Raw genomic sequence first — 72,089 nt, forward strand, 5'->3', positions numbered from 1 at the left:
CTTCAATGTAAAAACAAGATAACCTTGAATTGACCTTTCAATGTAAAAACAAGATAACCTTGAATTGACTCATCGTTTCACTAAGTTAGTACTCAGCGTTTCACTAAGTACTCAGTGTTTCGCTAAGTTAGTACTCATCGTTTCTCTAAGTACTAATCGTTTCGCTAAGTGTTAGTACTCATCGTTTCTCTAAGTTAGTACTCATCGTTCCACTACTCATATACCACCTGAATTAATTAACATAGTATCTGAATTATCCCAAACCACCTGAATTAACAACATAGTATCTGACCAGTACCATAATTCAATTAACAACATATATTACAACATAGTATCTATCATGCTAAAGGTTCATATTGTTGAGATGATGACTCATGCTGCTTAGATGATGAAGCTCTTGCAGTAGATGGTGCAGGCATCACTGCTTTGCATGTTGCCCTATTATGTCCTAGTCCAGCACATGAGCTGCATCGTCTCGGGACCTTACGGACCTCACCCTGGGATGACCTACGCTTTGTTTGTGGCCGACCTTTCTTAACCTTGACATTTGGTTTAAGACACGAACGTTGCTTGATATGTTCGGGAACATCCCAATTTTCTTCATCACCAGGAGGATAACATGTCTCCACATATGAATTTATCAAACATTCGGTTGTGTAATACCTGTGTGTAGGGAAAATATAACGACTTATTAATTGGTTAAACAGATTGAACACGTGAGCTAAATAATACCTTGAACATAAGTCATAAGAAACCAAATTCCGACTACGGGCAGCAGCCATTGCATGCGCACAAGGAAGACCCGAAACTTCAAATACTCTACAAGTGCAGTTCATGTCTTTCAAATTGACTTTGAAATGAGACTGATTGTCATGCACATAAAACTCGAATCGGTTAAGCGATTGGACTATATAGAATCTGGCCTTCTCGAATCCCTCACGTAACACCTTCTCATAATTTGGAGATAAAACTTATTCGTGATTTGACGCTTTTTCTCTTCTATCGTTAAACCAATGTTGTATTGTGAATCTTAAATACTCAGCCATTTCTGAAATGGGATACTTTCTGGCTTCCCTGCTCTAACTATTGAAACTCTCTGCATAATTGCTTGTGAGTTGATTGTATCGCTTACCGGGAAAAAATACTCTACTCCATCTTTGGAACCCAATTTCTTCCAAATAGGCAGCAATCCTGTGATCTTTAACCTTGATCTTGTCAAAAAACTGATTAAATTCGTGGATAGTGTACTCCCTAGAAGCCGAATCAAACTCCGCATGACACTTATCACTTTTGAATTTGGCCGCAATATTCATCTTTATGTGATATGTGCACGCACCGTGGTCTGCTTCTGGAAAAACAGCACACAAGGCATTGGCGATGCTTGGGTGTCTGTCGGATACAAAGACGAGATCATCAACTAATTCAATTGCGTCTCTCAGTTTTTGCATAAAATAAGTCCATGAGTTATTATTCTTTGAATCAACAACGCCGAATGCGACAAGATATAGTTACTCATTCGCATCCAATGCAATAGCCACCAATAATTGACCACCCACCTTGTGCTTAAGAAAACTAGCATCAACACATAATACAGGACGACAAAAGGATTTGAAACCCCTAATTGAGAGGCCTATGGACATGAACATATACTTGAAGTGGCCGAGCTCATCTGTCTGGATGTCAGTTATGGTACCAGGATTACACTTCTCCAACATGTAAAGGTATGATGGCAGTATTCCATAGGAATCCTCTACCGTTCCACGCACCGCTATTAAAGCATTTTTCCTTGCCCTTTATGCCTTATTATAAGTCAAAAATATCCCATAAGTTTACTGCATGTCTTCAATTATTTTCTTAGGCAAGTGGTTATGGTGATGGTCCATGTACTTGCTCTTGACGCACTGCCTAATAACCCATGCTGGTGTTTGCATTTTTTTCTTTGGCCTCGACAAAACTGAGCATGAGTGTTGTTGCTCAAATTTTCGGATCTCAAACATCTCAGAAAACTTACCTTTCACAGCCCGCAAGCTCCACTTGCATGTCTCATCCAAACATTTCAGTTCCCAAAGAAGTTTTCTTGACTTCTCCACTTTGAATTCAAAATGATTGGTCATCGCATATTTATATAGAGCAAGTTGAAGTTCTTTTTTATTTTCAAACAACGAACCGACTTCCAATATGGTTTCACTAGTTAATGCCATCGCAAATGAGGGGTCTGGCGGTGATGTGTTTGTCGGGTCTGTCGATGATGTACCCATTGAAGATCTTCTTGCACTAGATGGTGTACCCATTGATGATCTTCTTGCACTAGATGGTGTACCCATTGATGCCTTTCTTGCACTAGTTGGTGTACCCATTGATGATCTTCTTGCACTTGGTTGTATAGGTATTGATGCCTTTTCACCAGTATTAACATGCAAGTCTTGAGTAAGTGGGATGTGAGGCAAAGAGTTTTCTTTGGCTTCATTTTGACTTTCAACAAAGAATTCCGAGGGTAGAACGGGTGGTACAATTTTTTGAGTAAGTTGTGGTGGTAGTATACTTTCTTGAGTTGAGTATGTAAGTAGTGGTGTCTTTTATTTAGTAAATGCTGACTTCTCTACTACAGATACACACAATGGTGACACAGTTCGACCCAAAATTAACGTGATAAATATGTGTTCAAATCCCCATCATTATCAATAAAAACAGGTTTTGGATTTCTGATATTCGGAATATCATACTTGACTTGGAGCACTAAATCGTATGTAGATTTCTGCACATTAAGTCTATCGTAGAGTATATCAAGTAATTCAGCATAACGAGTACTTTGGGGTAAATCAAATGTTTTGATTGAAGATGCATCAAAATACAGTATTCCATCAGCATCAAGTTTCCACTCTCCATTATAGAAAACGAAAACTTCAGCTGCAATAAAAAACATGATTTGATTTAGAAACTAATAATTAATACTTCGCAAATCGCTAGGCTCTTAGCGAAACGGGAAGGCCTTCGCGAATCGTTAGGCACTTAGCGAAATGGGAAGGCCTTCGCGAATCACTAGGCACTTAGCGAAACGGGAAGCAACCCTAAACAACAGTGATTCGAAGAAACCAAACATCAATAAACATGCTTAAAATAAACGTACCAATTGGAACAGTGCTCGTGCTCATTGTGGAGCTCATAGTGGATTTCGACGCGTCGCCACCGAGATCGCCGACGATATCGCCGCCGGAGTTTATAGAGAAGGAGGAGAAGAGCGAGAAGAGAGAGGAGAATAAAAGAAATGAAAAAATTGAGAGAGGTTATATTAAATAGTAAGGGTAATCTGGACATTTCACACATTGTCACTTCGCGAAACGTTAAGGGACGTAGCGTTTCGCTACAAGGGCAATTTCGTCCCAAAAAAATAAAAAGACCACGAGCGCAATTTAATTAATAAATCACCACCAGATCAAATAACCTCATCTTTGAGGTTATTTAATCAAATTTCCCAGCAAAAGAGTGTGTAGAGGGAGAAAAACGACCTTTCATGTATAGACAGTTCATTATAAATTGAATAGATTTTTATAAAATATTTATGTACAAACTTTATGGTTATGAACTCCTTCACAATAGGTTTATAGCCTAATGACTTTCATGAAAATATTGATTGTATGAGTGTCGACGATCTCTAATTTCAGTGGGAGTTTGTAGTTTGGTTGTCTTTCAGTTTAGTTATTTTATAAATATTTATGAAATTTTTTATTCTGATCAGAAATTAAGTAGTATTCAGTTCATGACACTTTGTACAATTATGTTTAAAGTATGATCTCACTAAAGTGTCAAGTAGAAACAATTGAAAATTTACATGAAAAGATCACCATACATCAAATTTTTATTCCTCACATAAATTATATGACTTGTTAATTAATTATATTGACTTATGTGATCATTGTTGGGTCTAGTTGTGTTTAAATACAACGACGAACTCTTTAGTTCTATATTGAGATGACACAAAACTGTAGACGCGTTATTGTTGACACATTTATTATTTGTACATATGTGACCCAGTGGGAAATTATTGAAATTTATGGGGTCACTAGTATAATAAATAATTGTGCAAATGTCATCTTTAATAAAAACCAAAATGATGTGATTTAATGTGAAATTAAATTTATGGTTTATGTGTGTATTTGTTATGAATATAAAGTGAGAATACATAGTGATATTTCTAATTTTATGAAGGGCTAAATTAAAATTATTCAAACAAAAATAATAAACATGTTGGTTATTTTGTAACGATAATGATCCTCATTTAAAATAAGGTCAATTTTCTTCTTTGCGCCCATCAACAGATAGAAATATTATTGACGTACTCATAAAATTGCAAAAAACCATCTCATTTAAACTAAGTCTAAGAAAGAGAATATTAAATAACAATTTCATATAAAGAAAGACTAAAAAATAGAATACTATGAATTAATGTACGTTTCCACATTCACATTTAAATTCTCATAATTTAAATTAGAATATAATTAGAATAATTCTAACACTCGAGTATTTCTCACAATATAATAATCTTGACGTGGACCGTTAGGGATAAGTAGTGTGACTTGAAGACTTCTATTATATGTATCCAGAAGACCAAACTATGATCGATAAATGCAAGTTTCATCAGATCGTGTTAGGAAGTAGAGATTGTAATTGAATTATGAGCTTCGTGTGGTCCGCTAACCTCTTGGTATAAGAGGTATATTCTTCTTCCTGATTCTTGTTGTCGTCATGACAGACTCAGTTTTTGATTATTTCATAATTCAAATGATGTTTTTAAGTGGATCTGTACGAATGTGTATGAACGAAATGGCTTAGTTTAAGTCAAATGTGTGATATAAGATATATTGTTGAATTTCATAAGCAAACATGCATAGTCAAGGATCAACAGGAAAGTACTTTATCGACATGGCATGTGACAGGTAATGTTTATAAAGTCAATTGGAAAAACAAGTCACCTAATCCTATTTGCATGATAGCTAAAAACGATCAAAGTTGACTTTGGCATAAGAGACTTGATCACTTAAACTTTAATACTATTAACACTATTTATTCTAAAGAGCTAGTTGAAGGGATTCCTAAATTGAAGTTTTCTAAAGATAAAGTTTGTTCTGCTTGCCAGATGGGCAAACAGATCAAGTCAACTTTTAAAAATAAAGGTAACATTCAGTTTAAAAGATGCTTACAACTTCTGCATATGGATCTTTTTGGTCCAGTTTAGGAGGCATAAAATATGCCTTAGTGATTATTGATGACTACTCTAGATTTACTTGGTTTATTTTCTTAGTTTCTAAAGATCAAGGTACTCCTAATTTGATTAAAATGCTTAAAAGAGTGCAAAATGAAAAATCGATGAGCGTTGATAAAATTAGAAGTGATAGGGATACTGAATTTAGGGGTGTTCATCGGTTCGGTTTTCGGGTTATTCGAGTTCCTCGGTTCGGTTTATTCGAATTTTTATTTTTTTTAACCAATTCGACAACCGAACCGAATTCGAATAAATTTTAATTAAACCGAACCGAATTCGTTTTTTTTAATTTTTGGAACTAGCATAACTCAAAATAAATTGAACCAGCCATGAATCGAACTCGGTTCTATACCATGGCAGGGTATTATTCTACCACTAGACCACTAATGCTTTTGTTTTCTTTTTTCTTTTATTATAATTTGATTATTTTGAACTTTTTATTAAGATAAGTTTGGAAAAATAAATAATAAAAAATGAATTCGGTTTTCGGTTTGGTTTCGAGTTGAAACCCAAACTCGAAAACCAATTCGAAAACCGTATTTGAATTTGAATTGGTTTGAAACTCGATTCGAAAACCGAAAATGAAATTCGAATTCGGTCGGATATTCGGTTCAGACCAAATATTGAACACCTCTAACTGAGTTCACTAACATGACAATATCTTCTTACCTTGAGGAGTCTGGTATTAGACACGAGTTATCTAGGGTCAGAACTCCATAGTAAAATGGTTTGGCTAAAAGGAGAAATAGAACACTTAAGGAGGCGACTAGATAAATGATAGCCGACTCTGGAGTTGCTCAAAAACTTTGGGCAGAGGCTATTAACACAACATGTCATACTCAAAACCGGTAAATGATTAATAAAAGATTTAAAAAAATGTCTTATAAAATTTACCATGGAAAATCTCCTAATGTTAAATACTTTAGGATTTTTGGTTGTAAGTGTTACATTTATAATAATGGCAAAAATTATTTGACCGCTTTTGACGCCAAATCTGATGTTGGTATTATGTTGGGATATTCTCAGTTAGTAAAGCTTATAGAGTGTATAATAAGCAAACTCTAACTGTTGAAGAATCGTCACATGTTGTGTTTGATGAATCTATTGAAAGTAACACTAGTAGGATCGACGTAATCGATAGAGACGGGGGTCTGGCTATTGATGACGGCTTCGGATAAACGAGTTGATAGAAATCCTGTTAGGGATTTATATCGCTTTCTATTCTACACAAACCCTTGCAAACTCTTGAACGATTCAAGTGCGGAAACGTTTGCTTGGGTTTGAAGCTAAGAACCAAAGAAGGAGATGATGATAGAATGTAAATGACACAAAGAGTTGTTTATGGATGTTCGGAGCAAAACTCTCCTACGTCACCCCTTCTTCCAACCACCGAAAGGATTCACTATATGTTTCTTAGAATCAAATACAGTTGTAAGGCTAGCTCACTATTGAACAGAACAGACTCTGTTCAACTTACAGTATATTGGAGAATATCACTCAGCTAGACAATACTTTGATTTTATCTCTCTCTTGATATACACACAGTAAAGCAAGAAAGCAATTCGTAAGATTGTAAGTTCAGTAGTTCGTTCGTATATCCTGATCGATCGAGAGATCATCCGTTGTCCTTGAGAATCTTTCTATAGAGAGAAGGCACCAACGGTCGAATCTTTTATAATGATACGTGGCAAACTTCTATTGGAACGTCTCCATAGTAAACAGATACAATAGACTGAGCACAAGGATTGTGGTCGTACCAATCTTGTAGTGCGCCATATTCTTCTAGGATATTCCTGCAAGAAACATGTAACGGGAAGAATATTTTCTTACGTGGTATTAGTTAATTGGTTTCAACTAGTTGTCGTACTAATCTGCACTGAAAAGTGGAGCAAGAGTAGCATACAGCTAGTTGATCGTGGGTAGACGGATGCTAGCTTCAAGCAACTACTTAAGCATGACATTAGACATTTTTTCAATTAAACTGACAAGTCTAATGAAGTTAGACGCCCCCGTCTAATAGTAGGATCCATTAGACCACCCGGTCTAATGGGTTTAGACGACACGTCTAATTACGGTTCCCTTCAGACTAATCTGAAGGAGTTAGACTACACGTCTAACTTTCATCTCTGTTAGATTGCATAACTACGTATCTGTTAGACTGCACGTCTAACTACGTATCTGTTAGACTGCACGTCTAACTACGTATTTATTAGACTGCACGTCTAACTACGTATTTGTTAGATTGCACGTCTAACTACGTCTATTAGATTGCACGTCTAACTACGTCTCCATTAGACTGCACGTCTAAGTACGTCTGTTAGATTGCACGTCTAACTACGTCTGTTAGATTGCACATCTAACTACGTCTGTTAGACTGCACGTCTAACTACGTATCCGTTAGACTGCACGTCTAACTACGTATTTGTAAGACTGCACGTCTAACTAATTATATGTTAGACTGCACGTCTAACTACGTTTGTTAGACTGTACGTCTAACTACGTATCCGTTAGACTGCACGTCTAACTACGTCTGTTAGACTACACGTTTAACTACGTATCCGTTAGACTACACGTCTAACTACGTATCCATTAGACTGCACGTTTAACTCAATGAGTCTAATAGTCAATTAGTCTAATGAACCTCATTCAGACTTGGTCTAATATAGCATGTTTTCGATACACCTGCACCAAAAACGATTAGACAACTTAGTTTAAGTTTTATACCAACTCATCATCAAAATTACACTAGTCAGAATACTTTTACCCTTAGTCAAAATAATTTGACCCAACAAACACTTCTATATCCATTAATTTGTCGTACAGAATAGAGGATGTCAATCTCCAATCTGATAGGGAAGATGAAGTCTAGGTCATCCGAAATATTCCTTCTAACCAGACGCCTAAGAATGTTGAAATTCAACAAGACCAGACCGCAACTCAATAGGCTATTGATAATATGGATAACTCTGAGCAAACTAGTCGGTCAGATCTTGATCAACCAACCGGTTTATCAAATCTTGATCAAATAATCGGTCAGTCAGAAAATGTTTCGGGACCAAACTTCAAATGGAATAGAAACCATCCTCTTGAGCTAATTATAGGTGACCCCTCTACACCTCTTAAAATCATACATCAATCATTAGATGAGTATAAAAACTCTGCTTTCATCTCACAAATTGAGCCTAAGAAGGTTAATGAAGTATTGCTTGATCCAGATTGGATCCTTGCAATGCAAGAGGAGCTAAACCAGTTCGAAAGAAACAAAATATGGCATTTGGTTCCAAGACCAGCTAATCAATCTATCTTTGGAGCCAGATGGGTCTTTCGTAACAAACTTAATGAATATAGTTTGGTCAGGAGGAACATGGCTAGACTAGTGGCCCAAGGCTATAGACAGGAGGAAGGTATTGACTTCGAGGAGTCATTTGCTCATGTTGTCAAACTTGAGGCTATTCAAATTTTTAAAGCATTTGCTACTTTTAAAAACTTCAAGATCTTTCAAATGGATGTTAAGGGTTCCTTTCTTAACGGAATAATTAATGAGGAGGTATACATTGAGCAGCCTCCCAGTTTTAAAAATCCTGCCTTGATGAGTCATGTTTTTAGATTAGATAAAGAATTATATGGTCTTAAGCAGGCCCTTAGAGCATGGTATGATACTCTTATTAAGTTCCTATTTGATCATGACTTCACTATAGGATCTATTGATAAGACATTGTTCAAGTTTGAAAAAGACTCTCATATTTTACTTGTTCAAATATATGTTGTTGACATTATTTTAGGGTCAACTAACCCCAAGCTGTGTGAGAAGTTTTTTAAGATGATGATATATAAATTCGAGATGAGTAAGATAGGGTAGTTAAGCTTCTTCTTAGGTCTTCAAGTTCGTCAACTTGAAGGAGGCACTTTCATCAACCAGGAAAGTACACAAAGGAGTTGTTGAAGAAGTTCGGCATGGAGAGTTGCTCTACTACATCAACACCCATGAGCTCATCGATCAAGCTTAATAAAGATGAACATGGTCAAAGCGTTGACATCACTGGCTATCGTGGGATCATCGGCTCTCTACTCTATCTAACAGCAAGCAAGCCAAATATTTTATTCGTTGTTGGTGTTTGTGGGAGATTTAAGGCTAATCCTAAACAATCTCATTATGTAGCTTCTAAAAGAATTTTGAAATATCTTAAGGGCACTCAAAATGTGGGACTGTGGTATCTGAAAGATTCTAATTTCAATTTGATTATCTACTCTGATTCATACTATGTAGGTTGTAAGGTGGACAGGAATAGCACCATTGAAACATGTCAATTTTTTGGTGATCGTCTTGTATCCTGGTACAGCAAGAAATAGACCTCCATAGCAACATCAACGGATGAAACATAGTATCTTGTCACTGGCAGTTGTTGTGTTCAACTACTATGGTTCCAACAATAATTGAAAGATTTCAGTATCCAGGCTGATAAATCTCCAATCTTCTGTGACAACACCAGCGCCATTGTCATATCATACAATCTGGTGTTGCACTCGAGGACCAAGCACATATATATCAGACACCACTTCATCCGAGATCATGTGGCACAAAAGCATATCCGGCTGAAATTTGTCTCAACCGATCAACAAGTGGCTGATATCTTCACCAAGTCACTCCAAGAGACTAAGTTTTCTTACTTTAGAAATATTTTGGGTCTTCTAGACCTTAACTAAATTTTCTAAAACCACGGAATGCAATTAGGGAGAAGCTTTCCTTTCTCAAAAATGTTTTCATTACATTATTTGTGTTCATAAAACACCAAACATGTATACAGGGAGAAACTCTTGCTTCTCAAAATATTTTTGTTGCATAAAACAAACCACGACATAAATTTAGGGAGAAGTCTTCGCTTCTCAAAATATTTTCATTGCATGATTTCATAAAATATTTGTTTGCATAAATTTAGAGGGAAAATGACTTAATAAATAAATCAAACAGATAAAATCGGACAGTTTTCTCCTTTTGAAACTGACCAGATCATTCGACCAAAACAACTATAGATCAAATCGAACAGCTTAAGCAACTTGAAACTTAAGTTAGTTGGTTATTTACAATTTGAACAAATATCGATCGGTTTAAGTTTCCGTTTTAAGCGGAAGCAGTTTTTCCTCAAATTTAAATAACGGATCCCTTAAATACAGGACATGTAGACAACTATTTTGGCTATTTACATGAAAGTTTCAGTAGTCTCATCTTTAGATCAAAATGGGACAGTTATCTTATTTTGTAATTATTTGTCTATGTATATTCCCTCTCAGAAACTAAACAATCATATCTCAAATAACTTGAAGACACTTGTCTCTCAATGTTCTAAAGAATGACTAACATAAGTAACAGTTACTTTTCTTTTCCCAATGGACTTTATGATGAACTTTAAATAATTATTCCATATTTAATGATATCTTTATTGAGAGTAACATACACATCTGAAGCGTCCAAAAATCCCTTTAAGTAATTCTATCTTCTATCGATCTAGAACACCTTTTCACAAACAAAAGTCATCTTTCTCCCTCAAAATCAAGAAATGGAGGCCTTCGCTCGTAACACCTTGATCATCGACTTCGAACCTGTCTCTTCCATCATTGATGAACAGATGATCTCAATGTTCGAATCTCTCGAGAATTCAGGCTTGAAGAAATTTCTTGAGGGATCATCTATAATTTACGAAGACATAGTTTTCGAATTCTTTAAAAATGCAAGGGTAATTGATGATACAATTATCATGTCAAAAGTAATAGGAGAAGAATTCTCCTTCTCTAAAGAAGACCTTGCCCAATGATTCGAACTTCCAACATAAGGGTTCTCAGATTTTCCCCCTTCTCCAAGTGTCATTATCTACGAGATGTCATTAATCTTCTCAGACACCTCCGTTCGTATTGAAACTCATTGGGTTAAATCCTCTCTAAAAATTGAATTATCACTTCTCAACGACATCATTTCCAAATCTCTTCTGGCTAAAGAATCCACAAACGTCTATTCCAAAAAGATCTTTGAAATGATGGTGGCCATTACCAGGGGTATACCCATAAACTGGTCAAAGGTCATTTTCAACAACTTGAAGAAAATAATATCCTCCCCAAGAATGCTGACTAGATATGTTGCTCCACTTAGCACATTTTTCTTCGATATCGATGTTCGAATTGGACCTGGAATTGGCCTCAAACCCTCTTATGTCTTGACCGATAAAAAAATCTATGACTACATCACTAGGGTAGAAAAAACAAAGATCAAGAAAAGAATGCTCCTAGGATCCCCAAGTCATTAGAATTTGTTTTTAATTTTTCTAATGTTGTCAATTAGGGGTGGGGGAAATGATTTTGCTGTTAAATTTCCGTCATTTGTGAACCGGTTATTTAAATTTCCTTTTAATGAAGCTATGTGCTATCAAGAAATTTATGTTTTAATAAATTTATTATAAATTTTATTTTAATTTATGATTTATTAAAATGACTGTTATAGAATATTCATGATTAATATATTAAATCATAATGAGCTCGTCTTGGAAATACATTTTTCCTTTTTGACTTTCAATTAAAATGCTTGGAAAACACGCGCTATTAAAATGACGGTTCACTTTCTCTTAGAGCAGTTTGAAACACATTTTGTTAATTTCTTTAAATATATAGTGCATGCCAAAATTTTAGTTTCGCGTTCTCTTGTAAACCCTAAACTTCCTTTTTTCTATGCCTTCTCTTTAGAAATTATTCTTAATCTTCTTCTATTCTTCTAAGATTACCGCTATGGCTAAAGACAATGTTTTCTCTAACAATGTTATGTAGGTGGATTTTGAGTCCATCTATGAATCAGGAATACCGGAGATGGCGATGATATTCAGATCTATCGAGGCTTCCGGCCTCAGAAAGTTCTTGGAAGGCCCCTTTATAAGTTACGATGAAGCAGTACTGGCATTCTTCAAATCGGCGAAGCTCGTTGATGATTCCATTTATGGCAAGGTGAATGATACGGAGTTCACTCTTACCGAAGATATGTTTGCTAAGATTCTAAAGCTCCCGACAAAGGGCATGGACTTATCTAAGGAGATTCCATCTAATGTATTGTCCGCGATGCAATTCCATCTTTCTAATAGCGATGTCTCGGTCAGCTGCAGTGGAAAGAAAAAGGAACTGAAGTGTGAGTATCGCATTCTTTGCGATATCGTTGTTAAAACACTCTAGGGGAGAGGAGGAGCCTTCGATTCAATCACCCAGTCTAAATTCGAAATAATGACTTCTATAGTCAGGGGTGAAGACGTCAACTGGGGATCCGTATTGTTCGAAATCCTATGCGAAATGGTGTCTCCCCACACCAAAAGGAGTCTAGGCTTTTCAGTCCAGATAGGGTGGATATTGAAGCACTTGTATGTGTCCACCAGTCCAAGTACTACTTTAAACCCTAACAAGGTCATGTCCTCTATCACTATTGCTCCATATATCACCAGGAGTAAGAAAGCCAAAGAGTTACTCTGAGGCTTTCGGACAGCAGTTCAGTGGTGGTAAAATAGCCGGTGCGAAATCGGTAGGCGAAAAGTCGATGAGCGGCTCAAAGCGCATAAACACCTCCACTTGTGTTGCGTCTGCAAAAATACTCAAAACAGGGGTTGAGTCTACTACTAGTACCAATAGTATTGCCAAAACCGGACCTAGAGAATTTGGTGAAATCACTTCATCCTGAAAGAGAACTTGGCTTGAGGTAAACATCTTTATTCCTCCTCTTTTTAATGCCTCTTATGTGCCGGTAAATATTTCAGTTCAGGAGCAAGGTTCAGCACCTTCTGTCACTCCGATTGAGCCTACAGTTTTAGAGGTTCAATCGGTAGTTATTGATATTATAACCAAGGTGGTCGACCCTATTGTTACCAATCGGTCAGATGCTCTTCAAACCAATCGGTTGGACGATTCCTAAACCGACCGGCTAGATGATGCTTCCCAAACCGATCGGTCAATTAGATGATGCCCAAACCGGTCAACTCGATATTGTTCCAATTATTCAGAAGGAGGTTCCAACTTCGGTTGTGGTCTCCTCAATGGTTGTTGTTGAGGTGGCTGATGTAGCCATTAATAAAGAATTTAATCATATTTCGTCCTTTCCGCAAGGGATTCTGTACTCTTCGGTTGCTTCAATTGTAGAAGAGGAAGATTACTTGAATGATGTTTCAATAAAAACAACTCCAATAGTATTTTCTTCATTTGCTCAAATGAGAACAATAAGGGGAATTGAGTTTAGAGAACCTGTCCTGAGTCCTTAACACTAGGGGTGAGCAAACGGGTAAACCCAACCCGTATTACCCAACCCATATTCAACCCAAATTAAATTTACTCAACCCATAATTCAACCCATATTATTTATTAATATGGGTTGGGTATGGATTGGGTAACCCAAATTATTTTATTTTTATTTTTTCATTTAACATTTATTTGACTCATTTAACACATTTTTATTTGTTTAACACGTTTTTTACATGTTTAACACGTTTTTCACATTTTTCACGTTTTTGACATGTTTAATACGTTTTTCACACGTTTAACACGTTTTTGACATGTTTAACAAGGTTTTGGCACGTTTAACACATTTTGACACGTTGAACACGTTTTTCATGTTTTTGGCATGTTTAACACGTTTTTAACACGTTTAGCACGTTTTTGACATGTTTTTCACGATTATGACACATTTAACACATTTTGGCACATTTTCACGTTTTTGGCATGTTTAACACTTTTTGACATGTTTTCCACATTTTTGACACGTTTAACATGTGTTTTACACGTTTTCACGTTTTTGACACATTTAATACGTTTTTCACACGTTTAACACGTTCTTGACATGTTTAACACGTTTTTGACACGTTTAACATGTTTTTCACATTTTTCACATTCCTAACACATTTTTAACACGTTTATCACGTTTTTGACACGTTTAACACATTATGACAAGTTTTCTACATTTTCCACGTTTTTGGTACATTTTGACACGTTTAACATGTTTAATATTTTCTCACATTTTTGACATGTTTAATACGTTTTTCACACGTTTGACGTGCCAAAACGTGAAAAACGTGTTGAACGTGCCAAAAACGTGAAAAACATGTTATAATGCAAAAAAAAATTATTAAACGTGACAAAATGTGCGAAAACTTATCAAAACATGTTAACGTGCAAAAAACATGTTAAACATGTCAAAAATATGTTAAATGTGCAAAAACGTATTAAACGTGTTAACATGTTAAAAACGTGTTAAATGTGCAAAAAATGTAAAAATGTATCAAAAACATGAAAACGTGAAAAATGTGTTAAACGTACCAAAATGTGTTAAATGTGCTAAAAATGTGTTAAATTAGCCAAAAAAATGTATTAAACGTGTTCAACATGTCAAAAACGTGTTAAACGTGCCAAAAATGTGAAAAACATGTTAACGTGTGAAAATGTGTCAAATATGTTAAAAACGTGTTACAAATTTCAAAAATGTGAAAATATATTAAACGTGTGAAAAACGTGTTAAACATGTTAAAAACGTGTTAAACATATCAAAAACGTGTTAAACGTGTTAAAATGTCAAAAATGTATTAAACGTGCCAAAATGTGAAGACCGTGTTAAACTTATCAAAAACGTGTTAACGTGTTTTTTACGTTAAAAACGTAAAAAAAACGTGTTAAACTTGTCAAAAACGCGTTAAACGTATTAAAAATGTCAAAAATGTGTTAAACGTGACAAAAACGTAAAAAACGTGTTATTAGTGTGAAAACGTGTTAAACATGTTAAACGTGCAAAAAACATGAAAATGTGTTAAACGTGTAAAAAACGTGTTTTAAGTGTGAAAACGTGTTAAAAATATTAAAAACGTGTTAAACGTGTGAAAAACGTGTTAAACATGTTAAAAACGTGTTCGACTTAAAGTTGGAAGATGATTAGTTTATATTGGATTAATAATAGAAAATTAAAATAAATTTATATAATTTGGGTAACCCTAACCCAACCCAAATTAAACTCAACCCATACTCAACCCAACCCATATTAACCAACCCAAATTAATATTTTGGGTTTGGGTTTGGGTTAGGTTTGGGTTTGGGTAAACCCAAATAATGCTCACCCCTACTTAACACGCTGAAGTTATAGGGGCCAAAAAAGGCACTGCTAATCCAACTCCTAACTCGCCTCTTGACGTTACTCCACAGGCTCAAACATCCATCAACTTAATACTCGAAGAGGCTGAAGTTGTGGCTAAAATGAAAATCAATCTTTTCAACACTTGGGCAAGCATAAGATTAGGCACCAGCATTAGTGATGTGCTTCCAGACATAGAAGAGGATGAGAAGTGGGTTGAACTGCTGAATTTGGAAAAGGTGATATTCTCCTTAACCAAAACTAAATCTGTTACCAAAGCCCTCAAAAGAAGTGAAATTGTGAAAGCATTTACAAGAGGTCGCGCTATATTCCCTTACTATAAAAATTGCAGAAAGAATTATGATTCGTGTGCTGATACTGCAAGAACAGACATAGATGTCATTAATCATTTAAGCAATCTTTTTGAAGAGTTCGTTTCTACTACTCTTAGATATGTGGACGGTAGTGAAACTTCCAACTCAGAAGAATTTGGAATTCCCTCTCCTCGAACCGATCTGAATTATTATGACATGGACGAGCCTATGGATTTCGTTGAAGATTTGATTACTCCTCAAGGAATGCCTCCATTTATATATAGAATTGAGCAAATGTTCGATGGAGACATAGAAAAGTCAAAGAAATATCTAAAAGAACAAGGGAAGACTTCTACAAATGAACGACGTCATGAATTGTTCCACATCTATTGGTAAGGGGACATTGTGCTAAAGAGCAACATTCTATTCCAAGGCAGGCTTGGGATCGTATATCTACGGATTTGGAGATAACGTCTGCTAACAAAGTATCATCATGTATTTTCTCCTCAGAGTCTAAAGGAAATGAGAAAGTGGATGGGAAAGATAAAGCTCGTTCGTATCCATCTTTCGTAGTTGACAAGGGTCCCTCCTCCTCTCATCAAGTTAAAAACTCCCAACCGATTGGTAGTGCACCTCCTCCTCCAGAATAGGCAATTATTGAAAAAGAGGCTGAGGTTGAGAAATCCAAGTAGCCGACCCCTATTCATTCTATTTTGAGTAAGTCCATTAAATCAAAAGAAGCTTCGGAGTGTACTCGTAAAATCAGAGAAGAGACTCTTGAAGAACCGGTTGGTCATCAAAATGCTCAAACAGAACTGAAGATATCCATTTAGGTTAGTTCCCATCTGAAAGGATCGGTGGCACCAATAGAGACTGGGGTCTAACTATTGATGACAACTTCTGGAAAACGGTTTGATAGAAATTGTGTTAGGGATTTATATCGCTTTCTATTTTTCACAAACTTTTGCAAACTCTTGAAGCGATTCAAGTGCGGAAACGTTTGCTTGGGTTTGAAGCTAAGAACGAATGAAAGAATGAATGACAGGATGTAAAAGACGTAGAGAGATGTTTATGGATGTTCGGAACAAAACTCTCCTACGTCACCCCTTCTTCCAACCACCAGAAAGATTCACTATACTTTTCTTTGAATCAAATACAGTTTCAGTGCTAGCTAATTGTTGAACAGAACAGACTCTGTTCAACTTACAGAAGGTTTAAGAATATTACTCAGCTAAACAGGATTTTGATTATATCTCTCTCTTGATGTACAAACTCAGTAAGCAAACAAGTGAGCAATTCGTAAGATGGATTGTAAGTCCGGCAGTTCATCCGTTGTCCTTGAATATCTTTAAATAGAGAATAGGTACCAATGGTCGAATCTTCTGTATTGAAACGTGGCAAGCACCCATTGGAAAGCCTCCATAGTACACAGGTACAGCAGACATTGTGCCCAAAGATCGTGGTCGTACCAATCTGGTAGTGCGCCGAATATTCTTCTAGGATTGTCATGCAAGGAACAATTAGTGGAAAAAATATTTACTTATGTGGCATTCATTCATTGGATGCAACTGGTTGTCGTACTGATCTGCACGGATTAGTGGAGCAAGAGTAGCGTACAGCTAGTTGATCGTGGGTAGACGGATGCTGACTTCAAGCAACTACTGAAGCGAGGCATTAGACGTGCTCCATTAGACTGACAAGTCTAATGAAGTTAGACGCTCCCGTCTAATAGTAGGATCCATTAGACCACCAAGTCTAATGGAGTTAGACGGCACGTCTAACTACGTGTCCCTTTAGACTAGTTTGAAGGAGTTAGACTCCATGCGTCTAACTTGCATCGGTTAGACTGCATGTCTAATCACGTATCTGTTAGACTGTACGTCTAACTACGTGTTTGTTAGACTGCACGTCTAACCACGTATCTGTTAGACTGCACGTCTAACTACGTGTCTGTTAGATTGTACGTCTAACCACGTATCTGTTAGACTGCACGTCTAACTACGTGTCTGTTAGACTACACGTCTAACCACGTACCTTTTAGACTGGATGTCTAACTACGTGTCTGTTAGACTATACGTCTAACCACGTATCTGTTAGGCTGCACGTCTAAATACGTGTCTGTTAGACTGCATGTCTAACCACGTATCTGTTAGACTGTACGTCTAACTACGTGTCTGTTAGACTGCACGTCTAACTACGTGTCTGTTAGACTGCACGTCTAGCCACGTGTCTGTTAGACTGCACGTCTAGCCACGTATATGTTAGACTGCACGTCTAACCACGTATCTATTAGACTGCACGTCTAACCACTTATAAGTTAGACTGCACGTCTAACTAGTCGTACGTCTTATAACCAACACGTCTAATGAACCTGATTCAAGCTAAGTCTAACTTAGCACGTTTTGATGCACCTGCACAAAAACAATTATACGGCTTAGTTTCATTCTTATTTAAGTTTTACACAAGTTCATCATCAAAATACCGTCAGTCAAAATAATTTGACTCAACACCATCCTACTAGACCTCTCCGATATGATCCTCTTGGCTCCCACATTTCCACTCAATCTATTTCCGAGGAGGAGACACCAAGATTGGTAGATATCCGACAGATTGTCATGGAGGCTATGGCTCCGTGGCAAGAAACTTTCTGATCCTTAAGCTCAAGGTTGGACAAGATAGAGAGCTCGTCTGTAGCATCAGATAACAACATTAACAGAAACAATCAAGAAATGTATAGAATGCGACAACAACTAAACAAGTTTGAACCCTTCTTCAACGAGACTATTGATCTCCATGGTGAAACCAAGTCCTCAATCGATATCCTTACGTCCCAAGTAATGGAGATGACTAGGTCCTATAGTGTTGTCGATGCGGAAAAACTAAGAGAAGTAGAGGCGGTCGCACAACGATTTCAGGATGAAGAAAATGCAGTCGATGAGGCTGCTAAACAAATTGTTGAAGTTGATGAAGAGGACAATATGACCATAGAACAGATGGTAAGTCAACAAGAAAACCTTGTCCCATGCAACTCTCGCTCCAGACAGAGGCTACGTCGAAATGATGGTTCTGCTCTTGTCTCTTCCCCTAATTCACCACGAGGAAGGTCAATTCAAAATCCTTTCAAGTATCTTGTGTCTCCTGAACATCCCGCTCCCCAATGTGGCGGCTCTCAAGCTTCAAAAGGAAGGGGTCATTGAAGGAATTCGGGTGGTCGAACCAGTGGGAATATTGTGAACCGGGTCATGGAGGACATTGACGAAAGACAGATAAGATACGCAAAGGAGGGACACTAAACTTATCTACTTACTGCCTTCTTTACTATAAGCTCATTTAAACGGATTTTGTTGAACAATTGCTTTTAACTAATTTTATTTCTTGCTTTGATTATCAAACAAGGAAAACCAAATGAAGCATGTTAAAATTCGTTTATCAATTATTGGTTTTGATAATTTTATGATAAAACAATCAAAAAGGGAGAAATTGTTAGATATACATCACTGGCTTTGATTATTTATTCTAAACAATTAAAGAGTGAGAAATTGTTAGATCAAAATAACTAATTAACTTAGGATAATTAGCCAACGATTATAAAATCACTAGGTTTTGAATATTTAGTTTAAATAATCAAAAAGGGAGAAATTATTAAATAAAAGTATTAATTATAAGTGTATAAATAAGAACTAAATTGTGTTAAATTAATTTTGTGCAGATTAAAGAAAACCGGAAAGAAAAAGTTGTTCGGTATTTGATCAAATCCGGCATTTGATCAAATTTTGTTTCTGCAAAGACACGCTTCCGGTTTTATCTCCAAATCGTTATTTTATATGTTCGGTTTTATATTGGAGCGCGTCCGGTATTTTACAAGATCAGTTTTATGTAAAAGACGCGTCCGATATTTTACAAGATCGGTTTTATGTAAAAGACGCGTCCAGTATTTTACAACTTCAGTTTTATAAAGAAGCGCTTCCGGTTTTATATGACTTCGGTATTTTATGGAGCGCATCCGGTATTTTACAAGATCGGTTTTATGTAAAAGATGCGTCCAGTATTTTACAAGATCGGTATTATGTAAAAGACGCGTCCGGTATTTTATAACTTCGGTTTTATAAAGAAGTGATTCCGGTTTTATATAACTTTGATATTTTATGGAGTGTGTCGAGTTTTTATGAGATCGGTATTTTATCAAGAGGCGCAACCGGCAGTTTATCCAAATTGGCTTTTGGATAAACGTCTTCGGTAATTTCCAATTTAGTTTTATAATAAGCGTCCCCGGTATTAGTCACTTCAATCCTTATTCTCATTCTTGAGGTATTGTGTCATTTCTCAAGATAGACAACATACAGATTTTCCATGTATGGTGGCATGGTATCACGACCAATTTGCTTGATTAAATCGTGTATGTAGTAAGATGTGACCCATTATATGCCCATCAGTGTGATCGTTGGCTTTTCATCCATTTGGTAGGTCATTTTCTAGATAGGATACCATGGGAGCAATTCTATGATGAGATCATCGTCTTTTATGAGAGGTTCATGTATATCTCTCTTTACCCTTCAGTATTTAGCGAGTGTGCTCATGTGACCCCTTAGGGGCATTGGTGGAATGTGATCGAGCTTATCGAGTATCGAGATGTATAAGATGAGTGGTGAGATATTTTTAGTCATTGACGAGGTCTGATATAATTTGTTTAGTCCTATTAGATTTTCTACTAAGATTAGACTAGATGGATATTTATCTCCTTTACGCACATGAAAAATTACTTCTAAGATCTTGGATGATGGCTTAGTACTGACGGGGGCCGAGAAGAAATGAGCCAATAGTATGGTCACGACCATCATTGAGGAGTCATGTGGACTTCTTCATTTGGACTTCTAGTTTTCTCCATTTTTGGAGATCGATTGTGCCCTTCGTCAAGATGCCTTTGGATGTTGTTTTATTATATTCGAATTATGTTAGATTAAAATGAATAATTAACTTAGCATAATCAGCCAACGATTACAAAATTACAAGGTTTTGAATATTTAGATTAAATAATTAAAAAGGAAGAAATTGTTAAGTAAAAATAGATAATTAATTGTTAGTATTAATTAACTATTAAATAAGAACTTAACTAAATTAATTTTGTGCAGAATAAAGAAAACCGGAAGGAAAGCTGATCGGTATTTTCTCAAGTCTTATCAACCAGTTTTATACTTCAGCATTAAAGAAGATCGGTCATCTCAATAATCGGTATTTCAATATCGGTTTTATGAAGAAGCGAGATCGGTATTTTATATATCAGTTTTATGAAGAAGCAGGATCAATATTTTACAGGCTTGTTTGGTGTTTCTTTCTAAACCCTAACATCCTTAAAAATTATTGATATTTTTTAAGTGTAATCCTCTCTAGTTATCATCATCAACAGATATCAGCATTTAAATATTGTTATTTCAATATTTTAAATAATGCTAAAATCTAGAAGCATGACTAGGACCTGAAGAATAATTGTTGGTTAAAACTCAAACGTTATACAACCAATTTTCAAAAACTAAATTTATAAATAGAGACCGTTTTTTAAACGGGTACGGAGGATGAAGCGCGAAATCATTTCCTGAGTATCACCAAACTGCGAACTAAAAAAAACTATGGCCAATAAGTTTGTACACGTATGCCAACTTTTATTGATTTTTAAAATTAATTAGCAACTTTATTTCAAATAAATAATCTTTTTTTAAATCAATAATTTTTAATTAATTTAAACTAACAGATTTCTAAAAATTAAATTGTGATTTGATTACCGCAAATCCCTGAATAATTTAAAATTGAACCCCGGAATTAATTATTTTTAATTAATTTCAAAAGTTGGTCGTGATCATTTAAAAGTCTTTTAAATAATGTTTTGTTTAAAAGAAAATCATTGACAATATGGTAGTCACATAAATGTTTTGTGGTGAAGTTTTATTGCTTGGGCACGTCAAGCAACGAGTCTGGATAACGTAGTGAGGATTTTGTTAATATGGTTAATCATAATAGAATATTACTCACCAATAGTGGAAGTGAGTTAACACTGCCACAAAATAGGAAATATCAACTCAATTATGAATTTTTCCTCATCACCACAATACATATGTTTCGGAGGACAACTCATTGCCAAAGAGGATGATCGATTCTTTCCATTCTAGGTCAAATCTATCGCATCATCTCTCGGTTTGTATAAAAGTATAAGAGTATTTCATATACTTTTAAGTAATTAAGGTTACTTACCCTTTGATTATATGTTTGGACAAGTATTAGGATAAAGCTTAGGCATCTTTTGGGTAGTATTCTCTTCCAATGTATCTATTATCGGAGTTGAAAGCGAAAAAACATATTTTTTAAATAGTTAAAATTTCGTTTTTCAAATTAAACAATTTTAAATCCCTAATCGAGTCCCTAAGAGAGTTGTAACACCCGAACTCGTGGGGATCTCATCTTCTTAGGATCATTACGATATTAATTTTTTTTAAAATAATTAATCAAAAATAATTAATTATAATGTATGATAGAACCTTACAAATAATTGAGATTTTGCTAAAGACACTAGAGACCCAAGTTGAGTTCATTAAGGTTGAAATAGGGATGTAAAGGTTAAATTATCGTTTTTTAAATCTACAATTGCTGAAACATCGTAAATTGGTCAAGTTCTGATTCTTTTATTACATAGATTTCCATTCACAATGTGCCTCACCAAACCCCAAATACTAGAATATCAGAAACCTGATGTTAAAATCCACATTGCCCTTGTGTTTAAAATAGTGTATGAGAAAGCATTATTTTAAATTTTGATTACTAGAAATCTTTTATCAAAGAACTTATTTACTATTTTCTTTTTTCCTAAGTTTACAATTTATTAGAAAATGCTTAGAATCTGTATTAATTGTATTAGAGATAATCTTGTAAGATTATTGAGTATTGCATATTTGAAGCCTGATTATAAAAATAAACTTGAGTTGTTCAAGTCTAAAGTGTCTTGAGTGTCTTAGTTTGTCTTTCAGTTTTTAACTTTTGTCACTTCAAATATTTGCCAATAATACAACACAATTTGTGTCTTTTATAGTTTTTTCCCTTCTTCAATTTCATAAGGTCTTAGATGAGGAAATTGCAGTGCAACTTTTTGGAAGAAAAAAGTTAACATTTGAAGTATGTAACTGAATTGTGCTAACTTTACTCCATAGAAATTTTAAACAATCTAAAAAGTTAGCATAAAATTAAGATTTTAATTATATATTAATTAAGCTCAAAGCTTTTTAACTGTGATTCTTAATTTGAGTAAATAATGTCTTCTAGAAATCCTAAACTACAAAACTTGGTTTATGGGTCAGTCAGCTCAGGTTGATACCAGATAGCTAAATAGATCTAATATAAGGAAGACTTCATATTAAGCCTTCAGCCACTTTAAAATCAGTTGTCAGTAACTCTCATTTCTTCAAAGAATAAACTGGGTATTTCAAGAGGGCATTTTATCAACCCAACTTGTTTGAACTGTCAACAAAAAACAGAAATAATACAATCAGATGTTTGCTTTCCAGTTAATAAACGGTTCAAAGACAATGGCAAGTATATGACCATTACCTTATGCTTATTGTATTTCTCTCTAATTGCTACAAAAGAACCTCCTCTTTTAGCCAACTGCAAGTCTTGTATAAGGACAACACATTCTTTTAAATCAGCAGCTTTGTATCCTGAATACTTTTCAAGTTTTGCATTCTGTATAATAGTAAGATTTCGAGTTAGTTCATGATAACAAATTTAGCAAAATTCAGTCAACAATAATTAAATGCTACAAGCCAAACAAACACCCCTGCCCAAACCAACAAAATATAACTTTTCATGCAATCAGATAGTTACCTAAAATTTTAAATCAGCATAAGCTTGGAAAATGATGGTTGATTTTAGAGAGCTACTTACCCATGGATGTTTATCAGGGTGGAATATAAACCTCGAAAGGAATACAACAGAAGAAGCAATCATTGATGGTAAAAACTTCAAACAGTAATAGTCCAATAAACTCAACTCTGCCAAATAACATCCCAATAACTCAAACTCCAAATTTTGATACTGCAAAATACAAAGGTGTGATATTAGCGTCCTTGATTATTTAGATCAAATGAACAAAATATATATAATCCACATCAAAGTAGGCTAAGTGAGACTACTTACTTTGCAATCCTCTTCAGAAATCCTGGCCAATCTTCTGTCAATAGCAACAAGTAAAAGAACCAGAAAGAATTAGCCCATGAAACATTCTATCCAGTAAATGATGTAAGGTAAATGGGAGAAAATTCAACTTGGTACCTCAAGAATGTCAGAATTGTTGGACTACTCACTTCAAATTTAAGTGACTTGAGTATATCAGCTTCCATCTTCACCAAATCTTCTTTCCTGTAAGTGTTGTCTGTGATGTAGCAGAAGTCATCAATTGTAGGAGGATTAATCTCTTCAAACTTTCTGCTTAAGAAGGGACAGTCTTAGCATCAAATATTGAAATCAGTACATCTTTAATGTTTCAAATAGACACAGAACAAGAATGTGTCTTACGATGCAATGAGCATAGAAGAAACACCAAGTAACTGTAGCCTCTGTTTATTGATAGGATTAATAGACAAGAATCTGTCAATGTAACTAACTGAAAGATAAAGTGTGTCAGATTGAAGCTTGTATTCTCCTGCAACCTCAACCAACCAATCCACCAAAACCCCTCTCATGTTTGCAGTCACATCTTTTTGTATCTTCTCAATATAGTCTTGCAGTGGCCTTCTCTTTGCCTCTTTCTAAATAAACAAATCAAACCCAAATTCAATATAAATAAAGAAATTTAGAACACAGACATAACACTTACATTCCAAACTATAGTCAAGATTAATTACAGGATTATCAAATCAGCAAGCACTAACCCATTACAGTCTTTACAGAATAAATAGGAAATGAGAAGTAATTCAGTCAAACTAACCTCCATGTTATGAAGATAATCATAGATATCAGCTACATAACCATCGCAAATCTGAGAATCATCAAACTTCACTTCAATTTCACGTACATTCTTCATATTCTTCCCCTTGGTTCTGCATTTTAGCTTCGGAAGCTCCATACCCAGATCCTTAGTGGAAGGAATACTAAAATGGGAAATCTCAATGAGAGGGGTTCTCTTATTAGCGGGTGATTGCAGATGAGAATCATCTCCAACCATTGCATCAGCTGTCCTCTTCTTCGCCAGGCGAGTGACTCTCACTGAGATTTCTTTTTCAGTCATACCCTTCATCTCTCCCTCCATATGATTCTTAGAAGGAGATAGACAATAGGAGAAAGGAGATGGCTTGATCTGTGAATTAGGAGAATGAATAATAAGGCAGATGTAAGAAAAGCCGCCATGCAAATTTGAAATTTTTCTGAAACGCGAATAGAAATGAAAACGAAATATTTTTGAAAATTAATGAAAATTTTCACTGTGAAAAAACCAAATTAGAGAATTGGGGATTTACTTGTGTTTTTACTTTTTAGTTTCCCGCTTTTATTTTACTTACATTAGATTCTATAAATAATTTTACTAATACTGAAAATTTTAAAAATATATTTTTTTTTTTAATAATTAAATTATAGTATTAAATTATTTTTAAATATAGTAATAATTTAATATATACTTATTGTGTACTTTTTTAGAAGAAAAAAAGTATAATGACCCATAAATCCTTATTACACTTTGAAAATATTTTTTTTTGTATAATTTAAAAGACTAGTAATTTTTATTTACAAATCTTTTGTAAGAAAAATAATTATTTAAAATAACTACTATAGTATTGTAAATATTTTATCCATCAAAAAATAAATTTAATTTAGAAATTTGATTTGAATATTGTGTTAAAAAAATTTAAGTGAAACACTTAAAATTATTATATAAATATGCAGATGTAAGAAAAGAAGTCATGGCTACTAATTTGAAATGAAAACGAAATGTTTTTAAAAAATAATGAAAATTTTCAAATATATGAAAATGTAAATTAGAGAATTGGGAATTTACTTGTGATTTTAGTTTCCCGATTTTATTTTACTTCCATCAGATTCTATAAATAATTTTATTAATACTGAAAAAAATTAAAATATATTTTGTTTATTTGATAATTAAATTGTAGTATTAAATTATTTTTAAATATAGTGATAATTTAATATAAACTTATTGTGTAACTTTTTAGAAGAAAACAAATATAATAACCCATAAATCCTTATTAAGTAATATTTCACATTGAAAATAGTTTTGTATAATTTAAAAGACTAGTAATTTTGATTTAAAAATCTTATGTAAGATAATTAATTATTCAAAATAACTATTATAGTATTGTAAATATTTTACCCATAAAAAAATAAATTAATTTATAAATTTTATTTGAATATTATGTTAAAATATCAAATAAAATTAAGTGAAATACGGTAAAATTATTATCAAATATTTAATATTTTTATTTAAAAAGTTAAACTTTATTATAACTCATCTAAACTATAAAATGCAAATACAATTTAATTTTAAATATACACAAATAAGGCAAAGGAAAAATCACAACCTAATTTGAAAATTAGCATATTGATTTAAACTTGTGTTCAAAAAATGGAAAATACTAATTGTCCGTGATTTTTTTTTTTAAATATAAATGAAAACAACTTTTATATTGAGAATGACAACTTTGTTTTGAAATTATTCACTTAAAATAATAAATAAATAAGGAATGAGAAATATGACAAAACAGTGAATTGAGGTGAAAAGATGTAAAGTATTTTCAGTGGTAATTTATTTCTAGATTAAAACCAAATGTTTGAAGAGTAATGAAAATTTTCAACTGTGAATAGTTGAAGTTAGAGAATTGGAGATTTATCAAATTTCTTTAAGTGTGTTTTTTTTTCTTCCTATAAAAACATTATATGATGTTTTAATAAATTAAAAGTATAACTTAAATTTTCAAACTTACTTTTATATTAAAATACTGATATATATGTAAAGATATAATTGAATGTACCTTAAAAAAATAATTTCTTAATATTATAACATTATATCAAGTTATAAAAAATATTAAATTAAGATAGAAGTCTAATAAAATTAATAAATATCAAATGATACAAGTATAGATCGAGTTACGATACGAATGGATAGTATCACAACACGATCACGAGTCGGCTCCATCACAAAAATTACAAGTTATTTTAAAAAATTATTTACAAAATTTATTTAAATTATTTTCTATATTTATATTTTAAATTTTATGTTTCACCTAATAACCTAACTTTTCAAAACTTATCCCAAATAAAATTATTTTAAAAAAAATGAAATTCAAACAATAAGTAGAAAATACCAATTTGTTATATTTTTAACTATTTGTTTGTCTTTTTCAATGTCTCAATTGTCTTTTATGATAGTTATTGAATTATTCCATAAGAATAAAATTTACCCTAAAACCACATATTATAGCTATTAGAGGGAGCTTAACAAAAATAAGCAATTAAAATGCAAACAATAACTAAGAGCCTGCATCAAGAAGTTATAAACATGTCTTATCCTAATTTAGCATTTAGGGTTTTAGAATTAAATCATGCTCTAATATCTTATTTGTGTTTAGTACATACATTTGTTTTAAGAATCATTACAAGGTCTTTGTTGTCCCAAATTAACTATTTTAATAAAGTTTTTATTTATTTAAATTTTGTTTAAATTTTAATATTATTTTTAAAGTATACTAGTTTAGAAGGATTGTCGGGTTCTGGGATCTCTGACCCAGTTCTCTCTCACAGGGAGGGGTAAAATAGTAAATTGTTTTTAAATATTGTTTTGCGTTCCCCGTTCCATATGAGGTGAACAAGAATCCTATATGAGGTAAACAAGATCTCGTAACATTGTCTGTAAATTTTTCTACATTTTTCGTCGGTACCTTAAGTATGCTTTTTTCATCGTCTATTTGCCTTTTCTTTAAATGTTCAACATTGCCTCGTCAATGTTATTTTTTTATTTTTGCCAATACATTATTCACACAATTATCGAAATTTTCTTAAGGTATGTTTAGATAAGTGGAATTAGATTTAGAATTGACATTTGGAATTATAATTTCAATTTCATGATAATTGACATTAAATTACAATTCAATTTATATGTTTGAAAAACTATAGAATTGTTATTCAATCACGATTCATAAATTTAAAAAAATATATATAATAAAATAATTTTAATATATATTATTATTTTATTAAAATATTGATTTGACATAACCAATTATAATAGCTAAAGTGTTAAAAAAATTAAGTTTCAATTTTTATTAAAAAAAATATCAGTTTAACGTATTAACTTTATAAATTAAAAAATTAAAATATATCAGTTCGACAATTTATATAGTTCAATATGTTAATTTCTTAAATTAATATATATATATATATATTAGTTCAAAAGATGTGAATATTTTAACATTGTTTTTTAAATATCATCGATTGTAAATTTTAATCGTGTTTTAAATGATAAAATAAAAATTTATTTTGTTTGAAAAAAAACATAAAAAATAAATAAATTTTGGAATTACAATTTCGACTTAAAAAAAAAGTTGAGAGATATAAAATTACACTATATTGAATTATATTAGAATTTTAATTTTAATTCTTAATATTAAAGGTCTACCAAACTTATGAATTGAAATTGAATCTCTAATTCTAAATTCAATCCAATGTTAATTTCAGGTTTGCCAAACACATCCTTATGATATAAAAGAAAATGCATATTACATGTTTAGGTATATGTAATATGGAACTCGTATATATATTGTTATAAACTCAATTTATAAGTTTACTCTTAAATTATTTAAAAGGTGTATTTAAACATATATATATATATATATATATGAAGTCCAATTCATCTTAGAATTAAGAGAATTGATTATTTAGATAAAAAATAATACCATGAACATTTTTTTATAAACACATGTTTAAATTAAAGTATGTGTTTTTTTTTTTTTTTAAGTTATTTGACCAAATAATATTTATTAATTGAATTGAATATTTATTAAATAAAATTTTAAAAATGTGATATTTTGATCATTACTTTTATATTGAAAATATACATTTTTAAATTATAATATATAGTAGGAGTATTTTGAATCAAAATTATAATTATTTGATTAATTTTTACAACACAATTCTACATAATTGTCGTGTATAGTAATTGTTTCTTTGCCTATTCTTGCATATTTTAAACTAAATTGTATTTGCATTTAATGGAAACTTATTATAATTCATAAATTTATTTTTTAACCATATTATCAACATTATTTGTATTGATTTCATTATTTCCTAATAATAACAGTAATAACATTATTAAAAGATGTTAGTAATCAAACATACATTATTATATATATATATATATATATATATATATATATATATATATATATATATATATATATATAATTAACCAAATCAAATTAATTATTCAAATTCCTTATTTATGGATAAAATTGTATAATTGTTTTTCTTACATAGGATTTTAAAATTAAAATTACTAGTCTTTTAACTATAAAACATGATTTTCAAAATTGAAATATTACTTAAATAAGAATTTATGTCATTTTGTTTTGCAAAACAAGTACACAACAAGTTTATAATGAATATTTTAAAATTTTAATATTAATAAAATTATTTATAAAATCTTATGGGCTTAAAATAAAGGCGGCAAATACCCAATTATCTGATTTCATATTTTCGAAGTGAAAATTTTGATTCAAAAAATTTCATTTTTTCTCTTTTGAAGCGCCATTCAAAAACATTTCAAATTTGCCTCCATTAGGGCTGCTGTTAAATCCTGCATTTTTATTCATTCTCCAAATTTACTAACCCTAACCCTAGCTAAGTCATCTCTATCATTTTGGCTCACCTTTCTCTCTCCTCTTGTATATCAGCTACATAATCCTCACACATATGAGAATCAGCTCAGTCATTTCCTTCATTTTGATTGAGTATATCAGTTTCCATCTTCACCACATCTTCATATCAGCTGCATAACCATTGCACATCTAAGAATCATATAGTGAGAGATGGAAGGTATGACAGGAAAATGAAATCTCAAAGGTGGATGATTTTGTAACTAAAATGAAGATGTGGTGAAAATGGAAGCCGATATACTAAAGTCACTTAGATTTGAAGTGAGAAATCCAACAATTATGATATTCTTGAGGTACCAAGTTTAATATTTTTCCATTTACCTGGATATAATGTTTGACAGGGCTCATTATTTCTGGTTCTTTTCCTTGTCACATAAGATTTCCCAGGGTTTCTGAAGAGGATTGCAAGTAGTCTCTCTTAGCCTATTTTGATGTGCATTATCTACATACAAAAATAAGCTCTCTTTTTCAACACACACGATATTGGTAAAATATCAAAATAGTTTTTCTTTTGATCCTAATAATCAATTTTCTCAACAAGCAATAGTATTTTCATTTTGGTAGATGCTGAACTTTGTCAAAAGAATCTAATATTTATGCATTTGTAATATTTATTCAAATTCAAAGTTTGAGTTATTGGGATGCTACTTGGCAGAGTCGAGTTTATTGGACTATTGCTGGTTCAAATTTTTACCATCCATGATTGCTTCTGTTGTATTCCTTTCCTGGTTTATATCCCACCCTAACTAACATCCATGGGTAAGTAGCTCTCTATAATCAACCATCAATTTCCAAGCTTGTACTGTGTTAAAGTTATAGGGTTTGGACAGTTGCAAGAGCTTTGAATTAGGGGGTCTTACTATCTGACTGTGTGAAGTTATATTTTGAGCACATAGTTATTATTGTTATAACGATTGTACAGAATGCAAACTTTGAAGAGTATTCAGGATACAAAACTGCTAATTTAAAAGAATGTTTTGTCCTTATAAGCATGAATCAAAGCTTCTTTTAGTGTGATCAAAAGTGGTATTTATTGAAAAGTATTCTTTGGAGTTCCCAACAACAGTTTTCATTGATTTGGATTTTATTTATCAAGTTTTTTTGTGCATTTTCTGTAACTACTCTTCATATGCTATTGAAATGTGCAGAGGTGAGATCACTTTGTGTGACTCCATCTTTTATTGCTTGCTCATCTTTACAACATTATGTGTTTTTCTTCTTTGTTTCATTGGAGTTGATTTTTCAGGAGTTTTGGGTCTGTCTCTTGATCTTTTAAGAGATTGTGAATCATTGGCTTTATGCTTTTCATTGAAGAGTTCTTCATATCTGCCTCGTCCAGGTTTTTCTATTTGATTCTTAATAATTGGTAATGTCAATTGCCACATTATGTATTTCTATTGGTGCATTTATTGAAGATTATGAGTTGAATGAAAGTTGTTTTTGTTGATACTTTCTGTATAAATCTTGATATTATTGTGGTGATCTTGACTATCATTTCTGTTTCTTGATTGATAGGAAAATTGTTTTGGCCTGATTTCTGCCTTAGTTTGACTCAAATCTGGTTGCATTGATTTCTTTGTTGTTAAGTATTAGTTATCATTGTTCCAAGGCCTTTATTATAGTGATACTTCTGCACTGTTTTCTCCTCTATTTGGTTTTGCTGGTGTTTTTTGTTTTAACTTTGTTTTAACTATTTGAGATAACTTTGTTTTTTGTTTTAACTTTTTTTTGTGATGCAAGAACTTGGTATGGCTCTTACATGTAGTTGAGAAATCAAATGGTAGCTCTTACTTGGGCAGACTTCAAAGATTTATTGCAACAGTTTGGTCCTTCTATGTGCAATATTCCAATTAGTCAGCTAATTAATTTAAAATAGACGGAACAATGCACGACTATAACTTGTGGTATATGATTATCTTCCAAAAACTAATTCATATGCCTGAAATCTATGTTCAAGACGGTTACTTGAGTGGTCTTTGGAGCGAAATCTCAAATGCAGTTAGATTCCTTGAACCTAAATTCTTGAATGCAGTTATGGCAGTAGCAAAAAATTAAGATGCCACATACCAATGTCTTATGACTAGTGGTCAGTTGTATGTGTTAATCCTCCATTACTATCCACACCCAATATTCCTAAATCAACCTTGTCTAATTTTTCTTAACCTCACCAACCCCATCTTCCTTATTTTCTCTTTACACCCAAAATACCCAAAATGCTAGACAAAGATATATGCAACAAACAAATCCCAAGATACTAGATTAAAGGCAGAAGAAGGGCCTTTGTTACACGTGTGATGAGAAATACGATTTAACTCGTAAGTGCAAGGCCAAATTATTTATGATTATGCTGCAGGATACCGGGGAGATGACATAATCTAATTATGCTCCAGGATACCGGGGAGATGACATAATCTAATTATGCTCCACAACTTACTAATAGTTTTAGAACCACTTAGGATGTGATGAGCCTTCGATATTCTTGCATGCTCTATCTGATTCGAGAAATTATCGAACGTTCAGGCTTTTGGAAAAATTGGACTTATATCGGTTTTAATACTTATAGACACCGACATTACTCACAATTTTATCAATAGTCAATTTATGAAAAATATTAATCATCCTGTGATCACCAACATTAGCTATGAAAGCAGTTGATGGTACCAATATGTTGAGCGATGGTTGTTGCCAAAACCTGAAATGGATTATGAATGAAAAGAATATCAAGTTGATATGAAAATATTAATGATGTCCAATTATGATATAGTATTGGGCATTGGGTGACTTATTACCTTGGGGCCCTCGTCGTGGAATTTCGAAAAGTTAGCACTCGAATTCATCAAAGGTAGAACGATAAAGTACTTACAAGGCATTGATCAAACGAAAATCAACATATTGAAAGGAGAAAAATTGTCTAAGCTGTTGTTAAAAGGAAACAAAGAAACATTAGTACAAGTGAAGAATGGGACAATTCTTGCAATCTTAGTAGTGAGTTTCCACAGTGTTCCTGAAGAATTAAGTCAAATCTTAGCCAAATATGAAGACCTGTTTCAGAGACCCTTTGAATTGTCTCTCGCTCGCGAACATGATCATCAAATTACTCTTAAAGAAGGAACTGAACTGATGTATGTTCATTCTTATAGATACCCAGTGCTGCAAAAAATAGAGATTGAAACTATGATAGATGACATGCTGAATAAAGGGATAATTCAACATAGTCATAGTGTGTTTGCTGCTCTAAGAGTCTTGGTAAAGAAAAAAGATTTTACATGAAGACTTTGTATATATTATCGAATTGAAGAACTCTTGGAAGAGCTTCATGTTTCCGATTTTTTTTTTTAAAACTGGATTTTAAGTCGGGCTACCATCAAATTCGTATGAAGGCTACTGACTGTCATAAAAATGCTTTTTGAATGCACGAAGGGTTATATGAATGTATGGTGATTCCGTTTGGATTAACCAATGCTCTATCCACCTTCCAAAACTTAATGAATTCAGTGCTTAAGCCATACTTGAGGAAATTTGTCTTAGTATTTTTGATGATATTCTCATATACAACCCCAACTAGAAAGAATTCCTGTATCATTTAACACATATTTTGGACACTCTAAGAACTCACACTCTATTCCTTAATAGGGAGAAATGTAAATTTAGGTGTAAACAATATTGTACACGGGACACACAATAACTAAGGGGAGGCTGCAGATCCGGAAAAACTAGCTGCAATGGAAACGTGACCTAACCCTACATCAGTCAAGCAATTTAGAGGATTTTTGGGTCTCACAAGATATTATCAAAGATTTATTCGTGGTTATGGGTTGATTGCACAACCGCTCACTAACTTGCTCAGAAAAGGGAACTTTGGTTGGACTAATGAAACATAGTTGACATTCATAAAACTTAAACAGTTAATGGTCAGCCCGCCTATCTTAGTTTTACTAAACTTTTCTATTCCCTTTGTTGTGGAGACTGGTACGAGTGGGAGTGGGAGCAGGATCAGGGAAATCTTTATGCAGAACAACAAACTGATTGCATTCATCAGTAGGGCAGTCCTTAACCCCCAAGGTCATTTCTTCTACATACGAGAGGGATGTGAATTAAAACATTGATTGTCAGCAAATTTAAAGTTGTTAGCCTTTATTATCTTTTATATAATTAGACTTATTTAATTATTAATGAGTTTGTGTTTGAGTTTGCATGTAAAAGTAATTTAAGATTTCTAGGCTAATTATTCCTATATAAGGATTGTCGGTAAAAGTTGATATACAACACTTGAGACTCTTAAAACTTTTCTTTTTCAACAAATCTTATTGTTTTCCCCAATTTTTTTAATATTTTATTTCTTTATAATTATTTTTAGAAGATCCGATAATCAAAACTAACATTTGATATCAGAACCTATTTAAAGAACATGTCATCGACAAGATCAACTAGAGATGCGATGACAATGAAGATTGGAAGAGAAGGGAATGTGACGCTCTAATATCCGTTACTCACAAAGAGTAACTACGGTGTGGGCATTGAAGATGTAGGTAAATTACAAGCACACAAGGAGTGTGGGAAGTCGTGATGTTCGACGAAGTCGACGAACAAAAGGATAAAATGACTCTCACCGTCATCTATCAAGTGCTCCCCGAGGACATCTTTCTCATGGTGGTCGAGAAAGATTCTACCAAGATAGCGTGGGAGATACTAAATACGATGCATGTTTGAGTGGAGAGAGTAAATGTGGCAAAAGTTCAAACCTTGAAGACACACTTTGAGGTGATTCACATGAAGAACATGGAATTAGTAGATGATTTTGCCATGAAATTGACATCCATCATGACTGATATCCTCTTGTTGAGAAAGAAGGTGGAGGAGATCTCCTTCGTCAAAAGTTCCTTAGAGCCGTACCACAAAAATACATGCTAATCGTTATCGCGATCGAATAATTTGATGTCTTCAAGAATATGACCGTCAAGGAGATCATCGATCATCTTAAAGTCCACGAGGAGAGACTTCGTTTCTACGGAGACCAAGAAGAGGAGCATCTATTGCTCATGCATGATGAGTGGATGCCATGAATGAAAAATTACGGAGAAGCCGATTTTTCTTGTAGACCGTCAAGTCGTAGCGACAATGGTGGAGATAACCAAGGTCATGGCAAGGGCGATATTGAGGTTGTGGAGAAAGCTCATCTCGACAAGAAGACACCAAGCCACACAAAGAAAAGTTCACAGTAAAGTGTTACGCTTGTCAAAAATATGGCATTACGTGTCTAAGTGCCCTAACAAAATATTCGACGATGAGGAAAACCTCACTAACTTCTTTGACAAGGAGCCAACATTAATGCTTGTTGAGGTAGTGACAAATTCTTTGTCCGAAGACGAAGAGACAAACCTCACTAGCTTCTATGATGAAGAGGCAACATTGATGTTTGTTGAGGGAGTGACAAATATTTTGTCCGAAGACGAGGAGACAAACCTTGAAGAGTTCGTGCAAGAACCTTCCAAGCAGAAACTAGAGGTGATGTTGCTTAATGAAAAGAAAGTCATGGTGAATCTTCTCGTAAGCAGCGATGAGTATAATCACACCAATGTGTAGTATCTTGACAATGGAGCAAACAACCATATGACGGGGCATCGAAAGAAGCTCAATGAGCTCGACAAGAAGATCACCAGAAATGTGAACTTCGAAGATAAAAGCAAGACGCACATGTTTCTTCATCTATCTTGTGGGAAAATCCGTGTGAGTATAGATGTTGTGTTCGAGTAGGAGAAGAAGTGGGAGTGGTGTAACGACAACAATAAGCTCGTACAAAATTTCGTGGAGTTCGATTCCTACGACCAACAACGTATCACAAGGTGATAGTTAAAGAGCCGTGGTATGAGGACATGAAGAAAGAGCTCGAATTCATTAGGAATAACAAGACATGGGGATCACCGACTTACCATCCGGTCACAAGACCATCGTGTTAAAGTGGATTTTCAAGTTGAAAAGAGACAGTGAAGGCAACATCCTCAGACATAAAGAGATATTAGTAGTGAAAGACTATGTACAGAAGCAAGGTGTTGACTTTGAAGATACCTTTGTACTTGAAACAGAAAGCTAATGAAAATAAAATGTTGAAATAGTGTAATGAAGTATTGCAAATCGAGAAAGTATCCGATGGAAGCAAAGTTGTAGCTCGAAAATGATGTGGAAGGAAGCTTAGTGGATTCGAAGGAGTATAAGTGTATCATCGGGTGTCTTAGGTATTTGATGCACACTCGACCCGATATCTCTTATATAGTTGGCATATGAGTCGATATATAGAGCAACCTACCACTCTACACCAATAAACAGTAAAACACATTCTTCGTTACGTGAAAGGAACGATGAGCTATGTGATTTAGTTAAGAAGAGAACGAGAAGTTGAAGAACTCGTTGGTTTTACTAACAACGATCTAGCCAGTGACATATACAACAGAAAAAAGCACCGGAGGGATGATGTTTTATCTCAATGGGAATCTGATCACCTAACAATCTCAGAAGCAACAAATTGTTTCTTTATCTTCATGTAAGATAGATTCTATGGAAGCTACTACAGCGTCGTGTCAAGGACTTTGACTGAGAAAATTGTTGAACTGAGGCTGGTAACCCTCTAAGTCGACAACAAGTTCGCAATAACATTAATGAAGAACCCAGTGTTTCATGGATGCAACAAACACATCGACACTTGGTTCCATTGATTGTTAGCAAATTGAAAGTTGTTGACATTTATTGACTTTTATGGAATTATGACTTATTTAGTTATTAATGGCTTAGATCTATATGTATAAATAATTTAAGGTTTCTAGGCTATTTATTTCTTTATAAGAGTTGTTTATAAAGGTTGATATACAACATTTAAGACTCTTAAAAATTTTCCTCTTCAACAAATCTTATTGTTCTTCCCAGTTTTTCCAACTTTTTCTTTCTTCATAACTGTTCTAAAAAAATCCGATAATCAGAACCAACAAGGGAATTGTTAGCACTTACCTTTGAGGTGGAGAAGTGGAGACCCTATCTACGATACAAATCTTTTGTTATTCATACAGATCATGAATCACTTAGGCATATTCTCGAACAGAGAGTGTAAACATCAGCTCAAGAAAAATGGCTCTATAAACTTGTAACTTATGACTAAATAATGCAGTTCAAAAGGGGCAAAGACAACGTGGTAACAAATGCATTGTCTAGAAGAGATACCGAAATACAATGTGCGTGTCTCTCTATTTACCATTCTCTTGTCATTAAAAGAATTAATTAAATGTGGAATATAAACACCAAAATCCAAGTAACATCATTAAAGATTTATAAGAGGATGAAGATTCTCACCTAGATTTATTTTCATTAATGGGACTTTGAAGAAGCAAAAAAAAAATGGTAGTGGGCTTCGATCGGGAACTGCGAAATATCCTAATGACTTCTGTTAGATAAATTCATACCGGTTCAAATAAACCTAACTTAAACAAACTTCCTACGCAGGAACAAGGAACCGGACCGGATGAACAAAAGAAAACCAACTGAAGAAACCGAACCGGTCAAGCTACCAAACCGATCAAGAGTATTCGGTACGTGACCGCACAGAGGAAGGATCGACCAAAGCCTAAAAGCCAGATCCATCAAATAGCCGATCAATCCTCAAGACAAACATAACCGGAATAAGCCCGGTCACTTTACTATCAAAAGATATTCGGCCAAGTCAAGCGGCCAACCTAGGCCAAGTCAAGAGGCCGACCTGCACAAGAAGACACTTTGGGTATCTGTTGAGAATGATACCAAAGGAACAGACTGAATACTTCCATATCCATGCAAGTCTGAGGAAAGACTGTAGGCTGCAGAAAACAGTACTACCAGATCTTTCTTCTTCGGGATAAGCCAGAAAGGAAATCTTCAAAGTACAGACAACTGTCCAAAGAGACAGTGTCTACATCAAGTAAAAGACAAACCCGGCAGGTTTGCTCTACAGACCGGCAGGTCTGAAACAGGATGCCAGGTCTGAGATTGACCGTCAGGTCTGAGGAGAAGACCGCAGGTCTGAGACACTGAATCACTGCATCTCTGATCAGCCAATCAGATTCAAGGCTTTGAAATATGACCGTTGGCATATTTCACCTATAAAAGGAGGCAGTTGCAGAAGAGTAAATGCGGGACATCAAGCAGACATTAAGGCAGTTACTAAGAGTTACAAAGAGAGCATTTACTACAAGTGATAACAGTGTGGTATTCTAAGAAAGCCTAAGTGCTAAATTCTAAGTGTGTGTTACAATTTCGGTGTGAATTGTAAGAGTGTTATCGAGCAGGAAATAAGTCTCGATCGAATTGTATTTGTATTCCTTAGTGAATATCCTTCTCGCGGTTTCGAGAGGAAGGGGTGACGTAGGAGTTTTATCTCCGAACATCCATAAAACTCTGTTGTGTTATTTACTTTCTGTTGGCTTCATTACATAACCGACTAACCTAAACCATACCGCTCCAAACCAACTCCATACTGACCATACCGAATATCCAGATAACCGAAACCGACCCACCATTCTTCAAATCTCTATCATTCGAAACCGACTCCGCCTATCATACACGTGTACCGCTTCAACTTGAAAGCAAACCTCTTCCGCGCTTGAACCTAGTTCAAGGGTTTGTGACAGGTTGTGTAGTATTGAAACCCCGGTGTTAATCTCTAACAGGATTAAACACCACCCTACGAGTGAGAACCGCTAACCGGTCCAACCCCCGGTCCACCAGCGGCGACCTAGATCCTAACAACTTCTATGCACTCAAGTCCCGTGGGTGGCCACATAGGCGTTAGGTACACTAAAAAAACTTCAAATGATTTACTTCTAGCTAGGATTAGCTAGAAATGTACCGGAATTTATCCGACCATGTGAGGTATGTTAGAGATGTAAAGGAGAAACTACATCTCAGAAGGGACTACTACAACCTCTAACAATTTCAAATAAATTATGGGAATCAATCTCCATGAACTACCATATTTGTTGTGGTTGATAGGCCGTTGAAAATGGAACACTTCATTGCTCTACAACACCCGTTCATTACTAAGAAAATAACTAAAATATTCTTCGATAATGTATTTAAACTCCACGGCATGCCTTTATCAATTATTAACTATTGTGATAAGATCTTTAATAGTGCTTTCTGGCATGAATTTTTAAAGTTGTTGGGTGTACTTCAAACTTTATCCACAACATATCACCCACAAACTAATGAATAAATGAAAGTAGTAAATTGTTGTTTGGGAACTTACTTACAATGTATGGTTGGACAACGTCCTCATCAGTCGAACACATGGTTGCCTCTTGCGGAGTGGTGATATTATACAAATTTTCACTCAACAACTCAAGTGTCCCCATTTGAAGCCATCTATGGGATCAAACCACCCGTCCATATTTTTTACCTTGCAGGAGATTCTAGAGTTGAAGAAGTTAACCAAACTCACAAGGGAGGTCACCTTGCAATTACTAAAATTCTATTTGGATTGGCCCAAAACAGAATGAAGCAAGTTCAAAACAAACACATAAAATAAACAAATTTATCAATAGGAGACTGAGCATTGATGAAACTACAACCATATAGACAAATGACAGTAAGAAAAAAGTATCATAAGTTATCACCTAAGTACTTTGGGCCATTTCGAGTTATAAAACAAATTGAGAAAGTGATTTACCGGCTAAAGCTAAGACCATCTCTGTTAGGATCTAGATCGCTGCTGGTGGACCGGGGGTTGGACCGGTTAGCGGTTCTCACTCGTAGGGTGGTGGTTAATCCGGTTAGAGATTAACACCGGGGTTTCAATACTACACAACCTGTCACAAACCCTTGAACTAGGTTCAAGCGCGGAAGAGGTTTGCTTTCAGGTTGAAGCGACACGCTTGTATGATAGGCACGGTCGGTTTCGGATGATGGAGATTTGGAAATGGTGGGTCGGTTTCGGTAATCTGGAAATTCGGTATGGTTAGTGTAGAGTCGGTTTGGAGCGGTGTAGTTAAGTTAATCGGTTAGACAATGAAGCCGGCAGAAAGTAAATAGCAAGACAGATTTTATGGATGTTCGGAGATAAAATTCCTACGTCACCCCTTCCTCTCGAAACCGCGAGAAGGACATTCACTAAGGATTACAAGTACAGGCCGATCGAGACTTATTTCCTGCTCGATAACACTCTTACAATTTACACCGAAATTGTAAAACACACTTTAACTTTCAACACTTAGGCTTTCTAGAACAGCACACTCTTATCACTTGTAGTAAATGCTCTTAATATCTCAATATCACACTGTTGTCTCTTAATGTCCCGCTTAAGTCACTGCATTTACTCTTCTTCAGCTACCTCCTTTTATAGGTGAAATATGCCAACGGTCATATTTCACTTCCTTGAATCTGATTGGCTGAGCAGCGGTGCAGTGATTCAGTGTTTCAGAGGTTCAGACCTGCGGTTGTTTCCTCAGACCTGATGATCAACCTCAGACCTGGTGTTCTGTCTCAGACCTGCCGGTCTGTAAGACAAACCTGCCGGGTTTGTCTTTTACTTGATGTAGTCACTGTCTGTTGGACAATCTCCAACCACAAACCCATTCTCAAACCCAAAATGCAGTAAACGTCACATCAAACAGTTCTCCAACCCAAAAACTTATTTCCAAACTCAAAAGAATATTCTTAAAATATTCATTTCTTATAGTAACTTTTTAACCTTATTAATATTATATATATATATATATATATTTATCAACTTTACATATTTAACTACAATATTTTCTTATTCATTTAATAAAATAAAGATAAAATTAATTATATATCAATAATTAATAATTAACCAAATAATTCAACAATACATTTAAATAAACAAACATAATATATTAAAACAAACATTATTAATAAAAAATAAAAAATAAAAAATAAATCTATGTTTATTCGTAACGTAAAAATATAAATTTATAAAATATAAAATAAATTAGATAAATTATATAATTTAATGATTTAATTATATATTTAAAAAATATCATAATTTTTTATCTTAAAAGTAAAAAAAAATAATTAGGATTTAAGATTTAGAATTTAATTGTGAATGAAAATTTGAAATGAAATCTTCCTAAGGTTATTTGTAGTGATTTCAATATGGTTCGTTTTCCTAATGAAAAGAGGATGTCATTGAATCTCTCAATCAATGACTGTATTTTCAAGTTTCATTCAATCTTGTTGATCTTAAACTTGTGGGTGCGATGTTCAGTTCACTTGGTGTAATTGATTTTCAAAAATCTGAGATTTGATTGAATCTTGACACTTCTTTCAATTTTAATAAATTGGGGCTTCTACTTTGAGACCAATTGACTCATAGCTATTAGTTTCATCATTCTTGTTGAAGGGTGGAGTGAAGTGAAGTGAGTAACGTTAATTACTCTATTAATCTTATCATTGTGGATCTTTTTTCGGGGACTTCTTGATTGACAAAAATGAAAGTAAATCTTTCATTTTCTTTGTTGAAAATTGTCCTCTCAAAAAATTATTCATTTATTTAGTCACGCTAAGCGAGATCATCTTCCATCGGTCTATTTGGGGTTACCACTTGGGTCCAAATGTCAAACTCTCCAAAATTGGGTGTGAGTTATTGAAAGTTTTGAAGGTGGCAAGTCCACTTCCTCTTCAAAGTTGTCTTCATGGTTTAGGTGCGGGCTGACTGATTAGCGGATCGAGGAACATAAAATCAAAACCTATATTTTCATGATCACTTGACTTTGATTTGGACCTAGGCACGAGAAGCAGTCCGAAAAAACTTATTATTTCTAATTTTAAGGTTGATTTGTGTCATTGCCAATCACCGTGATCCAAGAAATTTGTTGCACTTGGACTGATTATTTTGTTTCCATTTGTTCGCTTATTTTTTCGTTCTAGAGAACCTCTTTTTTTGTTTCATCACTAAATTGCATTTTTATGTAACTTAGTGAATAAATGAAATAAGTTTTATATTTAAAAAAATAATATAAAGAAAATTATTGTTGTAATAAGGCCGAATTTGTGGATGAGAATGATGCACCAATATAAAATGTGTATAAATCTAAGAGTAATCTAGAAAATAAAGTGATAATTTTTAATATGATTAAGGAAACTACCCTAGTGTATAGAACCACTCCTAAGAACTATAAAAGTCTGACCTAAAACAAAAAAATAGTGTAAACAACTTATCTAGAAAATTTAATGATGTTATACTTGAAGTTGGATGCTCTTCTCTTAAAAGGAAATGTAATGAATTTGAATCAATTACTAGAACAACTAATAAGAGTGAAAATGTATCTAATACGCTAAGTCTGGTAAATAATAATGAAGGATATACCTTAACATCCATTCTTCTATACTAGCAGCAAAAAGAGGTTGATACCTCAACCTCTTTGAGGTCCTAGGTTTGAGCCCGCGAGGAACTCAAGTTTTGCTCGTCTGGTTAAATTAGTTGACTAAATTTATGGACTATGTGTTTAACCCGCGGGGATTAGTCGCACTCTGAATGAGAATAGGAACCCAATGTTCTAAAAAAAGATATGTCTTAGTTATTTTTAAGAAACAAAAAAATTGACACAAAGGAAAAGATGGAACTCATTAAGAAATATGGGTTAAAACCTAAAAAATTGGTAAATATCATCGTCTTATCTTTGATTTGAGTAGTTTATGAAGACCGAAACATGAATATTACAGGGTTAAATGATCTTAAAAAAATTAAAAAAATATTAATTGAATTTATTTGATATTGCAAAAAAAAAAAAATAAGGTTCCTTAACAAGAGTATTACTTCTTTTATCAATAATGGCATGGCAAATTTTTGGGTTTTGGGGAATCGAACTGAACCCAATTTTACCCTGAAATATCGGTTCGGAACCGATGGGTACCCGAACCGAACCGGACATAATATTTTAAAATAATTTATTTTTTACTTATTTAACCAATTTTAACCCTTAATATATTTTTAAATTTTACATAGATTTTAAACTTAATTTGGATGAAATTGAACCAAATTTTATTCGATAATACAGTAAAAAAAAATAATTAAGGTGTTTTAAGCTTTAAAAAATTATTTAATAAAAATAATTATAAATATTACGCTAAATCAAATAAAACAAACAATAATATATTATATAATATATATATATATAATATTTAAAAAAATATTATTTAAAAAAAATATCATTTTCTTTCACCTACTGAACTTTCTTCCTCATTTCCTATTCTCTCACATTTTCGGGTTTTGTCTGCAGGGTAATACTATTCTTCTTTTCCTTAATTTGTAAAGGGTGCTTTAGCTAAATGGGGTATGGATTGTTAACCGTAACTCGCCTGTAGGAATAGAAACGAAAAAAAGTTACAGCAGAACCAAATAGTAAAACTAAAAAAAATATTTTTAATTATTTTTTGGATACCCAGAACCGAACCGAAACCGATCGATTCTGACCCGAAATTACCTAGAACCGAAAAACAAACAAATTACCCAAACCGATTGATTCGGTTCCTTTGGGTACCCGACCCGTCGGGCTAAAATGTCATGCCTAATCAATATCATATAATCATGGAATATGGTCCATAATAGTGATATTATTAAAGGTAGGATATGGATGGCTTGGAGTCCGGAGAAATTTTTATTTCAACTATTGAAATTGAAAAAGAAGCAATTAAATTTAGTAAAAGAGTACACAAAAAATCAAAAATCATTGAATATAGCTATTTTTTAGGTCGTGATGGTGAAAGAGAGAAGTTATAGGAATTATTTAAAAAATATGTTAATGATATTCATCATCATGAGAATTTTTACAATCCAAAATTAAAATAAATCTACTTGGTCCTGAATGATATCATACTTGATTATTGAACTGAGGGAGCAAAAATCAAAATAACTTTTCATAATTGGCTCAGAACGACCATTAAATAGTGTGATTCAAACACCAAAATTTGAAAATACTTGAGCTTCAAATGTTTTAATACGTTTAGAATGACTGATTTAAAAAATCATAAACTTTGAGTATAATATTGTTGTTGGACAAAATGTACCATACAACTAGTCCGGAGCTTGTTTGTGTGTCCAAACATCATTTTTCATAAAAAATCAAAATTCGGGAGACCTAATACGTTTAAATTAATTGGTTCGAAAATTATGAATTTTGAGTATAATATTTTTATTTATAATTTTGTACCTTCAAAAATACAAAATATCAAAAACTGAGTTAAAACGGACGAGTTAAGGGCGAGTCAATGGAAGTCAACGAGTCAGATTGTGCACCAAAATAAATTAAAAAAATTACAGACTTTGACATCATGCTGACATCATGCGCGAGTTATTTAAAAAATGCACAAATATGTGTGTGGTGATATGGGTTCGCTGAAGAAATCCTAAAGAGATCCTCAACTTGAAAAATTCACCCAAATTGCTATACTCAACGAAATTAGCTGATCTTGGATGATTTTGAAAACTTGAAGTGTTCTCTATAAGGTTTGTTTGTATCCAAAATTGATTCTAAACTCTAAATCATCAGAATCTGCGGTACAAGACAATGTGACCAAGGCGTGATCAAACCAGACATGTCCGCGGTGTATATTTCATAACTGAAGCTATGATGCTTCGAATTTGATTTGTGAACTATGTTTGGAAATCTAAGACGCAGCCCGTTCGAATGACATCAGTTCTCCGACTCCAATCGATGACTAAGGTGGTCAATTTAGCCCCGCAACCCGATGCAAGTTCACCCACTTTATTATTGGAGCGATCTTAAGCATGGTGTAACTTTTGAATATTCATTTGTTTTGATTGACTCAACCATTTGGAGAAAATAAGATACTGTTGGAAAATTCATTGAGTTAGCTTTCTTTTGATACCAAGTAGTACTCACAGTTCAACCTATAGCCTACGTTAGGTCGCCCGTAAGCCAATTTGTTTATTTCGAGACCACCGACATTCCATCAAGAATTGCATGGATTTGTGATTAGTCTTGAAGATTTTGTCTAATACGAATGTTGTATCTAACAAACACACATTTATAACACATCCTAGCTTAGCCTCAATGGTGATTTTAGTAAGGTGATATAGTCATTTTATGTTTAGGTTGAACGAAGACAACTGAAAACCGAAACAAGAAAATACTTGACTTAAAAAAAGGATAACTAGACCTACACTTGACCATTTGGCTCGCTCAAAGGCTCAAGGTGTAGCCTAAACAATTACCTACAAGAAAAAATTTAGCCCAGACTCAACTAAGTAGGAAAATAGGTCGGTTCAACTCATCTCTTAATTAAAAGTGATTTTAACCATTTTTAAATGCATCTTATATATTTTTGTTATGAACAACATTTAAAACATTTACAATAAATACGTATCTCCATATCTATATATATATAATGATGCATAACTTCAAAGTGTCCGGAATGTCAGATCAATAGTTGTGGTTAATTTGAATATATATGTGTAAGTGAATGGATACTTGGGTCAAATTGTGGGTTGACCCGCCCATAAACTTAAAACGGTTAAAAATAAATTAAAAATAATGTAAGTATATTTTCAACTTGAAACATAACAAAACAAGTATAACCATTTTTACCAATTAGGCTAATAAAACTTTATATTTTAAATTCAACCCCAAATTTGATAAACGCGGAACATTTTAACACTAAAAGTTCTACTTTTTAACTAACTAATATATATATATATATATATATATAATGATGCTTAATTTCAAAGTGCTCGGATTGTCGAGTCGAAAGCTATGATTAATTTGGATATATATGTGAGAATAAATGTATACTTGGGTCGGATTGTGGGTTGACTCGCCCATAAACTTAAAACGGTTAAAATCAAATTAAAAATGTTATATGTCTGTTTCGAACTTGCAATCTAACAAAACAAGTACAACTCTTTAATCAAGTGTGATCGAGATGTGATTTGCCGATGAATAATAAATCGATATCAATTGAAAGTGGTTAAAAATATGAATCAAATATTTGATTGACCAAAGTGTGATGTCACAATACTAAATGTTGAAAAATATGAATCAAATATTTGATTGATCAAAGTGAAAGTGTAAAGTCACGAGATTAGATGTTTATTCAAAAAAAATATATGATGAGATACGTAAGAAAATAAATTATTTTACCGAAGTGAATAAAATGTAGAATGAAAGTGTTTTATTTTTTATTTTAATATATTATTTGTAATTTATTAAAAATTTTAAACATTGAATAAATATTATTATTATTTTATATTTTTATCTTTGTATCGCACAATAATCTTTCTAATTTTAATTAAACATACATTTTGTTCGGACCAAAAAGTCATTAGAATTGTTAGATAAATTCATACCGGTTCAAATAAACCTAACTTAAACAAACTTCCTACGCAGGAACAAAGAACCGGACCGGATGAACAAAAGAAAACCAACTGAAGAAACCGAACCGGTCAAGCTACCAAACCGATCAAGAGTATTCGGTACGTGACCGCACAGAGGAAGGATCGACCAAAGCCTAAAAGCCAGATCCATCAAATAGCCGATCAATCCTCAAGACAAACATAACCGGAATAAGCCCGGTCACTTTACTATCAAAAGATATTCGGCCAAGTCAAGCGGCCAACCTAGGCCAAGTCAAGAGGCCGACCTGCACAAGAAGACACTTTGGGTATCTGTTGAGAATGATACCAAAGGAACAGACTGAATACTTCCATATCCATGCAAGTCTGAGGAAAGACTGTAGGCTGCAGAAAACAGTACTACCAGATCTTTCTTCTTCGGGATAAGCCAGAAAGGAAATCTTCAAAGTACAGACAACTGTCCAAAGAGACAGTGTCTACATCAAGTAAAAGACAAACCCGGCAGGTTTGCTCTACAGACCGGCAGGTCTGAAACAGGATGCCAGGTCTGAGATTGACCGTCAGGTCTGAGGAGAAGACCGCAGGTCTGAGACACTGAATCACTGCATCTCTGATCAGCCAATCAGATTCAAGGCTTTGAAATATGACCGTTGGCATATTTCACCTATAAAAGGAGGCAGTTGCAGAAGAGTAAATGTGGGACATCAAGCGGACATCAAGGCAGTTACTAAGTGAGACAAACATTGAGATAACAAAAGCTAAGTGCATTTACTACAAGTGATAACAGTGTGGTATTCTAAGAAAGCCTAAGTGCTAAATTCTAAGTGTGTGTTACAATTTCGGTGTGAATTGTAAGAGTGTTATCGAGCAGGAAATAAGTCTCGATCGAATTGTATTTGTATTCCTTAGTGAATATCCTTCTCGCGGTTTCGAGAGGAAGGGGTGACGTAGGAGTTTTATCTCCGAACATCCATAAAACTCTGTTGTGTTATTTACTTTCTGTTGGCTTCATTACATAACCGACTAACCTAAACCATACCGCTCCAAACCAACTCCATACTGACCATACCGAATATCCAGATAACCGAAACCGACCCACCATTCTTCAAATCTCTATCATTCGAAACCGACTCCGCCTATCATACACGTGTACCGCTTCAACTTGAAAGCAAACCTCTTCCGCGCTTGAACCTAGTTCAAGGGTTTGTGACAGGTTGTGTAGTATTGAAACCCCGGTGTTAATCTCTAACAGGATTAACCACCACCCTACGAGTGAGAACCGCTAACCGGTCCAACCCCCGGTCCACCAGCGGCGACCTAGATCCCAACAATTGGTATCAGAGCAGTTAGTTTCAATACTCAAGCAAACATGTATCAAGATAGGCCTCCAATGCTAGAAGGTGATGATTTTGCCAACTGGAAGGCACGCATGCATCTACATCTAGTCACCTTGGATGATGAAATGGAATCCATTCTGACCGAAGGACCGATAATCATTGATAAAGAAAGAAAAGAATGGACGGCTGAAGATAGGAGAAGGAACAATCTGGACAACCATGCAAGAAACCGGATCTCCAATAGCGTGGACAGAAATACATACTGCAAGATCAGAGATTGCAAAACCGCGAAGGAGACTTGGAACACGGTCATCCAGATCTTTGAGGGAAATGAAAGAACAAAGGAGAACAAAATAATGGTGGCCACACAGAGGTTTGAAAGCATCAAAATGAAACCAGGGGAAACTATGAAGGAATACAGTGACCGGTTCACTGGTGTATTAGATGAGTTAGCAAATCTGGGCAAGAAGTACGACAACAAAGAGGTCATTATGAAGGTCTTGAGATCTCTTCCGAGTGCTTGGGATATAAAGACGATGGTCATGAGAGAATCAAAGAGCCTACGTAAGATGAAATTATACGACGTATTCGAAGATCTTAAGGCATATGAGTTCGAGATGAATTCCAGAACCGAAGAGGAAGTCTCGGCCTCAACGTCAACCAGAGCTCTGTTCACATCTACGGAACCGGCTGCACCTGTTCCTGCTCCTATATCTACATCTGCACCGGTACCGACTCCTGCACCTGCACCGATCAGAACCGCCGAACAGTTTACTGAGGACGCCATGGCAATGCTTGCACAGAAGTTTGGGAGGTTCATGAAAAGGAGCCAACCGACAAACAACTACTATGGTGACAAATCCAATATAAGATGCTATAACTGTAACTGTATGGGACATTTTAAGTGGGAATGCAGGAAACCAAGGAGAGATACACAGAAACCAGACTATCAAAATAACCGGAACAACTACCAACAAACCGGTGAAGGAAGTGAAGTACCGAAAGCACTGATAGCCGATGATGGAGGAAGCCTATGGGCTCACAGTGACAGTGACGATGACCTCACATGTCTCATGGCAAATGAGGAACAGGTATTTGACTCTCCATGTGAAGAATTTACTAAAGATGAATTATATGAAGCATTGAATGACATGGTAGAAGAATATAAGAACCTATTGACCATGTTACCTAAGCACCTCAACATCAAAACCGATCCCATAGTACCTATCCCAGTAGAACCAGAGGTACCCATCATAACCGAACCGGAGGTCATACAATCTGATGATACTCATACCCTAGAAACCGAATCAGACCCTAAGATCGAACAACCTAGTGAGCCGACTAGAGACCTATCCGAGAAAGAGAATGCCAGATTTCAGTATACGATGGCCGCCTATAGGAGATCTAGCGATATAGTAAAGAACCTGAATAAAGAATACAGGCATCCACGTTGTAAGAATGGCCTAGGATACACAGAGAACAGATCTAAAAACCGAAAATCCATATGGAAAGCAAAGCTCACAAAAGGAAACCTTCCCTTTATAAAATTCCTTAAGAGCACCTGTACAGCTGAAGAAGAGGAGACCGCGTATTATAGGGAAGAAAAGACAAAGTATGACTATGTTGGGCCAACCGATTCATGGCTTGACCTTGAGAAAAGGAAAGCAGAAATCCTCAAATATAAGAAAGACTTCCCTGAACCACGTAGATCAAACTATAGATCATCAAACCAAAGACCATCATCATTTAGGTCATCTGTAGGGAAACCGAAATACATCAGACCAAGTGTGAGGAGAACAGTTGAAACTTTAGCAAAGAAGACCGTTCGATTTATCAAGGTTTGGGTACCTAAGGGACTAATCGCATGTGGACCCAAGTAAATGTGGGTACCAAATAGTTGTAAATATGTACTTTTTGCAGGATCCAAAGAAACGGCTAGGAAACTCTGAATGGTTCTTGGACAGTGGTTGCTCCAGGCACATGACCGGAAATAGCAATTTGATAATCGACATCAGATCAGTAACCGGTGCTCCTATCACTTTCGGTGACAACTCTAAAGGTAAAACCGTGGGCAAGGGTAAGATTGTCCATGGTAACCTAACTATTGATAATGTACTTCTAGTTGAAAACCTACGTTTTAATCTACTTAGCATTAGTCAGATGTGTGATGCCGGATACACAGTAGAATTCCTTAAACATGCATGCTTAGTTAAGAACTCTCAAGGGATAGTGCTACTAACCGGAAATAGGATAGGTAACATCTACAAGGTAGACTGGAAAACTAGAGTAGAACACCCCATATGCATGATAGCTAAAACTGATCAAACCTGGCTATGGCACAAAAGACTAAACCACCTAAACATGAAAACCTTAAACTACATTCGTGGTAAGAAATTAGTTGAAGGCATCCCAGATATAGTATTTAACCAGGATAAGGTTTGTTCAGCGTGCCAGATGGGTAAACAAACCAGGTCATCATTTAAGAGCAAAGGAAATCTCCAATCTAGCCGATGTTTAGATCTTCTTCACATGGATTTATTTGGACCAATTCAGGTCATAAGCATAGGAGGTATGCTTTACACCATGGTAGTTATTGATGATTACTCTAGATATACATGGGTAATATTTTTACCATCTAAACGTGAAACGGTATCAAACCTAATCAACCTCCTTAAGCGCTTGCAAAATGAAAAATCAACTCGTATAAATTGCATTCGGAGCGATAGAGGTACCGAATTTACTAATAGCACATTAACTGCATATCTTGATGAATCCGGCATTAGACACGAGTTGTCTAGTGCTAGGACTCCTCAACAAAATGGCCTGGCCGAGAGAAGAAACCGGACTCTCAAGGAAGCCGCACAGTCCATGATAGCCGACTCCGGCATTGCTCAGAAATATTGGGCTGAAGCTATCAACACTGCATGCCATACACAAAATCGGTCTTTGATTAACAGATTTCACAACAAAACACCATATGAGGTTTATTTTAACAGAGTTCCTAAACTTAAATACCTCAGGATTTTCGGTTGTAAATGTTATATTCATAATAATGGTAAAACCCAACTCACTGCTTTTGATGCAAAGACCGACACCGGCATTATGCTAGGATACTCGTCGGTAAGCAAAGCATATAGAGTATATAACAATAGAACTGCAACCATGGAGGAAACAATTCACGTTGTTTTCGATGAATCGGTTGAAAGCAACACTGCTTCATGCTTTGATCTACATAACAGACTGGAAAATAACGATATTCATTCTGATAGCGAAGATGAGACCCCGGTCTTCAGGGGATTTGTCCATGACCTAATGGGTAATATTGATACCCAGCCGGATCAAGCTGTTTTACAACAGGAAGCTGACACTTCGGTCCAACCCGAGGAAGCCGGTCGGTCTGACAATCTTGGTCAGCCTACCGACATGTCTAGCCTTGATCAATTAAACGGTAACTTGGTAGACACCCTTGAACTGAATCTCAGAAGAAACAGTAAACATCCTCCTGAGCAAATTATAGGTGACCCTTCAGAACCTGTTCGAACTAGGAGTCAACTTCTGGAAGGATATTTTAACTCTGCTTTTATATCCCAGATTGAACCGAAAAGAATAGATGAAGCATTGTCAGATCCGGATTGGATCTTGGGAATGCAAGAAGAGCTAAACCAGTTCGAGAGTAGTAAAGTCTGGTACTTAGTTCCCAGACCGAAAGATAAATCGGTCATAGGAACAAGATGGGTATTCAGAAACAAACTCAATGAGGACGGTTTGGTCACGAGGAACAAAGCCAGATTAGTGGCTCAAGGCTACAAACAGGAAGAAGGCATTGATTTTGAAGAGTCATTTGCCCCTGTAGCCAGGATTGAAGCCATTAGGATTTTTCTTGCCTTTGCTGCTTTCAAAAATTTCAAAGTTTTTCAAATGGATGTTAAAAGTGCATTTCTGAACGGTGATATACGTGAAGAAGTGTATGTTGAACAACCACCCGGTTTTAAGAACGCTGAATTTCCAAACCATGTATACCGGCTGAACAAAGCTTTATACGGTCTAAAGCAAGCACCAAGAGCCTGGTATGATACGCTAACCGCATTCCTAGTAGAGCATGATTTCACCATCGGTTCAGTAGATAAGACCTTGTTCAAATTTGAAAAGAAGGAACATATCCTACTTGTTCAAATCTATGTAGATGATATTATTTTTGGTTCCACTGACCCCAAGCTTTGTGACAAATTTTCAAAAATGATGACTGACAAATTTGAAATGAGTATGATGGGAGAATTAAGTTTCTTCCTAGGTCTTCAGGTTAAGCAACTCAAGGAAGGAACATTCATCAGTCAACCGAAATATACCAAGGAGCTTCTAAAGAAATTCGGTATGGACACCTGCTCCTCGGCGGCCACTCCAATGAGTTCATCCATTAAATTGGACAGAGATGATGAAGGGCAATCAGTAGATCAGATTGCATACCGGGGCATGATCGGTTCCCTGCTGTATCTGACAGCAAGTAGACCGGACATCCTGTTTGCAGTTGGTGTATGTGGGAGATTTCAAGCAAATCCAAAGCAATCCCATTACACAGCCGCAAAGAGGATACTGAAGTATCTAAAGGGCACACCTGATGTCGGTCTGTGGTACCCAAAGGACTCATCATTCAATCTAACGAGCTACTCAGACGCAGACTATGCAGGCTGCAAGATTGACAGAAAGAGCACCAGCGGAACATGTCAGTTCCTTGGTGACCGACTGGTATCATGGCACAGCAAGAAGCAGACATCGGTGGCTACATCAACCGCAGAAGCTGAATACTTGGCGGCCGGAAGTTGCTGTTCTCAACTTCTCTGGATCCAACAGCAGTTGAAGGACTTCGGTATTACAGCCGAAGAGTCCCCAATTTTCTGTGACAACACAAGTGCCATTGCGATTACATACAACCCGGTTCTCCATTCCAGAACCAAGCACATCGACATAAGGCATCACTTCATTCAAGAGCATGTCACGCTGAAGCATATCCGGCTGGAATATGTACCCACCGACCAACAAGTAGCCGATATCTTCACAAAGCCTCTACAGGAAGCTAAGTTCTCTCAATTTAGACTTACTCTCGGCTTAACCGACATCAGTCAGATCCTTCCTAAGGATACTTAAAAGGAAAACCGGCTTCGACAGATAAAACAGGTAGCTCTTCTTAAGCTGCTGATCTTTGAATTCTCAAGATACCTATGGAAGAACCGCACAGCTCATCAGAAAGAGTAAACCGACCGGCTACTTGGTGGAAACACCAACTAACCGCATCGGGATGAACAACTGATGACTGACCGGTTCGGAAGCAGGTCATCCCAGATTATTTGAATTTCACAGATGTGGAACAACTACCAATGTTTATAGATATCTGTTCTGAAATGTTGCCTTTTCAAAGAAAACTGGTCGCGCCTAAAAAGACGTGAAGATCTTTTGATATCTTTCATGGTTCAGGCCTATGACCGACACCTAGACTGCAAACATACCCATTTTGGTGAAAAACATTTTTATCCTGCAGTTAATACATGTCACTCTATTTAATGTCTGGACAATAGGTTAGCCCCTAAACTAGTATTTAAGAGAGGGTAACACTCACCACAAAACTCACAAGTCACAAGAATACTCTCTCACTAAGGCAAACTAACCATGTCTCAATTCCCAAACATCCTCCAAGTAGATTTTGAATCCTGTACCGGTACCGAACACTATGAAGTGTATCGGATGATTAAGAAGTTAGAAGATACTGGTCTCCAGTATTTTCTGGATGATAAGCAAATCATCTACCCTGCATCCGTTATGGAATTCTACTACAATGCCAGAGTATTCCGGGGAACACCCCATTTCGAGACCCACATCCAATCCAAAGTTGGGGGGGTAATTTTCGACTTCACCGAACAGGACTTTGGTCGGTGTTTCAGTCTGCCCAAGCAAGGGATCACAGATCTCAATCCTCCTGCAGACATTAAGGCTGAGGTATCCCTAGCCTTTGCCCGGTCGGATGAACCTGTCAATGATCATGGTTCTAAATCTCTCTTGAGGGCTGAGTATCAGCTCCTCAATGATGTGTTAGGAAGGGGCATCTTTGGAAGAGATGTCACTAACACCTACTGTGTGGCAAGTTTCAATATGATGGCCGCCATCATTACTGGCACACCGGTAAACTGGTCCCGGGTGCTGTTCGACACCTTGGTTTGGATGATTAATGTTCAGTCAGTCGGTCTCATTCCCCAAATGAGCACCCTTCTGGTGGAACTCGGCGTTCCAACTTGCCCTGGCGAAAGCCTGAACCAGGCTCAGGTGCTAACTAGGGAAATGACCGACTCTTTCTACAGTCGGTTTGAAAGAGAATGGAGGAGGAGGAACTTCAACCCTCCTCGCTAAGTCACCTCGTCTGGCATCCGGTCGTTTTGCTGCATGTACCGGATGCATCATTAATCTATTCAACTCTGACCATATCGGCCTCATCCATGTCCACTTCGGTTTTATTTGTGCTTTTCTTAACTTCATTATTTATGTATGTCATTTTCGGTGTTGTCTCTACCGTTTTCGGTCTCCATCTAATCTATATCATTATGTGTTAAATGCATTTAATGAGATAATTCCATTTAATGAGATAACTCACAACCACTTGCATATTTAATTCCCAACTAATCTGGTCACTTTCCAACTACCATTTACCTCGAGATCTGCAAACCGCCACTTCCCAATGCACTTTGGAGAGGAAAAGATTCTTTCCCTTAATAAAACAAAACTGACCATCAATGCACAGATTTTCCCTCCAAAAACGATTCTATATAAGGAGCCATCCTCCTTTCATTTTCTCACATCCACAATCACTAGTATTTCTCTTGAATCTCTCTCTCTCTACATCATAATCATGCCAAGCCGAACTTTGGGAAATTTTCTAAGTGTTGACTTCGGCTCATGCTTGGCCGAATGGGACTATGACCACCCAAAGAAACACATGTTTGAAAGTCTCATTGTTACCGGTCTTCAAGCCTTCCTTGACGAATCCGGTCCCATACTGACTGAGGATGTCAAGGAATTTTTCAGAAATGCCGTTAACTGGGGAGATCGCATTGTAACCACGGTAAGGAATCATACCTTCCGGCTTGATGAAGCCGAATTTGCCTCCCTCTTCAATCTGCCTAAAGAAGGGTTCTCTGACTTTCCGGCCATGGAGGGAACTGATGAATACTACTATGTGTTCCGCTGTCTTGGAACCTTCGATACGGTGGAAACCCATGGGTTAAAGACCCGTCTCGGTCGTAGCACTCAGCTACTTCTTGAGATTGTCACTCGGTCCATTCTGTGCCAATCTGTAAATCAGCGGTTTTCAAAGAATACATACAATATGATGACCCACATCTACAACCACACGCCCATTAATTGGGCAGCGGTCCTCTTTCAAACTTTGAGGAAAATGGTGCGGACCAAGAAGGGTCTCGGCTTTGCACCCCACATCAGCAGGCTGATTCTCAAGTACCGGCCAGATTTTGGACCGGGTACACCGGCATCTCCCTCAAATATTCTCGACAGAGATGCCGTGGTGGAAAAGTATTCCAGAATGGTGTTTACTGCTTAAACAACCTTATTTAAATGTCTTTCTTTCGTCCTATCGGCTTCCTTTCTAATGAAATATCGTTTCAGTTTTGATCGCGTCTCTTTACTCTATGTATCTATCTAACATAACCGGCTTGATATCGTTCGTATCCGGTTTCATAAAATCTGCTTAAAACTGTTAAACGCCGATCAATCAAAATATCTGAATAAGCTTGAACATAACCTACCATTCGGTCTCGTAGAAAAATACGTCACCGATGACATAGGCAAAGTTTTGGAGGGAAAAACTCCCGCTCAAAGACACCGCACACCGTTTCGCACGAAACCATGTCCTTTCATTTTGGAGGGAAAACTCCCGCCCATTCATGATGGGACGGTTTGGCTTCCAAACCGTGCCTATAAAAGGGGGCCTTCGTCATATTTTTCATTCTCACACAAATTCACTTTCTCTCTCTAAACTTCTAAAATCCTTTGAAGCCGAATTCTTTCATTTTCAAACTCTTCAAACATGGGTCGTGATTCGGCGTTGTTCAAACTATACTCTCAAGTGGACTTCAAAGAGATTCGGCAGAACGGAACGGCCGAAGCAAAACAAGTAATTGACCAACTGAGTAAAACCGGTTTGGAATATCTACTTGACGGTCCCCACGTAATATACAAGGACGCGGTCGAAGAGTTCTTCAAAACCGCAACCATTTCCTACGACAGGATCCTCGCAAAGGTTTGCGGTTCCCAAGTTGAGATCACCGAAGCTGTGGTGGCCGAAAGTCTACGTCTCCCAACTACCGGTATGGACGCAACAGCGGAGATGGACGATGACGTTTTTAAGATGGCTTGCCGCCGCTTATCAGCAACCAACGAGCCGCTTACCACATCCGGAAAGAAACAACTGCTGAAACCGGAGCTCATCCCGGCGTGTGACGTTTTTGCCAGGGCGATACTGGCAAGGGGAGGAAATTTCAGCAATCTGACCAAAGACAAAATCAGAATGATTTTTCGTCTAATGGAAGGCGCAGAGATCAACTGGGCAAGATCGGTCTTCGGCAATCTTATGGAAATGGTGAGACCGGACTCAGATAGGTCTTGGGGGTATGCAGTTCAACTCGGTAAGATCTTCTTACATCTGAAGATCAAAGTCGGTCCCGGTGTTGGAATACTAAAACGCAGCATCATCCGATCAAGGCATTTTCTTCCAAGAAAGCAATCGGCCTCCAGTTCCACAGGTGGCCGAAAGAAGAAAGCCGCGAAGAAAAATACCCCGGCAAAAGCAAGCACCGGAGGAAAGAGAAAAGAAAAAGTAATTTTCGAGGATCCACCTCAACAAACCGAGGATGAGGAGTGGGACGATGAGGAAGCCGACACAGAGGGAACCGAAAATAGAACGGACCATGACGATGATCTTTCGGCTCAAAGTCCAAACAATGCCGAACATAGCATAAATCCTGAAACCACCGAGGGTGAGGACGGGGTTGACACAGGTGCCAATGATGAAGGCCTCAGCAGGAAGGAAGCCGATGAGGCCGAGGCCGAAAGATTAGCCCAGAATATCTTTCAGGGCATCGCCAGGCGGGATGAGGACGTTATAAACTTATACTTGGAGTGGCATGAGCACCGCTTCGACACGAACTATAAGAACATCATGACGGACTTGAACCAAGAGGATTGCTTCGCAAGGTTGGAGGAGGTGGAGGCCATGATCTTAAGCCTCACAAAATCCAATACCATCCATGAGGCACAATGCCGAACTTGCCTACTGATACCGAGAAGTCATCTTCGACAAATAAGAAGGCGTATCAGAAAGATTAAGGAAGAATATGCCGAAGGGGGATCGGTGTCTACAGTAGCACCGCGAGTATTGGATAAGCTTGAAAAGGGCAAACTGGAAATTCGGCAGGAAATAGAGCGGCTGGAAGTCATATGCAATCAGAAAGAAGTACCGGTATATACCGCTCCGGTCATCGAAGAATTTCCAATTGACTGGACAACAACCTCAAGAGAAGACACTGAGACACCGAGGGACATTGAGACACCTCTGCCAGAAAATGATGAGGTACCGACTTCGAAGCCTGTTGAGGTCCAAACTTTAGAGGATGTCGAGACACCGATACAGGACAATGCTGAAATACCAACTTCGAAAACTGTTGAGGTACAAAGTTTCGAAAATGCCGAGGTTCCAAACTCAGAAATTGAGGTAATAAACTTAGAGGATTCGGCTCAATTAGAACCTCCAAATGAAGAGGAGGCACCGATAAATCTTGACGAAAGAGCCGATCCAGATCCTACCGAGCTATCAATGCCTCCACCACCACCGGTAGTCACCGCTCCAGCGCCTCCTCAGGAATGGATTGATGACCTATTTCAAAAATTTGAAGTAGTTGTTTCGAAGCGGATTGAGGACCGACTCCGGCAGTTTGACACTTCAATATCAGAGAAGATTGATGACCGCATACTTGAACACAACGTCTCTAAGCTTCAACCGCTCAAGGATAGATGCGAGAACATTTTCGATACGGCTATGAAGTTCGCCGATGTAACAAAACAGGTTGTGGATCATCATCAAACACGCCTGGAGCAACTCAGCACCGGACTATGGGAAGAGGCCGGTGAGCGAGAAAACTGTGCTCAGCATATTATAGCTCTGGAGGGTCTCACTTCGGAATTAAAGAAGGATTTCGAACGGGTTGACCCAACAATTGACCGAGTCTCGGTACTGGAAAATTCAAATAAGACTCTTGTGTCCGAGGTAAAGGCACTTACAGAGCAGATAGCCGAAATCCTGAAAGCTAAGGAAGCCGCGGATGCCGCGGCTATAGAGGCCGATGCTCTGGTTGCTAAGAGAGTCCAGGAAAGGTTGGACGCCGAGGTTAGCAGAGACAAAGAAGCGTCGCGAGCGACTCAGCTGACCGCGACTCAGCTGACCGAAGAAGAAATAGAAGTCGAAAGAATAAGAAGGGCTGAGATCATGTATCTAGGGTATGCTGAGCAAATAGCAAGACAAGCTGCGGAGGATGCCGAACGATTAGAAACGGAGCAGCGACGGCTGGCGGGATTTGCGAAGGAACACGAGAAAAAGAGGAAAGCGGCCGCTTCCGCTTCAGCACCGGCCGCCTCTGCCTCAGAACCGAAGAAAAGAAAGAAGCCGGCTAGTAAGAAAGTTCGAATTGTCGAGACGCTCAACACAATCTCTGAACTGGTCGAGACGGGTACCTCGCAGCAAGCCGACCCAGTAGAGGACGAAGTCGAAGAACAGCTGCGGTCCCGGTCTAAAAGACCACGATCTTCTCAACCGCAACCGCCACCACCACCGAAGAGAAAGAAGAGCGCCTACGAATTCACGGACTCGGAATAGGGACTCCCCTTCCTTTTCTTATTTGTCTTAAGTATTTATGCTTTGTCTTTCTCGGTTAGCTATAAATATATATATCAAGTTATTTTTGAACACCGGCCTTATTTTGCATTTCTACTTGGTTTTGATAATTTTAAATAAAATAATCAAAAAGGGAGAAATTGTTAGATAAAAGATAGAGATTATTCCAAACCCCTCCCTCAAAATTTTTTTTAAAAATTCTCTAAGTCTTTTTCAAAAATTGGCCAAACAAAACAACCGGCCTACGGTTGCAAACTTACATAATTTTGATAATTTTAAATAAAATAATCAAAAAGGGAGAAATTGTTAGATAAATTCATACCGGTTCAAATAAACCTAACTTAAACAAACTTCCTACGCAGGAACAAGGAACCGGACCGGATGAACAAAAGAAAACCAACTGAAGAAACCGAACCGGTCAAGCTACCAAACCGATCAAGAGTATTCGGTACGTGACCGCACAGAGGAAGGATCGACCAAAGCCTAAAAGCCAGATCCATCAAATAGCCGATCAATCCTCAAGACAAACATAACCGGAATAAGCCCGGTCACTTTACTATCAAAAGATATTCGGCCAAGTCAAGCGGCCAACCTAGGCCAAGTCAAGAGGCCGACCTGCACAAGAAGACACTTTGGGTATCTGTTGAGAATGATACCAAAGGAACAGACTGAATACTTCCATATCCATGCAAGTCTGAGGAAAGACTGTAGGCTGCAGAAAACAGTACTACCAGATCTTTCTTCTTCGGGATAAGCCAGAAAGGAAATCTTCAAAGTACAGACAACTGTCCAAAGAGACAGTGTCTACATCAAGTAAAAGACAAACCCGGCAGGTTTGCTCTACAGACCGGCAGGTCTGAAACAGGATGCCAGGTCTGAGATTGACCGTCAGGTCTGAGGAGAAGACCGCAGGTCTGAGACACTGAATCACTGCATCTCTGATCAGCCAATCAGATTCAAGGCTTTGAAATATGACCGTTGGCATATTTCACCTATAAAAGGAGGCAGTTGCAGAAGAGTAAATGTGGGACATCAAGCGGACATCAAGGCAGTTACTAAGTGAGACAAACATTGAGATAACAAAAGCTAAGTGCATTTACTACAAGTGATAACAGTGTGGTATTCTAAGAAAGCCTAAGTGCTAAATTCTAAGTGTGTGTTACAATTTCGGTGTGAATTGTAAGAGTGTTATCGAGCAGGAAATAAGTCTCGATCGAATTGTATTTGTATTCCTTAGTGAATATCCTTCTCGCGGTTTCGAGAGGAAGGGGTGACGTAGGAGTTTTATCTCCGAACATCCATAAAACTCTGTTGTGTTATTTACTTTCTGTTGGCTTCATTACATAACCGACTAACCTAAACCATACCGCTCCAAACCAACTCCATACTGACCATACCGAATATCCAGATAACCGAAACCGACCCACCATTCTTCAAATCTCTATCATTCGAAACCGACTCCGCCTATCATACACGTGTACCGCTTCAACTTGAAAGCAAACCTCTTCCGCGCTTGAACCTAGTTCAAGGGTTTGTGACAGGTTGTGTAGTATTGAAACCCCGGTGTTAATCTCTAACAGGATTAACCACCACCCTACGAGTGAGAACTGCTAACCGGTCCAACCCCCGGTCCACCAGCGGCGACCTAGATCCTAACAAGAATGTACTAAAAAAAATTCAAAATGAAGTTGTTTTTCTCGTCACCAAAGATATTTTCATTTCTTTTTGGAATGAGACACCCCTGAGTTTTACTTTACTTAGACCGAGTGCAGGATATTTTAAAACGTACATACATAAGCGGAAAAATAGAAACATGTGCGAAAACGTTTCTTAATTATAAAAAGTGGTGCTACAAAATTTCGGTTTATAAAAATAAGACAAGGTCCTTTGCTTATAAAATACAGACTTTTAATAATAGACCCAACAAAGGACTTAGTCTTCTGCCTTGGTCCCTCCTTGCACACACATCCCTGCATCTTGCCCCACTCCAAGCCTCCATTCACTTGCCAAATAAAGTCTATTGCTGTGAACCTACACCACACAAGCATAGTGAGTCTAAAGACCCAACAAGTTATAAAAAGATTTATAGAAAACACTTTTAAAAGCTTCTTTGGATCTATATGTGGTTTTATAAAATGGTTGATCATAGTGATTGTACAGTTACATTCTCGAGCACATATTTGACCCTTGACCTTGAGAGCTGATCCTCAAGGTGAGGAATCTTTGTGAGCACATATTTGGAGGGCACTCTTCGGAGTCTATCCCTAAAGTCCACAACCTGGTTAGACACATTTTGTGTGGGTAGATATTCTGATAGCTCATGTTCAGAATTCAGTCCCATAATATTCAATCATGTTTTGGAATCGGACTACCAAAGCTCATGTTGGCTAGCCTTCCTCCCCGTCAATTCCTTTATCATTATTCAATATGATTCCATAAAACGTTTCATACTTTGGAAAGCATATCCTTTCTTTAGAAAACAGAACTTTGTTTAGAAAATAGACCCTTGTTTATAAAACAGTCATTCTTTATAAAAGAGACCCTTCTTTTAGAAAACAACCATTCTTTATAAAAACAGACCCTTCTTTTAGAAAACAGATCATATTTGGTTCATCATTTAAAGATATGGATATGCAATGAAAACATGCAATAAAAACAATATGCATAATTTATAGAATATACATTAATTATATAAGCATGTGTGGGTTTCTAAAGAGTGATATAGAAAGGTTTTCATGCCTTATACTTTGAAGATGCTAAGGATTGATCTTAATATGAAGAGTTGCTGTTCTTTAAGGCTTCTAGAGGACGTCTAATGATTCTTAGTGAGGAGGGAAAATGAATTGATATCATTTAAAGAATCCATGGTGAATAATTTGAACGTTATTATTTTGACATTTCTTACTTCAACGAAGTAGTGTGTAACTCAAATAGTTTTTTTTAAAATTATTTAAAATATGTATCTAAATATATATATATGAAGTCCAATTTATCTTATATAGAGATAAGAGAGTTAATCCTTTAGATTAAAAGTAATAAGCTAATTTACAAATTATGTAATAATTGATCCTTTCCTATTATTGTATATTCTAAACTAAATTTTATTTGCATTTTATGAAAGCTTTTATTATAGTTCATAAATTTATTACTTTAACCATATTATTTTCATATAATATTTGTTGTTACCATTTAAGTATTTTAGATTCTATTATTCCCTAATAATAACCGTATTAACAACAAAAGAAATTAATAATCAAACATAGATTGTGTTTCATGTTTTAAATATATATAGTTAACAAAATCAAATTCCTTATTGATGGATAAAACATTGTATAATTATTTTTTTCTTAAATAAGATTTTAAAATTAAAATTACTAAACCTTTAATTATACAACATGATTTACAGATTGAAATATTACTTAATGGAAATCTATCAATCATAACGTTGTAACACTAAAATTAATTAACAAAATTATTTAGAGAATCTCATGGGCGCGAAAAATAAACGCGGGAAACATAAAACATAGGCAAATTCTCAATTCTCTAACTTCATATTTTTCTTCGAAGAAAATTTTCATTTTGATTCAAACATTTTCATTTTTCTATTCATCTGAAGGGCCATTCAAAAACATTTCACATTTGCATCTATCATGACGGCTGCTCTTAGAACCTGTCTTTTTATTCACTCTCTTAATACACTAGGGAAGTCATCTCCTTCATTTGCACTCTCCTTTCTCTCTCCTCTTGTCTATCTCTTTCTAAGAATCATATAGTCGGGGAGTGAGAGATGGGAGATATGACGGAAAAAGAAATCTCATTGAGTGTTACCCATCAGGAGAAGAAGAGGACAGCTGATGCAATGGTCGGAGATGAAGATGATTCTGATCTGCAATCCCCCGACAAGAAGAGAACCCATTTCATTGAGATTTCCAATATGAGTATTCCTTCGACTAAGGATCTGGATACGGAGTTTCCAAAGCTAAAATGTAGAACGAAGGGCGGATACATTGAAGCGAAGTTTGATGATTCTCAGATGTGTGATGGTTATATAGCAGATATCTACGATTATCTACATAACATGGAGGTTAGTTGGACTGATTTACTTCTCATTTCCTATTTATTCTGTAAGGGTTTAGTGTTTGCTGGTTCTAGATTTGTTTATTGTATATTGAATATGGGATTTGTTCGTTTATCTAGAAAGAGGCAAAGAGAAGGCCATTGCTAGACTATATGGAGAAGATACAAACAGATGTGACTGCAAACATGAGAGGGGTTTTGGTGGATTGGTTGGTGGAGGTTTTAGGAGTATACAAGCTTCAACCTGAGACACTCTATCTCTCAGTTAGTTACATTGACAAATTCTTGTCTATTAATCGCATCAATACGCAGAGTCTACAGTTGCTTGGTGTTTCTTCTTTGCTCATTGCATCGTAAGACACATTCTTGTTATGTGACTATTTGAAACATTAAACATTCAATATCTGATGCTAAGATTCTTCCTTCTTAAGCAGAAAATTTGAAGAGTCCAATCCTCCAATATCAGTTGATGACATGTGTTACATCACAGACTACACTTACATAAATGAAGAAGTCGTGAAGATGGAATCTGACATTCTCAAGTCACTTAAATTTGAAGTGAGCAATCCAACAGTTCTGACATTCTTGAGGTACCAAGTTGAATATTCTCCCATTTACCTTAAATCATTTACTTGGATATAATGTTTGATGAGGCTCATTATTTCTGGTTCTTTTCCTTGTTTCCATTTACAGAAGATTCGCCAGGATTTCTGAAGAAGATTGCAAAGTAAGCTGTATTTTGATGTGAATTATCTACATACACACTTATAATATTTGTAATAAAATATCAAAATAGTTATTTTCAATTTGATTATTACCAAGTAATCCTATATCAAACGAACCCAAAGTATATGCAGAATTTTGTTAAAGAAAACTAATAGTTGTTTATTTGTATTATGCAGTATCCAAATTCGAAGTTTGAATTATTGGGATACTACTTGGCAGAATTGAGTTTAGTGGACTATTGTTGTTTGATGTTTTTACCATCCATGATTGCTTCTTCTGTTGTATTCCTCTCAAGGTTTATATCTCACCCTGATAAATATCCATGGGTAAGTAGCTCTCTAAAATCAACCATCAATTTCCAAGCTTGTACTGTGTTGAAACTTTAGGTTTGGACAGTGGCAAGTGCTTTGAATTAGGGAGTCTTACTATCTGATTGTGTGAAAAGTTATATTTTGAGCACATAGTTATTATTGTTGACTGAATCTTGCTAAAATTTGTTATAACGAATACAGAATGCAAACCTTGAAAAGTATTCAGGATACAAAGCTGCTGATTTAAGAGAATGTGTTGTCCTTATACACGAGTTGTACTGGGGTAAAAGAGGAGGCTCTTATGTAGCAATAAAACAGAAATACATGCAGAATAAGGTAATGGTCTTATACTTGCCACTGTCTTTGAACTCTTTATTAATTGGAAGCAAACATCTGAATGTAACTCAAAATGTTTGTGTTTTAACAGTTCAAATATGTTGGGTTGAGGTCGGGCCCTGTTGAAATACCCAGTTTATACTTCGAAGAAATGGGAGTGAGTGAGTTTTTGAATGTTCAGTTTGGATGCCATTGGAGTGGTTGAAGGCTTGAAGAATGTTTGTTTCTTAAATATGAAGTGTTCTCCAAATTGGATCTATCTATCTGATATCAAGCTGAGCTGAGTGACCCATAAGCCAAACTTTCTACTTTTAGATTTATTTTGAAAGAACTGATTCTTTTCAACTTATTAAACATAGTTGGGAGGTGCTAACATTTTAATTAGAAGTGATGATTTTTTTTTTTTTTTGTATGTTTGGTCAACTTTTTTAATCTGCAATTGCAATTAAACTAAGAATTGTACCTTGTTTTGATCTCCACAATTTTGGATTTTTTTTAGGCATTTGATTTTCAACTTTGTTGTGAGTTATTTTTTTAATATTGCTATTTCATTTACCTTTTATAGGCAATCATTATCTTATCTTGACTTAAATATTTTATTTATTTTTTAACTTGTGACAACTTAGGTCAAATTTAGCTTATATTTGATTTTTAATAATGAATTTTAATAGTTAAAAGATAAGTAAGTGGTAATGAAACGTGACTTAGGGTAAAATGTTTGGATTAAGAATATAAATGTTACATTATTGTAAGGACTACTTCTTGTGAGCTTAGAAACATTTTCTTATAAATATAGTAAAGAGTGGAAACTCCTTAATTATGAAGAAGAGTTTAAAGATTTACTTTCTTGGGGAATAAAATTTTAAATGAACTTAAACCTAGAACTATTAATCTAAATAATTGGGCTAAACATTAACCGACCAACAATTCCTACCAATGATCAAAGGATATGGGCTAATGTATATACTTAATGTCAAAGGTTCTGAAAAGGTAAAATTTCATTAACTAGTTTTAATCAAGAAGTTGTTAGGCTTGAAAAAACCTTTGAATTTGTTATTCCGGAAGAAGTTGAAAATAAGAAAATAATTGTGGGATATACACTTTGGGTAATAGAAAAGCTTCGTATACGTGTGATATACGTGACTAAAACTATTTTTGGGAATTAAAAGATAACTAATATAACACGCATATGTATGACCCTCCGCTTAAACTTAAAGCGTTTTTAGATAAAATCGAACCGTGACTATTCTAATAAGCATATATATAAAAATGAGGGTTAGAAAATGATTTTAATTAAAAAATGGTAATGGGTTTTATTTCTTAAAGTTAAGTATCATATAAAAGGGGAATTACACACATAGGGGATCCTGTGATGGCTCTACAACACTGGTATGAGTCAATGGAATTGGAAAAAAACCCACAAACTAAATTGTCTATTTGGACTTACTTAAAAAAATAGTGCACCTTATCTTATGACTCCAAAAGGAATTAATCTGATTGCAGGTATTATAGGGAAGCCTTTGTGTTTATATCAAATTACAGAAGAAAAAGATCTTATGACTACTCCTAAAGGAATTAAACTGATTACAGATATTATAGGGAAGCCTTTGTGTTTAGATCAAATTATAGAAGAACAAGAGAGATAAAATTATGCTAAAGTAATGATTGAGATTAACCCACAAAGTGAACTCCCATTTGAAATTTATCCTAAACAACTTAAAAATGGGAAATATGTATTATTAATGTTCAATATCTATATAAGCCTAACAGTTGTCAAATGTGTGATACATTGGAAATTCACATATGAACTGTTATTTAAAAAGGCAAGTCCCTTTAGGAAAAAAAATATGGAAACTACTGGTGAGAAGGTTAATTTGAAACAAATTTATGTGGAGAAAAACATTGAGGAAGTGTCTAAAGGAGAACCTTCATTAACAGAAAAAATCAAATCTAGTACTAAAGCATCTCCCATTAATAATGTGGATACTTAGGCTAGTATGCAGCCAAATATTCAAATATTTATGAGACTAGTTCAAATTTTATTGGGATTAATCACTCAAAACGAGTTTGAGAAAATAATTCCACAAATTCTTCTCAACCTGCATTTGGAAATGTGTTAGAGTAAATCAATACAATTATTAGTAGGTTTCAATGTTGTGTAGACAAACAAAATGTGAATTTACTTGAGCTTGTGCTTCCTGAAAACAAAGCTGAACAACGAGAATAGATTGTCAGCTCGAATATAGATAGATTGAAAATATTAATTGTGTTGTGTAGGTGCGATGTTCACTTGGTGTAAAGATTTTTCAGAAAGCTGAGATTTGATTGGGATCATATCATCCCCTGGTCATTCTTGATACTTCTTTGAACTTGAACAACTTGAACAGATTGGCGGTTTTGCTTTGAGAACAAATTACTCATAGTTAATAGTTTAATCATTCTCGCTTAAGGTAACTTGGATTTATCTATTAGATTATTGTTGTAGAATATGCGGATGAGAATGATGCATCAGTGTAGACTGTGTAATAGGTCTAAAAATAATCTAGAAAATGAAGTGATAAATTGTAATGTGATTAAGGAAACTACACTAGTGTATAGAACCACTCCTAAAAACTATAAAAGCCCAACCTAAAACAAAAAATAGTGTAGACAACATAGCCAGAAGATTTAATAATGTTGCTATACCTGTAGTTGGATCCTCTCATCTTAAAAGGATGGGAAGTGAATTTGAATCAATTACCAGAACAACTAATAAAAGTGAAAATGTCTCTAATAAGCCAAGTCTAGTACATAATAATGAAGGATATATCTTAGTTGTTTGTAAGAAACAAAAGGAAATTGACACAAAGGAAAAGATGGAACTCATTAAGAAATATGGGTTAAAACTTAAAACAATGGTAATTATCATCATCTTCGATTCGGGTAGTTTATAAAGACTGCAACATGGAATGTTACGGGGTTAAATGATCCTATAAAAAATACGAAAGTATTGAAATTGGATTTAGTTGGTATGCTAGAAACTAAGGTTCCTTTAGCAAAAGTACTACAAAGTATAGAAGATAAGTGCTTTCATCAATCATGGAATATGGTCCATAATAGTGATACTAAAGGTAGGATATGGATGGCTTGGAACCAGGGAAAGATTTTTATTTCTATTATTGAAATTGAAAAACAAGTAATTACAGCTAAAACAGTAAAAGAGTACACAAAACTCTTTGAATATAGCTATTGTTATGGGTCTAAATGTCTAATAGTGATGGTGAAAGACTGAAGTTATGGGAATTACTTACAAAAATATGTTATTATGATTCATCACCATGTTATTAGATTTTCTGGTGAAAGATTCAATAATTGGATATCAATTTCAAAAGCATTGAGAGGATTTAATGAGTGTATTAGAAATATTAATGAGTTTGAACTTAGTAATTCTGGAATAAATTCACCTGGAAGTAGTATAAATAAGTTCTTGATTTAGTAGAATTGATATATGCATAATTAATAATCTTTGGATCTCTGTATATCCAAGGAGTAATCTTCAACCAATTGCGAATTATTGAATTAACAGGTGAATACCATGTGACGATTACATTGTACTATTGTAGAGCATTGTATTGATCAAAATGTTGTGATGAAATTATTTATAATTAATTTTTAAACATTATGCTTTCTAATCTCATTAATCAAATCATTAATAAAAAATATAATTTCTAGATGGTCCAGTGTAACCAGGGCCGGTCCGGGGTAAGCCCAGAAAGCCCCCAAGATAGGGCAGTCCACTCCTCATGGTAGTCCATTAAATAAAATAAAGAATAAATTTTTATAATTTTTAAACATAAATAGGTTTTGCCTAGTAGTTTGAAAAGAAAATACAAATTTATATTTTGTCAAGAATTCAAACCTCACAAAAACTTATTTTTTATCATTTTTTTAGCGATCAAAAATCACGTTTTGTTTAGACCGGGGCATCCCAAACATCGGGGCTGGCTCTGAGTGTAACAAATTAAAATCAAAACTTGTACAACAAATAGACAAAATAACCTAAAGAATTAAAACAAAAGATATATTATCACAATACAAACAAAAACTTACATATAATTAATATAATTGTTGTCATTACAATACATTCACAATTAGTTTAATATTCAAAATGATTTTCATAACGACAAGAGTCATATCATCACAATACAAACAAAAATAACTATAGCGATAACCACTTTAAACTTCTTATTTTTTGAATAATTGTTCATGTCCTCCAAAAGATCAATGCAACTCACTGCAACCTCGTTTGTAATATGTTTATTCAATTAATAATTCTCCATTAGCAATTTTTTTGTTCTCCTTCTTAAGATCGTTAATAATATCATTAACTCTATCAGTCATGCGACTCATGCCATGAAAAGTAATTGCATCCCCTTTCTTGAATATCAAATAAAATTATTGAAAACTAATACTGAATTTTTTTATAACAGTTTGTTCTAAAATATTTTTGTGTTAAATAAATGTACTCTAAATTTGAGGCATGAAAAAAATTGTCTTCTTCGATTGTTTTCTGTAGAGAAACTTTTAATTCACAACAATACAGTATATAGGGATTTTGACCTTGTTAGTCACTTAGTCGTTTACGAGCAAATGATGATATTGTTGAGGAGATGACTTCCATACTAATGATGAATGCTGTTACTTTTGAACTTTTTATTTTATTTTTTATTTTTATTTTTCAATCTAGATTTTAAAAACAAAAGAAACTTTAAGATTTAATATTATTCAAAACAACCAATTTAATCCTCTCTTCTTTAACAAGAGTTGAATATTTTCAGTCTACTTTGAGATCCTGTGTTTGAGCCCGTCAGACGATAATTTTTATGCCTGATTAAATGGTTAAGTGTGTTTACGGGGCATCACAGCTTATTCTATTTCTATTCTGAAAAAGAAAAGATTCTATATCACTAAGCCATTCAAACTTCTTGGCTAACACGAGGGAAGTCGCAGGGATTAGTCGTACTCGAAAGGCGAAGCGGAACCCAGCGTTATAAAAAAACTAATTTCCCTTTTCTAGGAAGTTCTCGTGTCACTCCTTTAAGTGGGCTATGTGCTTAACCAACGGGATTAGTTGCATTTCAAAAAGAGAAGCGGAATCCATCGTTCTCATAAAAAAAAATCAATTTATACCTTATTATATGCTAATCAAACAGTTTACATGTATGCTCATCAAACAGTTTACAAATTAGCCAGTCATTTGTGTACACCAATACTTTCCCCATTTTAGGATTCAAATTGTTTACACAAGCTAAAAGCAGACATAATAACAACCGTTGAGGATGAGATTGCAAAAATATCATTGACAATAATTGAAAAGATTGGGTACTCGTACGTAGTTTCACTTCCTTTCAACCATTCTAAGAGATTGAAAGTTTGGATGAATTTTTTTTAATCTTATTGACAAGGTAGAGATGACATATATTGAATAATATTACAGTATAATTATATTTTAATTTTTAAAATTATGTTTCTATAATTAAATTAATATTAAATTTATTTATTTCATTATAGAGGAGTGATAGAGAGAGGAAATTTGGTGAGGGAATGACTTGGCATCACCTTCATTGGTTGGAAAATGTAAAAGTGAGAGGAAAGAGAGAAACGAGAGAAATTATTTGATTTTTTCAGCGAATAAGATTATGTCAAGTCATTCCCTCACCTAATCATTTCTCTTCATTATAAGTATTATATATTTATTAATTTTATAAATATTATTTATGTATTTCGGTATATTATGATATATCAAAATTTTAAAAATCTCATACTTTTATCGTATAAATAACTTCGGTATCGGTACTATGCCTTACCTCTTTTCGGTATACCTTAAAAACTGATATTTTCAATATATTGCATGTACGATATTTTTGATATATTTATAATATCAATAATATTTTTTTATTCAAACTTGCCTTATAGCATTTTTGTGTCTCTCTTATTGTAACTTTAATTAACTGCACTGTGACTACTTTTTTCCACAAACAAAAGAATTCATCGTTCATTTGAAAAATGTAAAAACATTCCTATAGATATATTTATTTATCAGAGTTTTCCAAATCTCACCTTCTTTATAAAAAAAATTGAATAAACATAAAAAAAAAAAAAAAAACTCATTTGATAAAGCATTTAGAATGATTGTTTTTTTTTTTTTTTAGATTTTGTCTTTTGAAACCCATTTTCCCAAAATTTTCAAAATCCAATAGTTGTATTATCCAAGTGTTTGGAAATAGTTAAAACAAATTCAATTTTGGCAATATAAAAAAAAATCAATACATTCTTTTGCCATTTTTAAAATTGTAACCATTAAAATGTTCAATACGAGTGATGTAATACGAGTGATGTCAGGAAAAAAATAGTAGTAAAAAGAAAAATCGTATCCATTTTCTGTTTACTTAAAAAAAAATGGATATAAATTAAAGGTATATCTCTAAGATTGTTGGAGAATATATGTAATAATACAAAAATGTTAGGTTCATAATAAATTGTAACTAAATAAACATGAATGAAAATATTTATTGAAAAGTTTAGCTGAAGCGTGCTGGACACTGTCTTTAAAGAGATTTCGCCTCCTCAAGTACATTTTTTTGAAATTAAATGAGAAGTACATGATATTCCCTCTCGGAATTCAACAAGTACTTCTCGATAATATCGCAATCGAATTAACGAGACTAGGAAGATAATAATATGGATGCTCTCGAGAATATGTATTATTGTTATTGATTGAAAACATATATCTAGTGTGTTTTTTTTTATCTTTAATACATATAGATAAAAATATATAGATAAAAAAATTTCTATATTAATTTAAACGTTATAAATTAGTATAGAAATTTAAGGGATAAATAATGGAAGTAAATATTCGATTTAGACATTATAAATCAATTCCCCAATTCAAGGAAAAATTAATAGTAGATAAAGAGATGAGTTAGAAGGTAATTATAAATTAAATTAATTAGTCTAAATTAAATAATAATTTAGAAATAAATAATATTGGTATTTATCTATTCATTGATAGACAGTTTTAATAAAAGATTTTCAGATTTATATTGAGCAAGACAATAAATTGTAGGGTAATATGGTTAAAAATTTTGTTTATAACAAAATAACAAAATATATGAATACGTAAATAATGATCATATTTCCTCTTCAGTTCAAGTCTCCATTATTAAACATGTTTTGTTTTAGAAAAGTTTATGTAGGTTTCAAGTCTTATTAAGATATAGAACAAAAAATACCTAACTAATTTGAATTGAGAGAAAATTGCTTAAGTCAACCGGATCAGTCCACCGGGTTAGGAATCGGTCCACCGCTAATCATTAACTAAAGTCGTCGAATGTGTGGCGACGTTGATGCTCGTCTTGAATGAATGGAGTCGAGAAAACATCGTCTTGAATGAATGGAGTTGAGAGAAAGGGTTAGCGATCAAAATTGTTAGAGATCAATTTATCATCGTTAAATTAAGTGATGTCGTTTGAAGTTATAACTAAATTTGTACATAGGGGAAAGTTGGAAACAAGATATCCTGGCTTGTCCTAAATGTTTTTTTAAAAATTAAATTTAGTTTTTCATTTTCATCATTTTAATCTTTTCAATCACTTTATTACTCTATTTAAAATACTATTTTATTCTTAACAAATTTTTTGAATTTTAAATTGTTAAACCTTATTACCCAGTGGCATGCTCCGTAATTTTTAACAATAATAAGGACTTAAATGTCCCAAAACTCATCCTACCCAAATAAATTTATTCATATTTCATACAAGTTTTTCTAATGAACCAAATAACAGGTCTACATTAGAAAATTGAGAACAATCTAGTTTAAATATAATTATACAACTTTAGAGTTAAAGTTGAAAAAGTATTTATTCATTAGGGACCAAAGGCAATATTTCAAATTTATTTAATTCCCATCCAATCCCTTCTTTACCAAACCGACTGACCAACATTCTACACTCCGACAAAAAGAACCGAAATCTACAGCCATGGCTGAAGCCGTCGATGAATCTCAACACCAGATCCCTCCACAGGGAAAATCACCAGTATCCTTCAGCATCTGGCCACCAACGCAGCGCACCCGTGACGCCGTCACCACCCGTCTCATTGAGACATTCACCGCTCCTTCAATCCTCTCCCAGCGCTACGGATCAATCCCACAAGACGAGGCCGAAAAGGAAGCGCACCGGATCGAGCGCGAGGCATACGAGAGTGTAGCTAATTCCTCTGCAACAGAGGACGACGGCATCGAAGTTCTCCAAACCTATTCAAAAGAGATTAGCAAGCGCATGCTTGAGGTCATCAAGGGCAGATCTGTCACCTCCAAAGCGGCAGACGACAGTACCGTTGCTGAGACTGCG

The 72,089-nt window shown here is 35.0% G+C and overlaps 4 protein-coding genes across 4 annotated transcripts in view; 3 read left to right on the top strand and 1 right to left on the bottom strand.

The window, feature by feature from the left end:
- Window positions 1-22,988: 22,988 nt before the first annotated feature.
- On the bottom strand, window positions 22,989-25,007 carry LOC124923702 (putative cyclin-A3-1). The gene is made up of 7 exons (XM_047463667.1): window positions 24,672-25,007; window positions 24,260-24,492; window positions 24,017-24,169; window positions 23,882-23,915; window positions 23,630-23,779; window positions 23,294-23,428; window positions 22,989-23,203 (listed from the first exon to the last, which is right to left on the bottom strand). The coding sequence occupies exons 1-7, from the start codon at window positions 24,990-24,992 to the stop codon at window positions 23,123-23,125; spliced, it is 1,107 nt and encodes a 368-aa protein (XP_047319623.1). The 5' UTR covers window positions 24,993-25,007; the 3' UTR covers window positions 22,989-23,122.
- Window positions 25,008-53,115: 28,108 nt separating this feature from the next.
- On the top strand, window positions 53,116-58,296 carry LOC124924412. Its single transcript, XM_047464455.1, has 5 exons — window positions 53,116-53,292; window positions 53,530-53,616; window positions 56,012-56,614; window positions 56,777-58,108; window positions 58,291-58,296. The coding sequence occupies exons 1-5, from the start codon at window positions 53,116-53,118 to the stop codon at window positions 58,294-58,296; spliced, it is 2,205 nt and encodes a 734-aa protein (XP_047320411.1).
- A 3,657-nt stretch (window positions 58,297-61,953) lies between these two features.
- Window positions 61,954-64,215, top strand: LOC124923701 (G2/mitotic-specific cyclin C13-1-like). The gene is made up of 7 exons (XM_047463666.1): window positions 61,954-62,333; window positions 62,447-62,679; window positions 62,761-62,916; window positions 63,020-63,053; window positions 63,229-63,378; window positions 63,565-63,699; window positions 63,791-64,215. The coding sequence occupies exons 1-7, from the start codon at window positions 62,037-62,039 to the stop codon at window positions 63,902-63,904; spliced, it is 1,119 nt and encodes a 372-aa protein (XP_047319622.1). The 5' UTR covers window positions 61,954-62,036; the 3' UTR covers window positions 63,905-64,215.
- Window positions 64,216-71,654: 7,439 nt separating this feature from the next.
- Window positions 71,655-72,089, top strand: part of LOC124926871 (MFP1 attachment factor 1-like) — a 749-nt gene continuing 314 nt past the window's right edge. Inside the window, exon 1 of the mRNA XM_047467181.1 lies at window positions 71,655-72,089. This exon is cut by the window's right edge and continues 314 nt beyond it. Within this exon, the coding sequence (XP_047323137.1) occupies window positions 71,718-72,089 (372 nt within the window). The 5' untranslated portion in view covers window positions 71,655-71,717.

This window comes from Impatiens glandulifera, chromosome 2 (genome assembly GCF_907164915.1).
Source record: "Impatiens glandulifera chromosome 2, dImpGla2.1, whole genome shotgun sequence".
Classification (NCBI taxonomy): Eukaryota; Viridiplantae; Streptophyta; class Magnoliopsida; order Ericales; family Balsaminaceae; genus Impatiens; species Impatiens glandulifera.

Coding starts and splice junctions, on each gene's coding strand:
- LOC124923702 (XM_047463667.1), bottom strand. CDS start 24,992: ATGGAGGGAGAGATGAAGGGTATGACTGAAAAAGAAATCTCAGTGAGA. Junction 23,916..24,016: donor ACAATTCTGACATTCTTGAG/GTACCAAGTTGA, acceptor TGCTATTGACAG/AAGATTGGCCAGGATTTCTG. Junction 23,204..23,293: donor AGAAATACAATAAGCATAAG/GTAATGGTCATA, acceptor TTTTGTTGACAG/TTCAAACAAGTTGGGTTGAT.
- LOC124924412 (XM_047464455.1), top strand. CDS start 53,116: ATGGAATTCTACTACAATGCCAGAGTATTCCGGGGAACACCCCATTTC. Junction 53,293..53,529: donor CTGCAGACATTAAGGCTGAG/GTATCCCTAGCC, acceptor ATTAATGTTCAG/TCAGTCGGTCTCATTCCCCA. Junction 53,617..56,011: donor AAAGCCTGAACCAGGCTCAG/GTGCTAACTAGG, acceptor TTACATCTGAAG/ATCAAAGTCGGTCCCGGTGT.
- LOC124923701 (XM_047463666.1), top strand. CDS start 62,037: ATGGGAGATATGACGGAAAAAGAAATCTCATTGAGTGTTACCCATCAG. Junction 62,917..63,019: donor ACAGTTCTGACATTCTTGAG/GTACCAAGTTGA, acceptor TTCCATTTACAG/AAGATTCGCCAGGATTTCTG. Junction 63,379..63,564: donor ACCCTGATAAATATCCATGG/GTAAGTAGCTCT, acceptor TAACGAATACAG/AATGCAAACCTTGAAAAGTA.